This window comes from Syngnathus floridae, chromosome 12, assembly GCF_059516105.1.
Source record: "Syngnathus floridae isolate MCC-2025c chromosome 12, RoL_Sflo_1.0, whole genome shotgun sequence".
Classification (NCBI taxonomy): Eukaryota; Metazoa; Chordata; class Actinopteri; order Syngnathiformes; family Syngnathidae; genus Syngnathus; species Syngnathus floridae.
The window spans coordinates 14,776,306-14,848,394 of NC_142424.1; the positions used below are offsets into that span (position 1 = coordinate 14,776,306).

Below are 72,089 nucleotides of genomic sequence, written 5' to 3' on the forward strand. Positions count from 1 at the left end.
TGCGCATGCGCTAAGTGGCCGAAATAAGATCCCGCCTAGCGGATCGGCTGTTTATAAGCACCGCGGAGGAGATAGCGGAGCCTCATTGCACTTCCAGCGGCCAGCACACTCGCGCACGCTTCCCGGTTCCACCGGGAGAACGTGCGCACGCACCAAGTGGCCGAAATAAGCTCCCGCCTAGCGGACCGGCTGTTTATAGGCACCGCGGAGGAGACCGCAGAGCCTCATTGCACTTCCAGTGGCCAGCACACTCGCACACGCCGCCCGATTCCACCTTGAGGCCGTGCGCACGAGCCAAGTGGCCGAAATAAGCTCCCTTCTAGCGGATCGGCTGTTTATAAGCACCGCGGAGGAGATCGCAGAGCCTCATTGCACTTCCAGCGGCCAGAACATTTCACCGGGAGGCCGTGCGCACGCGCCAGGTGGCCGAAATAAGCTCCCTTCTAGCGAATCGGCTGTTTATGAGCTCCGCAGAGGAGACTGCAGAGCCTCATTGCACTTCCAGCGGCCAGCACACTCGCGCACACCACCCGGTTCCACCGGGAGGCCGTGCACACGCGCCAAGTGGCCGAAATAAGCTCCCGCCTAGCGGAGCCGCTGTTTATAAGCACCGCGGAGGAGATCGCGGAGCCTCATTGCACTTCCAGCGGCAAGCACACTCGCACGTGCCGCCCAACTCCACCGGAAGGCCGTGCGCACGCGCCAAGTGGCCGAAATAAATTCCTGCCTAGCGGATCGGCAATTATAAGCACCACGGAGGAGATCGCGGAGCCTCATTGCAACTCCAGCGGCCAGCACACTCGCGCACACCACCCGGTTCCAACGGGAGGCCGTGCACACGCGCCAAGTGGCCGAAATAAGCTCCCGCCGAGCGGATCGGCTGTTTATAAGCACCGCGGAGGAGATCGCGGAGCCTCATTGCACTTCCAGCGGCAAGCATACTCGCGCACGCCGCCCGGAACAACCGGGAGGCCGTGTGCATGCGCTAAGTGGCCGAAATAAGATCCCGCCTAGCGGATCGGCTGTTTATAAGCACCGCGGAGGAGATAGCAGAGCCTCATTGCACTTCCAGCGGCCAGCACACTCGCGCACGCTTACCGGTTCCACCGGGAGGCCGTGCGCACGCACCAAGATGCCGAAATAAGCTCCCGCCTAGCGGACCGGCTGTTTATAAGCACCGCGGAGGAGACCGCAGAGCCTCATTGCACTTCCAGCGGCCAGCACACTCGCACACGCCGCCCGATTCCACCTTGAGGCCGTGCGCACGAGCCAAGTGGCCGAAATAAGCTCCCGCCTAGCGGATCGGCTGTTTATAAGCACCGCGGAGGAGACCGCAGAGCCTCATTGCACTTCCAGCGGCAAGCATACTCGCGCACGCCGCCCGGAACAACCGGGAGGCCGTGCGCATGCGCTAAGTGGCCGAAATAAGAACCCTTCTAGCGGATTGGCTGTTTATAAGCACCGCGGAGGAGATCGCAGAGCCTCATTGCACTTCCAGCGGCCAGCACACTCACGCACACCGCCCGGCTCCACCGGGAAGCCGTGCGCACGCGCCGTGGCCGAAATAAGCTCCCGCCTAGCGGATCGGCTGTTTATAAGCACCGCGGAGGAGATCGCGGAGCCTCATTGCACTTCCAGCGGCAAGCACACTCGCGCACGCCGCCCGGAACAACCGGGAGGACGTGCGCATGCGCCAAGTGGCCGAAATAAGCTCCCGCCTACCGGAGCGGCTGTTTATAAGCACCGCAGAGGAGATCGCGGAGCCTCATTGCACTTCCAGCGGCAAGCACACTCGCACACGCGGCCCAACTCCACCGGAAGCCCGTGCGCACGCGCCAAGTGGGCGAAATAAATTCCCGCCTAGCGGATCGGCTGTTTATAAGCACCGCAGAGGAGATCGCGGAGCCTCATTGCACTTCCAGCGGCAAGCATACTCGCGCACGCCGCCCGGAACAACCGGGAGGCCGTGCGCATGCGCTAAGTGGCCGAAATAAGATCCCGCCTAGCGGATCGGCTGTTTATAAGCACCGCGGAGGAGATAGAGGAGCCTCATTGCACTTCCAGCGGCAAGCACACTCGCGCACGCCGCCCGGAACAACCGGGAGGACGTGCGCATGCGCCAAGTGGCCAAAATAAGCTCCCGCCTAGCGGAGCGGCTGTTTATAAGCACCGCGGAGGAGATCTCGGAGCCTCATTGCACTTCCAGCGGCAAGCATACTCGCGCACGCCGCCCGGAACAACCGGGAGGCCGTGCGCATGCGCTAAGTGGCCGAAATAAGATCCCGCCTAGCGGATCGGCTGTTTATAAGCACCGCGGAGGAGACTGCGGAGCCTCATTGCACTTCCAGCGGCCAGCACACTCGCGCACACCACCCGGTTCCACCGGGAGGCCGTGCACACGCGCCAAGTGGCCGAAATAAGCTCCCGCCGAGCGGATCGGCTGTTTATAAGCACCGCGGAGGAGATCGCGGAGCCTCATTGCACTTCCAGCGGCAAGCACACTCGCGCACGCCGCCCGGAACAACCGGGAGGGGCGCATGCGCCAAGTGGCCGAAATAAGCTCCCGCCTCTCGGAGCGGCTGTTTATAAGCACCGCAGAGGAGTTCGCGGAGCCTGATTGCACTTCCAGCGGCCGGCACACTCGCGCACGCTTCCTGGTTCCACCGGGAGGCCGTGCGCACGCGCCAAGTGGCCGAAATAAGCTCCCGCCTAGCGGAGCCGCTGTTTATAAGCACCGCGGAGGAGATAGCGGAGCCTCATTGCACTTCCAGCGGCCAGCACACTCGCACACGCTTCCCGGTTCCACCGGGAGGCCGTGCGCACGCACCAAGTGGCCGAAATAAGCTCCCGCCTAGCGGACCGGCTGTTTATAAGCACCACGGAGGAGACCGCAGAGCCTCATTGCACTTCCAGCGGCCAGCACACTCGCACACGCCGCCCGATTCCACCTTGACACCGTGCGCACGAGCCAAGTGGCCGAAATAAGCTCCCGCCTAGCGGATCGGCTGTTTACAAGCACCGCGGAGGAGATTGCGGAGCCTCATTGCACTTCCAGCGGCCAGCACACTCGCGCACGCTTCACGGTTCCACCGGGAGGCCGTGCACACGCGCCAGGTGGCCGAAATAAGCTCCCTTCTAGCGGATTGGCTGTTTATAAGCACCGCGGAGGAGATCGCAGAGCCTCATTGCACTTCCAGCGGCCAGCAAACTCGTGCACGCCACCCGGTTCCACCGGGAGGCCGTGCGCACGCGCCAAGTGGCCGAAATAAGCTCCCACCTAGCGGATGGGCTGTTTATGAGCTCCGCGGAGGAGACTGCAGAGCCTCATTGCACTTCCAGCGGCAAGCACACTCGCGCACGCCGCCCGGAACAACCGGGAGGGGCGCATGCGCCAAGTGGCCGAAATAAGCTCCCGCCTCTCGGAGCGGCTGTTTATAAGCACCGCGGAGGAGTTCGCGGAGCCTGATTGCACTTCCAGCGGCCGGCACACTCGCGCACGCTTCCTGGTTCCACCGGGAGGCCGTGCGCACGCGCCAAGTGGCCGAAATAAGCTCCCGCCTAGCGGAGCCGCTGTTTATAAGCACCGCGGAGGAGATCGCGGAGCCTCATTGCACTTCCAGCGGCAAGCACACTCGCACACGCCGCCCAACTCCACCGTAAGGCCGTGCGCACGCGCCAAGTGGCCGAAATAAATTCCTGCCTAGCGGATCGGCAATTATAAGCACCACGGAGGAGATCGCGGAGCCTCATTGCACTTCCAGCGGCCAGCACACTCGCGCACGCTTCCTGGTTCCATCGGGAGGCCGTGCCCACGCGCCAAGGGGCCGAAATAAGCTCCCGCCTAGCGGACCGGCTGTTTATAAGCACCGCGGAGGAGACCGCAGAGCCTCATTGCACTTCCAGCGGCAAGCATACTCGCGCACGCCGCCCGGAACAACCGGGAGGCCGTGCGCATGCGCTAAGTGGCCGAAATAAGATCCCGCCTAGCGGATCGGCTGTTTATAAGCACCGCGGAGGAGATAGCGGAGCCTCATTGCACTTCCAGCGGCCAGCACACTCGCGCACGCTTCCCGGTTCCACCGGGAGAACGTGCGCACGCACCAAGTGGCCGAAATAAGCTCCCGCCTAGCGGACCGGCTGTTTATAGGCACCGCGGAGGAGACCGCAGAGCCTCATTGCACTTCCAGTGGCCAGCACACTCGCACACGCCGCCCGATTCCACCTTGAGGCCGTGCGCACGAGCCAAGTGGCCGAAATAAGCTCCCTTCTAGCGGATCGGCTGTTTATAAGCACCGCGGAGGAGATCGCAGAGCCTCATTGCACTTCCAGCGGCCAGCACATTCGGGCACGCTTCCCGGTTCCACCGGGAGGCCGTGCGCACGCGCCAGGTGGCCGAAATAAGCTCCCTTCTAGCGAATCGGCTGTTTATGAGCTCCGCGGAGGAGACTGCAGAGCCTCATTGCACTTCCAGCGGCCAGCACACTCGCGCACACCACCCGGTTCCACCGGGAGGCCGTGCACACCCGCCAAGTGGCCGAAATAAGCTCCCGCCGAGCGGATCGGCTGTTTATAAGCACCGCGGAGGAGATCGCGGAGCCTCATTGCACTTCCAGCGGCAAGCACACTCGCGCACGCCGCCCGGAACAACCGGGAGGGGCGCATGCGCCAAGTGGCCGAAATAAGCTCCCGCCTCTCGGAGCGGCTGTTTATAAGCACCGCAGAGGAGTTCGCGGAGCCTGATTGCACTTCCAGCGGCCGGCACACTCGCGCACGCTTCCTGGTTCCACCGGGAGGCCGTGCGCACGCGCCAAGTGGCCGAAATAAGCTCCCGCCTAGCGGAGCCGATGTTTATAAGCACCGCGGAGGAGATAGCGGAGCCTCATTGCACTTCCAGCGGCCAGCACACTCGCACACGCTTCCCGGTTCCACCGGGAGGCCGTGCGCACGCACCAAGTGGCCGAAATAAGCTCCCGCCTAGCGGACCGGCTGTTTATAAGCACCACGGAGGAGACCGCAGAGCCTCATTGCACTTCCAGCGGCCAGCACACTCGCACACGCCGCCCGATTCCACCTTGAGCCCGTGCGCACGAGCCAAGTGGCCGAAATAAGCTCCCGCCTAGCGGATCGGCTGTTTACAAGCACCGCGGAGGAGATTGCGGAGCCTCATTGCACTTCCAGCGGCCAGCACACTCGCGCACGCTTCCCGGTTCCACCGGGAGGCCGTGCACACGCGCCAGGTGGCCGAAATAAGCTCCCTTCTAGCGGATTGGCTGTTTATAAGCACCGCGGAGGAGATCGCAGAGCCTCATTGCACTTCCAGTGGCCAGCACACTCACGCACACCGCCCGGCTCCACCGGGAGGCCGTGCGCAAGCGCCGTGGCCGAAATGAGCTCCCGCCTAGCGGATCGGCTGTTTATAAGCACCGCGGAGGAGATCGCGGAGCCTCATTGCACTTCCAGCGGCAAGCACACTCGCGCACGCCGCCCGGAACAACCGGGAGGACGTGCGCATGCGCCAAGTGGCCAAAATAAGCTCCCGCCTAGCGGAGCGGCTGTTTATAAGCACCGCAGAGGAGATCGCGGAGCCTCATTGCACTTCCAGCGGCAAACACACTCGCACACGCCGCCCGGAACAACCGGGAGGACGTGCGCATGCGCCAAGTGGCCGAAATAAGCTCCCGCCTCTCGGAGCGGCTGTTTATAAGCACCGCGGAGGAGATCGCAGAGCTTCATTGCACTTCCAGCGGTCAGCACACTCGCGCACGCCGCCCGGAACAACCGGGAGGTCGTGCGCATGCGCCTAGTGGCCGAAATAAGCTCCCGCCAACGGATTGGCTGTTTATAAGCACCGCGGAGGAGATCGCGGAGCCTTATTGCACTTCCAGCGGCCAGCACACTCGCGCACGCCGCCCGGAACAACCGGGAGGCGGTGCGCACGCGCAAAGTGGCCGAAATAAGCTCCCGCCTAGCGGATCGGCTGTTTATAAGTACTGCGGAGGAGATCTCGGAGCCTCATTGCACTTCCAGCGGCCAGCACACTCGCGCACGCCACCCGGTTCCACCGGGAGGCCGTGTGCACGCGCCAAGTGGCCGAAATAAGCTCCCGCCTAGCGAATCGGCTGTTTATGACTTCCGCGGAGGAGACTGCAGAGCCTCATTGCACTTCCAGCGGCCAGCACACTCGCGCAAGAGAGAGTAATAGAAGGCAGCAGGCTTTGATGTCTATTCATATGCAAATGAGTTAGGAAGTCATAAAATTTTATGATCTATTGATGTTGATTTATGACGTATTTTATTGGGGGTCATAAATTCATTAGCGGGTTGGTGGCATCAAGATGGCGCCAGTCGTGACGGCGCCATCTTTGACTGTCGCCATTTTGGTTTGCTGGCGCCATTTTTAAGATGTGGATATGTATGGGCATGTATTTTTATGAATCAAGACAGGTGGAGCACCTGTGCTAGCTTTGCTAACAGCCCTCTGAGCTACCTTTGCATCCGGCCCGTACGTGTGAGACTGAAGGGGAGCCTTTTTGTTGAGAAGGCGAAGGGGAGGGGGGTGTTTGTGATAGGGTGGGGGGTTTGTGACAGGAGGCAACATTATAGGTGTCAAAGTTGGCTGGAAGAGAGTCGCATATAATTTGAGAATCAATAGCTCAGCCAAAGTTATCTGAAAAGCGAGAGACGCATGTAATTTGGTAAACATTGGTTTAGAGGATCAAAGGGCTTTTGTTGAGAAAATCACACTGTTACAAGTCACAAGTTATCTCTAATGTAATTTGACAAACAATAGCGGAGTCGGTATTACTGGGGCCAAGGATATGCTGTAGAGACTGTTTGAACCGTTTAATTTTGGAGGGAGACAGACGAAGGCCTCTGTTTTTTATGAAGGCTGTCTAAGTTTAAAACATATCCTGATTTTTAAAAAAAAAAAAAAAAAAAAAAAAAAAAAAAAAAACACGTGATACACAGAGGTGTGGTTTGAGAGAGGGGCTGGACCTGTTGTTCGTATATTTACGCGAGAGTATCGTGCTGATAGTTCATAGAAAAAAGAGCTAAAGCTGTGGTGTTAAACTGCAAACCTGAAGCTCGAATCATGATAGCAGAAACGCCGGTCAGTATCCATCTTTGCCGCAGAGGCCCCGATGGCCTGCTAGATGCCCCTAGAAAGAAGCAAATGTATCTCAGGCGCATGCAACAAAGGCCTACAGAAAAACTTGAACGGAGCTGGCAGCTAACACCAGAGACTCTATGGGGATTTAGTTTTTTTTACGAGACTGGTGAGTTGTCTTTCTTCATGAGAAACCAAGAGAGCTCCGGTTCAAACATCAACAACAACAACAACACTTGTGAGCAGACAGGTGCGTTTGGCTCGTTGAACTCGAATGACTGGGCTGTCTTAAATCAACTCTTGCCAGAGGTTTTGACTGAATTTCTCAAGGAATACGGGTTAGAAGGTGAGCTGAATGCAACTTGGATTTCAAAAATCACAGCCAGCGGGAGATGTTTTTTCCGGCTGAAAGTTTCTCCTCAAACTGTTGATGGGGTAGAAGACGGAGAGCTAATCGATTTAATGTTTCTAAAACTTGAAGTGTTCAACAGCGAATGCGGTGTTTTCCAGACAATTTTGAATATACCGTTATCCGAATGGGATCAGAAGATGCAAGCTTATGGTGAGAGTATTACAGGGCTTTTTCTATCAAGCCGTGTTTGGACAAATGTCGTCGGAGTGAAACGTAAACTGGCTTTAGATTAACCCTTACTAAAAAATTAAGTTTAAACCCCAGGCCCTCTTCAACACACAAGACTCTGTTCCTCCTCCTAACCCCTCCTAGTCTCCATCTTTTTCTCACCTGCAGTCAATGAAAGTTGAGGGGGTGATAGTCATTAGCATAACTCTATAAAGCCAGGTCCCCAGACTTCTCTTTCACACACGCAGAGACGGTGGAAAGACAATGGCCCAAAAAATGCTTGCCAGAAGACTTTTACCACGTTTTATACCTATGGAGCATGGGCCTGACATCACATTCTGGTCCACCCCTGAAAACTCTGAGGCCGAAGCCGACGATGCTGACACAACTTTCATCGCATCGCCGGAACCAACACCAGCGCTGCCTGAGACATGGGCGGAAAGGTTTGAGATTCTTCCACTACCTACACCCGACCCGAGCGAATGCCTCTCACCCATATGCCTCGACGATCTGCAACCCGATTCTCTCTATGGAGCCTTGTCATCAACTTTTGACGTGTTTGAAACCCCTGAAACCTCGGGGGAGCAACAGCAGGAGGAGGAGCAGCAGAGACCGCAACAGCATGAACCGTGGTCCTCGTCACGAGCCATCGAATTGTTTGATGACGCCTGCGCACGCTATCCTGAAAACGGGATGGATTTGCCCAACTTGACTGCTGCTGACATTAGAGTCTTACTCGAAGAGGCAGAATCGCACCAGCCCGCTGATTTTGAGGAGGGTGATGACCCTCAGCAGGCCCTTGAGTTTGGGGTCGTTCCTTCGATGAGCTCGACGCCTGGGAAAATCAACACACAGCAAGGCTCAGAGTATAATATGTGTGTCGAACCACTTAATTGGTTGGTTATTGAAGATTACACACGTCTAAAACTGATGGTTGTTCATCTTTTGTATGATGCATTGATTAAGCATGCTAAATCTAACTGTGACGGATGTGCTCTTGATGATCTCAGCCAAATGGCGCACACGTGCTTGTATGTTGAGGATCGAGACTTTTATTTCTACGCGAATTATGAAACAGTGATGGCTGAGTTGTGTAATGCTGACTTCCTCCACACGTTGTCGACAATGTTTTTCTATTTTAAAACCTCTGCACCCCTTATAAACATTCGCAATTCTGTTTCTGCCATTCTACATGACCTAGCTCACGAGTGCAAGATCTTTACACGGCTCCGTGCGATAAAACAAGAAGCGCGTGACACTGTGTTGAGCAGCAGCGAAGTCGCTCTATTATTCAGAACGTTTGGAAAAACAGAATGGGAGGTATTGTGAAAAAAATGTGGAGCCGGTTGAAGGCTTTCCTAACAGTACTTTTAGATGTAACAGGGGGCCAGCTAAAAAAGTTTAAAGTAACACCAACTATGCTATCTTCATTCCTGCGTTATGTTAAACCTTAGGATTTATAGAAAGATGTTTTTACCATGTTTTACACGTGTTTCCGTTTACTAGTAATGTTTTTTTTAAGAACTAGTTTGATTTTTTTTTTTTTTATGTAATAAACTATTGTGATCGGAAAAGTGACTGTCTCTCTGTGTTTATTCAATGGCATGAGTTGTCTTCAGAGACTTTATAATTGTTGCTAAGAATCCTGTTAGTTTTAGGGCGAGAGACACGCCTACACAGGGGGAAAAAAAAAAAAAAAAAACCAAATCGAAAGCGAGAGACCGCTCAAAGCAGCAGCAGTGCGTTCGGACCTCTCATCTCGCACGTTTACTAACTTCTCGACTTAACTCCCCGCTAAAATTTGAAATAATGCCCACTAAAAAGGGGCTCGTGTTGGACGCGCTGGAAAACCTATCCAACGAGAACTTCAAAAGGTTTGTTAAGGCGCTGGTGAACCGTCGCGGTAACATAAAGGTGGCGAAAAACAAGGTGCAAGATAAGGACTTTGTGGACGTAACCGAGGTGCTGGTGTCCACTTTCACCGAGGACAACGCTCCAGCCGTGGTCTCCGAATTGCTCATCTCCATTAACTGCGCCGACGAGGCCTAAAAGCTCAGTGTGTGTGTGTGTGTGTGTGAGGCCAGAGGGGGGCAGCTAATTTTTAAGAACTAGTTTGATTTTTCTGTAATAAACTATTGTGATCGGAAAAGTGACCGTTTCTCTGTGTTTATTCAATTCGAAATCGTAAGATATCATACCTGTTTGTTTTATTAACAGCGTCACAATCTGTTATCCGCCAGAACTGATCTAACAATGGGTGGCGACAGGTGTCTTCACAAACTCTATTTTTCTGCTGAGAATCCAGCTAGTTTTGGGGGAGAGAGACGCCTGCATAGAGGGGCGGTGGATAGCTGTAAAAACACCAACATTAAAAAAGTAAAAGCTTTTTTATCCGATCAGGACGCATACACTTTACACAGACCAGCCAGAATAACTTTTCCTAGAAATAAAGTTTTTGTTCGAGGGCCTATGAGACAGTTCCAGGCAGATTTATGCGATTTGCAATCACTTGCGCGTTACAACGATGGCTATAAATATTTACTAACCGTAATCGATATATTTTCGAAACGCGCGTATGTACGCGTTTTGAAAGCAAAAACAGGTACCCACGTTAGCGAAGCATTTGAAGATATCCTAGCAGTTAGCGGTTCACCATTACGCCTTCAAACAGATAAAGGGACGGAGTTTTTTAACAAACATTTCCAGAAATTAATGAGAAAGCACAATATTACACATTTTTCCACCGTCTCAGACACTAAAGCCCAGACGGTCGAGAGATTCAACAAAACATTAAAATCCCGCATGTGGAGGTATTTCACAGCTAAGAACACACACAGATACGTGAATGTAATTCAGGATTTTATTGTCAGTTATAACGACAGTTTTCACAGCAGTATAAAAATGGCACCTAACGCTGTAAACGAGGAGAATAAGAATGTCGTTTTCACTAACCTCTACGCACGAAATCCTTTCCGACGGGAGAACAAGTTCCGGTTCGCACCGGGCGACACTGTGCGAATTTCCAAAATAAAAGGGAATTTTGAAAAAGGTTATTTACAAACTTACACGGATGAAATTTTCACAATAAGACAGCGTCTCCACCGCGTTCCTCCCGTCTATAAAATATCAGATTTGGATGGTATGCCTGTAGAAGGGAGTTTCTACGAGGCGGAATTACAAAAAGTGCAAATAAAAAAAAATAAAATTTTTCGCATACAGAAAATTCTTAAATCACGCACCGTGTCAGGTAAACGCGAGTCCCTCATCCACTGGGTGGGCTGGCCATCCAAATTCGACAGTTGGGTACCCACAAAGAGTATTAAAAACATCTGACGATCTCTAAAACGGCCATTCTGTGGAAATTACAAGATGGGTGACCACCAGAGAGAATTCTACGTCACATTAGCGTCAAACGCAAGTGTACATCTTTTTAGTGCAAACACGCTCACAGAATTTAAAACGGAGCTGGCTCAACATATTGATTTAAAAGGCTCGTGGGAGGTTGGCCTGTGCGAAATATCGTACGTCAACACAATACCAACCGTCCCTGAGAAAAAACGGAACTTTTATCTAAAACAACCTAAAAATCCGCTCCCTAGAGGTGATACATTCCAAGACGACTCAGAAACTCGACATATGCTCAAAACAAGGGGAGGTGTTTATCAAAATTATGACTCGTTAGCTTTGGACATTCAAACTCTATTAACTAAAGCGAGTTGCAAAAAGATTGACGTCCGATTTGATCAACATAAACAAAGATTCATGTTTTCGGGCGAAGAAGGATTGAGAATTATGTTCAAGAGCCCCCTGGCGTATATTGTCGGGATAAATCCCGAGAATTGGCTGTCACTTAAACCGGAAGGCGTCAACGCACAACATCCTGCCGATATAAGAGCCGGATCATATTTTATGTTCATCTACACAGACATCATCCACCATCAGACAGTTGGCGACGCGTACGCACCCATGCTTCGAACTCTACCGATAGAAGGGAATTACGGAGAAGTTGTGAACAGGACTTTTAATCCGGTTTACTATTTAGATGTGTGCAGGAGCCATATTGAAACCATTTCGGTTTACCTGCGATCAGACCAGAACAACCCGTTAGATTTCGAATACGGGAAGGTTATTCTCACTCTACATTTTAGATCGAAATAAAAAAAAAATTAACAGAACAACCCGTTAGATTTCGAATACGGGAAGGTTATTCTCACTCTGCATTTTAGATCGAAATAAAAAAAAAATGACGTCATCGTCAATGCACCCTGATTTGTACCGTTTTGTCGATTATTACGAAACACAAGTGGGGGGCTCTTTTCAAGCCGGTTTTGCGGGCGCACCGGTTCAGTACGGACGAGGTGTAGGATCTATTTTTGCAAAATTATTTCGTTTCGTGATGCCTTTGTTCAAAAACGGGTTTAACTTGGCGAAGCCACATCTCCAAGCCGCCGCTAAAAACATAGCAACGGATGTAGCGGGGCGCGTCATTCAAAGAATCCACCAGAAACAAGGCCCCGAGCAAGAAGGTTCCGGGCTTGCTGTATTGTCACGTGGGACGATCCACCCTGGGGGGCGGAGAAAGAGGACCGTTAAAAGGAAAAGACGCTCCACCGGTCTCAGACCAGTTGTCAGGAAAAAGCGGAGAAGACGCAAGACAGATATTTTCTCTTAAAAAATGGCCCTTCTACATTTCAAGAGCCACGAGGCGACTTTATCAAGTCTGGACCTTTTTAGCGCTCCCTTGACCCAATTCTCCATAGAAGATAGCTCATATGTCGAATTCCAGCCATTGTCAGCAATTGTGGATCAGGGGCCTATAGAGTTCTTTATCCCCGGGGACGGCTCAAAATATTTAGATTTATCTGACACTTTACTACATCTCCGTGCAAAGGTGACGCGTAGGGATGGGACAAATATTCCACCGCAGGAGCAAGTCGGCATCGTGAATTTCCCTATAAACACAATTTTTAGTCAATTAGATATTTCGTTGGGTGGGCGGTTAATCTCACAATCTAGTGCTACACACGCATACAGAGCCATCATCGAGCTGCTGTTAAATTTTTCAAAAGATTCTTTGGAGTCACAATTCACAGCAGGAATGTTCGCTATGGACACTAGGGGGCGTATGGACGCGATTTCGGTCGAAGAGGGCGTGGCTAACGCTGGTTTTGTGCGGCGCGCACAGCAGATTGCCGGCTCACGTGAATTCCATCTCACGGGGCCGCTTCATGGAGATATTTTCTTTTCCGAACGCCATCTATTGAATAATGTGGATCTACGTCTAAAGTTAACTAGAGCTTCTGATGATTTCTGTCTCATGAGCGCTCCAGACAGTGATTCGTGTCTCAAAATACTAGGAGCATCGTTATTTGTGAAAAAAGTATCAATTTCACCGGCTGTGGCGATAGGTCACGCCGCCGCTTTACAGAAAGGTAACGCCCTTTATCCGTTGACCAGAATCAATATGAAGACCTTCAGTATACCACAAAACTCACGAATTTGTCATCAGGATAATCTATTCCTCGGCCACATCCCCAAGCAAATTGTAATAGCTCTCGTAAACCACAACAGTTTCATGGGTCGGAGAGATTTAAACCCGTTTAATTTTTTGCATTATAACATAGAGTATTTAGCTCTCAGCCACGAAGGTCGACAAATACCTGCCAAAGCTTTTCAGCCCAATTTCGAAGCTGGGATATGTACACGTGAATTTCATAATTTATACACAGCAACAGGACGTTTTCTGAAAGACCTACCTCTTTGTATCGATCAACAGGATTTTAGTCAAGGCTACTCACTTTTTGTTTTCAATTTAAGTCAGGTAGATGATTCCGGGGCTTTGTCACCTGTGAATAACGGGGTCCTGAGACTCGATTTGCGCTTCAGAACCCCATTACCACATACCGCGACCCTTGTCGTATATGCTGCATACGATTCGCTTATCGAAATTAATGCTAAGAGGGAAGTATTGATGGACTATTATTAACACTATGAACGGTCGTGAACTGGACATGATTATGACCCGGATGCAGAGAGCATTATTCGGGGGTGTTTTCGCATCGGATGAGTTAGCTGACGTCAGAGACCCGCCTCCAAAATATTACATCGTCAACACGCATCCAAGACATTTACCCGGTGAGCACTGGCTCGCTTTGACTTTAGAATCGGACGGTTCGGCCACATTCTTTGATCCTTTTGGTCTGCCACCGGACAGCCCGTACTACCCGTCGAGTATATACAGATTTCTGAAGAAGCATTCTAAACGGGTCGACTATCAGAACGGGCAGTTGCAACACGAGCTCACAGACACCTGCGGTCAACATTGCGTGTATTATCTAAGTCAACGTGGGCGGGGCCTCACCTATCGCGAAGTGTTGACTCATTACAATTCGGATCCTCTCCATAACGACGCCATGGTTAGTGAGTTTGTCAAAAAATGTCGAAGGCCAGACCGGATGTGCGGCGGGCAAACATCATGTTCATTGCATAAATTTAAAAAATGTCATTGTCTGAAACCGTGTTAATGTTTTATAAAAATCTCTTTTATTCAATAAACATTGTTAAAGAGAGTTACAGAGTCATGTGTTTTTTTTTTCACTAACAACAATAGAGTATCATCTAATAACTAACCCATTTTACTATCGGCGACGTTCTTTTTCTTTTTCTCTTACTCATCACGTTTACATCTTCTGCAAAAGAAACATCCGCATCTTCACCTGTAGCGTATTTCAAACGTTTAAAATCTGCGCGAGCCAAGGGGTTGGAGATACTTGTTTCCGGCAGGTTTAATCGGGCTAGCGTCCGGAGAAATTCACTCCATCCTATCGGTTTCTCGTTGATTTTTTTCCCACTCGCACACAAATGTCTCAACAGATCGCTCATATGGGAGCCTTTGATAGTTTTCCCTCTAAAAATAAATTCACTTAACGGTGTCCAGCTTACATCTTCTGCCGACAGTCTTTTCAGCACATAGTTGGCGTTACGCCGAAAACGTGGACCTATGGCGTCCAAGATATCCTCATAGCGTCTACCTGTCACCTCGATCGTGGTCTCATCTCCGGTCTTTCTTTCTCCCTCCTCATTGGCTTCGTTGCGAATCGTAATAGGAATTTGCTCGGAGTCTTTTTGTTTGACCAGCCCCATGTAACGCTGCATTAAGGTCTGATAAATTTTGATCTTTTCATATTGATTTAAATTTTTATTATCCAAAACCTGTTTCATCTCTTCATCCAAAGAATGCTCTGCTGTATCACGGATGGTCGGAGCGGGTCGATTCAGCCTCTCGAACTGATAAGGTGAAATCAGGAACATTTTCTGAGCCGTTTTCAAACTCATTTTTTATGATTTGCTCATAAAGCCGCTAATGACACTCCCGAGAACAGGTGCGAAAGCGGCCAGCAACGGTAATATAAAACCACCTTTCTGAACTAACACAGCTCTTTTCTTCTTCAAAGTATTTTTCTTATCAGCCAAAAAGCGGATATTTTTCTTTTGCTTTTTAAGTCTCTTGTAAAGTTTTGATTTTAAGGGTACATGTCCTTTAAGAAGATTTAGAGCAATCTCACATAACGCTTTCACCAGACTACTAGGGCCTCTGAGTAGCAAATGCTTACGTTTGGCCGGTTTGGATGTAAACAGAGATTTGAGTAACGGTGCGTTTGTTTTTAAAAGCCTCGTCATCGTTTTATTGTTTGGGTATATAAACGACAGGCCACTGGTTATGTAGTACACCTGTACGTAGTCTATATTGTTCTGGGCATGAAGGTGTCAAATCTACCAGTAAATACCCATGCGGCTCTCTTGTAGCATCTTCAAAGCATTCCAGGAAAAACTTCCGGTTGCCGGGAGAAATTTGATTCGCCAGGACACTCACCTGCTGTTTATCACGGGGGTTTTTGAACAAAATCAAATAATTACTGTTTAAACTAATAGTACGGCTAAATTTGCCCTGATGGAATACATTCTGCGTTAGCATTATAACGCTTAAATTTTTATGATGTCTATATTGGGTGAATATTCGGACCACTTCGGGGTTATCCGAAGCTTGGAAGATGATGTCATCCAGAATCAGTAGATGGTGCTGGTGTGGCGGGAACAGCTTCTCGTCATCAAAAGATTCAGGCAGCCCCTTGATAAAAACAATGTCTTTATTCAGGTTTTTGAGTTCATCGTACATTGGTTGATATGCTGTATAAACCCAGACAATATTATCAGGTTTTTTTCTTAGAACATGTTCAGGATTTTGCAATACATTTTTTACAAAGAAAGTCTTCCCACACCCTGAAGGCCCTGCGACTAAAGATGAGAAAGGAAGTTCTAATCTGGGGTCGAATTCAATCTGATTAAAAGCCATTTCCACACACGTAGACACACGTATGGATAGATAGAAATATCAGTAGCCAAACGGTTCAGTGGTGCCTCGCTCTAGCAGCCTTCTTTTATCGTACACCACACGAAGCCGCTTGGAAAATGACATGTTTCTGAGATGAAACCCTCTCTTATCGCGAACGATGTTATGTTGGGGGGCGTATAGCACATCTGAGTTTCCACATGCTGTATCTATGTACCCTTGAACCAAATTGAGCATGCTATCGAGATTGATGCTGCGAGCGCTTTCGTGACTTTGTGTGATACCCTTCACCTTCATGACCGTCTGAGATGATCCTCGTGTTTTGTAAGCGTATGTTTTGGGACCGGCTGAGACGAATTCTAAAATGCTGTCGTTCGAAAGCTCATCTGTCAAATCACCCAGATAATCACCTAGAGGGAGAACACTTTCACCTGGCTTCACAGTGTACACAAGGCTGTCTGTATCGGTGTAAAGGACACGCCTCTGTAAAATTTCTAAATAGCTGTACATTTTTAAGCGTGCATAGGCTGTTGTGAAACACGCTGCAGCCACGTTTGATGTTTTTGAGGCGGGGATCTCATTGTTTGTGTTGATACAATACTGCACAATTGAGAGCTTCTCATTGATAAAATGGAAGAATTTCACATTGTACAGACCTGAAAACAGAAGCTCAAAAAAATCCTCTGATTTTGTCACAATTTTTGTGTTTACCATGTTGTCACGTTGCGCTAGTTTTCCCCACAGATTGTTAAGACAGAGTTTTGACACTTGTCTTTTGCCAGGGTTTACAGCAATTTTGGAAGGATCGAGTTGGATACCTTGATGAACGGCATACTCTTCTATGTATCTTTCTCTATCAGCCTGGTTGACCACGTGAGCTGGATAACCTGAAGATTCTTGTTTACCTTTTAGAAATGTTCGCATGTAATCACGGAAAATTGTGTCGCTCGTTCTTGTGTAATGCCACACTTCTGTAATTTCCGCAACCGTGTACCCGAGATCTAGTGCCTTAACAAATTCAGGGGTTGTCCAAACACCTGTCAACGATCTTTGCTCATCACTATGTGTACACGCCGTCTGCTGGTTGTTACACTCGGCGCATGTACGACACAGTGTGAAGACGAGTTTACCTTTAGCTGTTTTGAACGGTAGGACGGGAAAATATAAACCACGGGGTGGGTTGACTGTGGCGCTGATGAAACCAAAATACGACCTAGGGTCTTTAAAATCACCGTGGATAATCGTTGGATGATCGATTGGGTAGGTGGCTGTACTGTTGATGAAAGGATACAATGATGTCACATCAACATACAACACACGCTCGTCTGGCTCTGCCGTGTATTTTAAAACGAATGCGTTTGTTCGGCCCCCAAAAAGAGCCTGCCTCGGTTTGAGCGGTGTAGGAAATTTGGATTTTTTAAGGAATTCCTTCACCTCTATGTCCATCTTTTTCATTTGCAACCATTCATGCTCCCACATAATTACAAGGTACACATCCTGTCTAAGCTGTAGATCCTGAATTTTCTTTTGTGTTTTATCAAACCTCTCCTGAAAAGGGCGTTTGGTTGTCGGGCATATTTTAGAGAGGTCGAAGCATTCTGCGCAGCCGTGGTGATAACAACCGAAATACTCAAACACTATTTTTACGCCCCCGATTTCACAATAACCATCTACAAAGTAGTTGTCTATCCTAACTTCCCCACCGTTCAATGCATGTCTAATTTGGATATTTTGACTGTGCATGATCCATTGCATGTACTGAATAGAATCGTGTGAGAAAGCTTTGTACTGACGCATATAGTTGTCTGATGGTGTAATGGCTAGTGTTTGAGGGGTCAGAAAATTAGCTCTGAAAACATTCATGCACGCCGACGCAATTGTTACTGCATTGAATGGATCTGTTCCGGTGGCCTCAAAAAACTCACTCCTGAATTTTTCACACCCTTGCATTAACAGATCAACATCATTCTCGCAGTAGGCTATTGCCTGTTTAGCAAAATCAAACACATTGCTAGCTTCTTTGGCATACCACTCGTCAAACTTTGATCGTTGGGAGGGTGACATTCGCTCGGTGCCGTAGTACATGGGGTCAGGGTGACACCCGACGTAGTTTAGATGCTCTAAAGAGCTGAATTTGTGTGGGAAGTACCCCTTTGATTTGTCTTCAAACCCCAGGGCCTTAGGCATTGCGCTTAGAGGCATCGTCAAGAATGAGAGAGAGTCTATGAATCGTGATTTTGTGTCTAAATCGACAAATGATAGAACTTTACTCCCTTGCATCAGAATGTCGAGTTTGAGACCTAATTCGAGCATTCTCCTTATCAGTATGTATGAATCAAAACCTCTCGCATTATGTGCAACAAACGTAGTTTGTTTAAACCGTGGCATTCGGAAAAATCTGAGAAATTCATCAACACAATCTGTGCCATACCAATGCTTCGTCAGTCTATTCGATCTGCAGCAGATGAGAAAAGGTTTGTGTAAACCGTTTGTGTCTACATAAGTTTCGAAATCGTAGTAGACTACATTTTTGCACGGTGGTTGAGGTTTGATGGGCTGAATGTAGCACATGTGGGGGTTCAATAAGGCGTCATCTTGATTTATGATCTCATCACACACTGCGCATTTTTTAACGGGGCAGCGATGTTTAGCACCGGTACCATCAGCTTTCACATAATACCGGAGACCACATTCCAAGCATTTTTTGTATGAAGCGCAGTTGCTCGCACGATTCATTGATCGGGACTCTTTATGTTTGATAAGGCATTCCTCATTACGACAAGATTTGTTACAGTCGGGGCAGATGATAGGTTTAAACCGTCGCTGTTTACAGCATGGATCAAGACAAACGCCACAGTGTCCTGCACAATGGTGCTGTTCCCAATTGGCATGCCCTTTGTAACAATACCTGCAGAAGAATGCGTGGCCCACAAAGGCCTCAATAGCTTTCACGCCGTAATAGTGGCCCTCGAGGTTTAAGACAAATAGAGTGTCGTTATCTGTTTTGGGGTAACGCGTGTCGAAAAAGGTCATGGGGCGGCAGTCCTCTTTTCGATACATTACAGTTATTTTCCGTTTGAGGACTTTCTCAAATTTATGGACATCGCCCAGACTCACAGGTGTTTGACAATCCAATCCTACGCTCTCCTGTAAGAGCCGTGCGTGTCTCGTGGCTTGTTTTGTTGTCAGCGTGTCATTTAGCAGATAGGTTAGCGAGAGAGCGAAACACAAATTATTGTCTTTATTACGAGGTATGTGTAGGTGTCGTTTTTTCAACCTCAAAATCTCTCTGTTGGTAGTGTTCAGCAGCCTTCGACGCACTCCACCACCACCACGCAATGGAGTGACTATTTGTACAATGAGCTCTAAGCTCTCATCAGCCAGAAGCTCTGTATTTGATTGGGCTAAACGTTCAAGCAGGTTTGATACATTATCTCTGATAGAGTTTATATCAGTAGTTTGCGGGCAGATGTGAGCTCTATCGTTACCAGCCGCGAGCTCTATCTGAATTACATCACCTGTTTGCGCCCTGCTAGCTACCTCTTGCAAGACATCATCTATTCTGTCTTCAATCTGGAGGTAGAAGGTTGCAAAATCATTAATGTTCTGTTGCGATGGTATATTTAGCCGTCGTCTCACCTCTACATTGTTGAAATGCGGCCTGTTGATTACAACCGAACCGCCGCGTTGGTCAGCTAATACAGAACCGTTGTTAGATTGTTGGGGCGTGTGTTGAAACGGTGATGTGTTGTCATCAATAACGTCTATTTCATGATCAGTTATAACAGCACAGTTGTTAGGCTGAAATATCGGCCGAACGGCGTCAATAGCAGCCGGTGGTGATGAATCGCGAGAGTTAGTGGTCAACGGGTCAACCAGAGGCTGTGTATTTAGATTTTGGATGATGTTTAGCAACTGGATAGGAATGTCAGGACTGATACGCCCGTCGCTGTCATTAGCATGGTTGTTTAATTCTGCTATCATGTTTAGCAATTGTGACGGGATTTGTGTAGGACTCTGTCCACCTTCATTCGGGCTTCGGTTGTTCAATTCATCTATGACAGTCTGTAAATGAGTGAGAATAACAGGACTGTCTGGTCTCTCCCCCTCTGACAAAGCAACGGTCACATTGTTGAGCAAATCTGTTATTTGACTCGTACACACATTGTTAACGTTTGATAAATCTAGCTGTGGTGTGTCACTTCTTTGGCTTCCCCCGTTAAATGATGGCAAATCTATTTCAGAAATGTTTGCTAAGAAATCCGACTCCGTCGACGTAAGGTTTGAATGATCCATTATATTTTCTTTTACAAAACACAGCAGAAACAACACAAACCTATTTTGATTCGGCTAAATCTGTAAGAGCACGTATAATCTTAAAGCACTCTTGTAACCGTCTTTTGTAGATACAGTTACCCCGACACCTTAGAGGCCCCCTGCTGTTTGAGTGGTGGATGTTGTAGAAGGGGTGCCCCCTCCTCTTCCTCCTCCTCTTCCTCTCTCTCTGTGGCTCGGTGTCACGATGTTCACCTGTAAGTTAATCCTTTATAATACCGAAAATAGCAAGTATGATAACACATAAAGATAGAAAAAATATAAGGAATACCTCCAACTTTGTTTGTCGACTCTTGATGATGATGGTTTAAAGCTTCGTAAGTAGATAGAGCCTCAAGTAGTTCAGAATCCGTCGCTGCCTCCTGTCGGTTGGTGTGGGGTGCAGTCGGATTGGTTTCAACAGTAACACGTGACTCTGATACAGCTGGTCGCTCTGACTCTGTCGTTTCCACTGCTCCAATATGGCGGTCGAAAGCAGCTTGTGTCGGCCGAACGCTTTTTCTAGTGGCCGCGGCCACGAGATCTGATACAGACATAAAAAATAAAATCAGTAACTAATACCCTCTATAAGAACTATCTTAGATGCGCTATTGACTCACCGTAGTCTGATTGTGTTAGGTAAACGTCGCTAAAATCGTCGTCAAAAGATGCGTGGACATCGGCAAAAACGATGTTGTCTGCAAATATTATATAAACAATACAGCTTGTTTTATAAAAATAACTTATTATTATTATTTATTATTATTATTTGTTATTATTATTGTCATTATTGTGAGAAATGTAGTAAAATGACTTACCTTTAACCATTCTCGAAAACAACTTTTTGACACGCTTCGATTCTGTTCGTCAGAGTGATGGCTTCCCTTGTCTTGTCTTCTCCAAAATGATGCTCATCCGCACCAAACTTTTAAATTCGGCGGGGATAAGACCACGCCTATGAGCTCACGTGTCGCGGTAAATCGGATAACTTTGGTCGTATGTTGATGACGCATCAAAGAGGTCTTTCTCATATCCTTGGCCCCAGTAATACCGACTCCGCTATTGTTTGTCAAATTACATTAGAGATAACTTGTGACTTGTAACAGTGTGATTTTCTCAACAAAAGCCCTTTGATCCTCTAAACCAATGTTTACCAAATTACATGCGTCTCTCGCTTTTCAGATAACTTTGGCTGAGCTATTGATTCTCAAATTATATGCGACTCTCTTCCAGCCAACTTTGACACCTATAATGTTGCCTCCTGTCACAAACCCCCCCACCCTATCACAAACACCCCCCTCCCCTTCGCCTTCTCAACAAAAAGGCTCCCCTTCAGTCTCACACGTACGGGCCAGATGCAAAGGTAGCTCAGAGGGCTGTTAGCAAAGCTAGCACAGGTGCTCCACCTGTCTTGATTCATAAAAATACATGCCCATACATATCCACATCTTAAAAATGGCGCCAGCAAACCAAAATGGCGACAGTCAAAGATGGCGCCGTCACGACTGGCGCCATCTTGATGCCACCAACCCGCTAATGAATTTATGACCCCCAATAAAATACGTCATAAATCAACATCAATAGATCATAAAATTTTATGACTTCCTAACTCATTTGCATATGAATAGACATCAAAGCCTGCTGCCTTCTATTACTCTCTCTCGCGCACACCACCCGGTTCCACCAGGAGGCCGTGCACACGCGCCAAATGGCCGAAATAAGCTCCCGCCGAGCGGATCGGCTGTTTATAAGCACCGCGGAGGAGATCGCGGAGCCTCATTGCACTTCCAGCGGCAAGCATACTCGCGCACGCCGCCCGGAACAACCGGGAGGGCGTGCGCATGCGCTAAGTGGCCGAAATAAGATCCCGCCTAGCGGATCGGCTGTTTATAAGCACCGCGGAGGAGATCGCAGAGCCGCATTGCACTTCCAGCGGCCAGCACACTCACGCACACCGCCCGGCTCCACCAGGAGGCCGTGCGCACGCGCCGTGGCCGAAATAAGCTCCCGCCTAGCGAATCGGCTGTTTATGAGCTCCGCGGAGGAGACTGCAGAGCCTCATTGCACTTCCAGCGGCCAGCACACTCGCGCACACCACCCGGTTCCACCGGGAGGCCGTGCACACGCGCCAAGTGGCCGAAATAAGCTCCCTTCTAGCGAATCGGCTGTTTATGAGCTCCGCAGAGGAGACTGCAGAGCCTCATTGCACTTCCAGCGGCCAGCACACTCGCGCACATCACCCGGTTCCACCGGGAGGCCGTGCGCACGCACCAAGTGGCCGAAATAAGCTCCCGCCTAGCGGACCGGCTGTTTATAAGCACCGCGGAGGAGACCGCAGAGCCTCATTGCACTTCCAGCGGCCAGCACACTCGCACACGCCGCCTGATTCCACCTTGAGGCCGTGCACACGAGCCAAGTGGCCGAAATAAGCTCCCGCCTAGCGGATCGGCTGTTTATAAGCACCGCGGAGGAGATTGCGGAGCCTCATTGCACTTCCAGCGGCCAGCATACTCGCGCACGCCGCCCTGAACAACCGGGAGGCCGTGCGCATGCGCTAAGTGGCCGAAATAAGATCCCGCCTAGCGGATCGGCTGTTTATAAGCACCGCGGAGGAGATAGCGGAGCCACATTGCACTTCCAGCGGCCAGCACACTCGCGCACGCTTCCCGGTTCCACCGGGAGGCCGTGCGCACGCACCAAGTGGCCGAAATAAGCTCCCGCCTAGCGGACCGGCTGTTTATAAGCACCGCGGAGGAGACCGCAGAGCCTCATTGCACTTCCAGCGGCCGGCACACTCGCGCACGCTTCCTGGTTCCACCGGGAGGCCGTGCGCACGCGCCAAGTGGCCGAAATAAGCTCCCGCCTAGCGGACCGGCTGTTTATAAGCACCGCGGAGGAGACCGCAGAGCCTCATTGCACTTCCAGCGGCAAGCATACTCGCGCACGCCGCCCGGAACAACCGGGAGGCCGTGCGCATGCGCTAAGTGGCCGAAATAAGATCCCGCCTAGCGGATCGGCTGTTTATAAGCACCGCGGAGGAGATAGCGGAGCCTCATTGCACTTCCAGCGGCCAGCACACTCGCGCACGCTTCCCGGTTCCACCGGGAGAACGTGCGCACGCACCAAGTGGCCGAAATAAGCTCCCGCCTAGCGGACCGGCTGTTTATAGGCACCGCGGAGGAGACCGCAGAGCCTCATTGCACTTCCAGTGGCCAGCACACTCGCACACGCCGCCCGATTCCACCTTGAGGCCGTGCGCACGAGCCAAGTGGCCGAAATAAGCTCCCTTCTAGCGGATCGGCTGTTTATAAGCACCGCGGAGGAGATCGCAGAGCCTCATTGCACTTCCAGCGGCCAGCACATTTCACCGGGAGGCCGTGCGCACGCGCCAGGTGGCCGAAATAAGCTCCCTTCTAGCGAATCGGCTGTTTATGAGCTCCGCAGAGGAGACTGCAGAGCCTCATTGCACTTCCAGCGGCCAGCACACTCGCGCACACCACCCGGTTCCACCGGGAGGCCGTGCACACGCGCCAAGTGGCCGAAATAAGCTCCCGCCTAGCGGAGCCGCTGTTTATAAGCACCGCGGAGGAGATCGCGGAGCCTCATTGCACTTCCAGCGGCAAGCACACTCGCACGTGCCGCCCAACTCCACCGGAAGGCCGTGCGCACGCGCCAAGTGGCCGAAATAAATTCCTGCCTAGCGGATCGGCAATTATAAGCACCACGGAGGAGATCGCGGAGCCTCATTGCAACTCCAGCGGCCAGCACACTCGCGCACACCACCCGGTTCCAACGGGAGGCCGTGCACACGCGCCAAGTGGCCGAAATAAGCTCCCGCCGAGCGGATCGGCTGTTTATAAGCACCGCGGAGGAGATCGCGGAGCCTCATTGCACTTCCAGCGGCAAGCATACTCGCGCACGCCGCCCGGAACAACCGGGAGGCCGTGTGCATGCGCTAAGTGGCCGAAATAAGATCCCGCCTAGCGGATCGGCTGTTTATAAGCACCGCGGAGGAGATAGCAGAGCCTCATTGCACTTCCAGCGGCCAGCACACTCGCGCACGCTTACCGGTTCCACCGGGAGGCCGTGCGCACGCACCAAGATGCCGAAATAAGCTCCCGCCTAGCGGACCGGCTGTTTATAAGCACCGCGGAGGAGACCGCAGAGCCTCATTGCACTTCCAGCGGCCAGCACACTCGCACACGCCGCCCGATTCCACCTTGAGGCCGTGCGCACGAGCCAAGTGGCCGAAATAAGCTCCCGCCTAGCGGATCGGCTGTTTATAAGCACCGCGGAGGAGACCGCAGAGCCTCATTGCACTTCCAGCGGCAAGCATACTCGCGCACGCCGCCCGGAACAACCGGGAGGCCGTGCGCATGCGCTAAGTGGCTGAAATAAGAACCCTTCTAGCGGATTGGCTGTTTATAAGCACCGCGGAGGAGATCGCAGAGCCTCATTGCACTTCCAGCGGCCAGCACACTCACGCACACCGCCCGGCTCCACCGGGAAGCCGTGCGCACGCGCCGTGGCCGAAATAAGCTCCCGCCTAGCGGATCGGCTGTTTATAAGCACCGCGGAGGAGATCGCGGAGCCTCATTGCACTTCCAGCGGCAAGCACACTCGCGCACGCCGCCCGGAACAACCGGGAGGACGTGCGCATGCGCCAAGTGGCCGAAATAAGCTCCCGCCTACCGGAGCGGCTGTTTATAAGCACCGCAGAGGAGATCGCGGAGCCTCATTGCACTTCCAGCGGCAAGCACACTCGCACACGCGGCCCAACTCCACCGGAAGCCCGTGCGCACGCGCCAAGTGGGCGAAATAAATTCCCGCCTAGCGGATCGGCTGTTTATAAGCACCGCAGAGGAGATCGCGGAGCCTCATTGCACTTCCAGCGGCAAGCATACTCGCGCACGCCGCCCGGAACAACCGGGAGGCCGTGCGCATGCGCTAAGTGGCCGAAATAAGATCCCGCCTAGCGGATCGGCTGTTTATAAGCACCGCGGAGGAGATAGAGGAGCCTCATTGCACTTCCAGCGGCAAGCACACTCGCGCACGCCGCCCGGAACAACCGGGAGGACGTGCGCATGCGCCAAGTGGCCAAAATAAGCTCCCGCCTAGCGGAGCGGCTGTTTATAAGCACCGCGGAGGAGATCTCGGAGCCTCATTGCACTTCCAGCGGCAAGCATACTCGCGCACGCCGCCCGGAACAACCGGGAGGCCGTGCGCATGCGCTAAGTGGCCGAAATAAGATCCCGCCTAGCGGATCGGCTGTTTATAAGCACCGCGGAGGAGACTGCGGAGCCTCATTGCACTTCCAGCGGCCAGCACACTCGCGCACACCACCCGGTTCCACCGGGAGGCCGTGCACACGCGCCAAGTGGCCGAAATAAGCTCCCGCCGAGCGGATCGGCTGTTTATAAGCACCGCGGAGGAGATCGCGGAGCCTCATTGCACTTCCAGCGGCAAGCACACTCGCGCACGCCGCCCGGAACAACCGGGAGGGGCGCATGCGCCAAGTGGCCGAAATAAGCTCCCGCCTCTCGGAGCGGCTGTTTATAAGCACCGCAGAGGAGTTCGCGGAGCCTGATTGCACTTCCAGCGGCCGGCACACTCGCGCACGCTTCCTGGTTCCACCGGGAGGCCGTGCGCACGCGCCAAGTGGCCGAAATAAGCTCCCGCCTAGCGGAGCCGCTGTTTATAAGCACCGCGGAGGAGATAGCGGAGCCTCATTGCACTTCCAGCGGCCAGCACACTCGCACACGCTTCCCGGTTCCACCGGGAGGCCGTGCGCACGCACCAAGTGGCCGAAATAAGCTCCCGCCTAGCGGACCGGCTGTTTATAAGCACCACGGAGGAGACCGCAGAGCCTCATTGCACTTCCAGCGGCCAGCACACTCGCACACGCCGCCCGATTCCACCTTGACACCGTGCGCACGAGCCAAGTGGCCGAAATAAGCTCCCGCCTAGCGGATCGGCTGTTTACAAGCACCGCGGAGGAGATTGCGGAGCCTCATTGCACTTCCAGCGGCCAGCACACTCGCGCACGCTTCACGGTTCCACCGGGAGGCCGTGCACACGCGCCAGGTGGCCGAAATAAGCTCCCTTCTAGCGGATTGGCTGTTTATAAGCACCGCGGAGGAGATCGCAGAGCCTCATTGCACTTCCAGCGGCCAGCAAACTCGTGCACGCCACCCGGTTCCACCGGGAGGCCGTGCGCACGCGCCAAGTGGCCGAAATAAGCTCCCACCTAGCGGATGGGCTGTTTATGAGCTCCGCGGAGGAGACTGCAGAGCCTCATTGCACTTCCAGCGGCAAGCACACTCGCGCACGCCGCCCGGAACAACCGGGAGGGGCGCATGCGCCAAGTGGCCGAAATAAGCTCCCGCCTCTCGGAGCGGCTGTTTATAAGCACCGCGGAGGAGTTCGCGGAGCCTGATTGCACTTCCAGCGGCCGGCACACTCGCGCACGCTTCCTGGTTCCACCGGGAGGCCGTGCGCACGCGCCAAGTGGCCGAAATAAGCTCCCGCCTAGCGGAGCCGCTGTTTATAAGCACCGCGGAGGAGATCGCGGAGCCTCATTGCACTTCCAGCGGCAAGCACACTCGCACACGCCGCCCAACTCCACCGTAAGGCCGTGCGCACGCGCCAAGTGGCCGAAATAAATTCCTGCCTAGCGGATCGGCAATTATAAGCACCACGGAGGAGATCGCGGAGCCTCATTGCACTTCCAGCGGCCAGCACACTCGCGCACGCTTCCTGGTTCCATCGGGAGGCCGTGCCCACGCGCCAAGGGGCCGAAATAAGCTCCCGCCTAGCGGACCGGCTGTTTATAAGCACCGCGGAGGAGACCGCAGAGCCTCATTGCACTTCCAGCGGCAAGCATACTCGCGCACGCCGCCCGGAACAACCGGGAGGCCGTGCGCATGCGCTAAGTGGCCGAAATAAGATCCCGCCTAGCGGATCGGCTGTTTATAAGCACCGCGGAGGAGATAGCGGAGCCTCATTGCACTTCCAGCGGCCAGCACACTCGCGCACGCTTCCCGGTTCCACCGGGAGAACGTGCGCACGCACCAAGTGGCCGAAATAAGCTCCCGCCTAGCGGACCGGCTGTTTATAGGCACCGCGGAGGAGACCGCAGAGCCTCATTGCACTTCCAGTGGCCAGCACACTCGCACACGCCGCCCGATTCCACCTTGAGGCCGTGCGCACGAGCCAAGTGGCCGAAATAAGCTCCCTTCTAGCGGATCGGCTGTTTATAAGCACCACGGAGGAGATCGCAGAGCCTCATTGCACTTCCAGCGGCCAGCACATTCGGGCACGCTTCCCGGTTCCACCGGGAGGCCGTGCGCACGCGCCAGGTGGCCGAAATAAGCTCCCTTCTAGCGAATCGGCTGTTTATGAGCTCCGCGGAGGAGACTGCAGAGCCTCATTGCACTTCCAGCGGCCAGCACACTCGCGCACACCACCCGGTTCCACCGGGAGGCCGTGCACACCCGCCAAGTGGCCGAAATAAGCTCCCGCCGAGCGGATCGGCTGTTTATAAGCACCGCGGAGGAGATCGCGGAGCCTCATTACACTTCCAGCGGCAAGCACACTCGCGCACGCCGCCCGGAACAACCGGGAGGGGCGCATGCGCCAAGTGGCCGAAATAAGCTCCCGCCTCTCGGAGCGGCTGTTTATAAGCACCGCAGAGGAGTTCGCGGAGCCTGATTGCACTTCCAGCGGCCGGCACACTCGCGCACGCTTCCTGGTTCCACCGGGAGGCCGTGCGCACGCGCCAAGTGGCCGAAATAAGCTCCCGCCTAGCGGAGCCGATGTTTATAAGCACCGCGGAGGAGATAGCGGAGCCTCATTGCACTTCCAGCGGCCAGCACACTCGCACACGCTTCCCGGTTCCACCGGGAGGCCGTGCGCACGCACCAAGTGGCCGAAATAAGCTCCCGCCTAGCGGACCGGCTGTTTATAAGCACCACGGAGGAGACCGCAGAGCCTCATTGCACTTCCAGCGGCCAGCACACTCGCACACGCCGCCCGATTCCACCTTGAGGCCGTGCGCACGAGCCAAGTGGCCGAAATAAGCTCCCGCCTAGCGGATCGGCTGTTTACAAGCACCGCGGAGGAGATTGCGGAGCCTCATTGCACTTCCAGCGGCCAGCACACTCGCGCACGCTTCCCGGTTCCACCGGGAGGCCGTGCACACGCGCCAGGTGGCCGAAATAAGCTCCCTTCTAGCGGATTGGCTGTTTATAAGCACCGCGGAGGAGATCGCAGAGCCTCATTGCACTTCCAGTGGCCAGCACACTCACGCACACCGCCCGGCTCCACCGGGAGGCCGTGCGCAAGCGCCGTGGCCGAAATGAGCTCCCGCCTAGCGGATCGGCTGTTTATAAGCACCGCGGAGGAGATCGCGGAGCCTCATTGCACTTCCAGCGGCAAGCACACTCGCGCACACCGCCCGGAACAACCGGGAGGACGTGCGCATGCGCCAAGTGGCCAAAATAAGCTCCCGCCTAGCGGAGCGGCTGTTTATAAGCACCGCAGAGGAGATCGCGGAGCCTCATTGCACTTCCAGCGGCAAACACACTCGCACACGCCGCCCGGAACAACCGGGAGGACGTGCGCATGCGCCAAGTGGCCGAAATAAGCTCCCGCCTCTCGGAGCGGCTGTTTATAAGCACCGCGGAGGAGATCGCAGAGCTTCATTGCACTTCCAGCGGTCAGCACACTCGCGCACGCCGCCCGGAACAACCGGGAGGTCGTGCGCATGCGCCTAGTGGCCGAAATAAGCTCCCGCCAACGGATTGGCTGTTTATAAGCACCGCGGAGGAGATCGCGGAGCCTTATTGCACTTCCAGCGGCCAGCACACTCGCGCACGCCGCCCGGAACAACCGGGAGGCGGTGCGCACGCGCAAAGTGGCCGAAATAAGCTCCCGCCTAGCGGATCGGCTGTTTATAAGTACTGCGGAGGAGATCTCGGAGCCTCATTGCACTTCCAGCGGCCAGCACACTCGCGCACGCCACCCGGTTCCACCGGGAGGCCGTGTGCACGCGCCAAGTGGCCGAAATAAGCTCCCGCCTAGCGAATCGGCTGTTTATGACTTCCGCGGAGGAGACTGCAGAGCCTCATTGCACTTCCAGCGGCCAGCACACTCGCGCAAGAGAGAGTAATAGAAGGCAGCAGGCTTTGATGTCTATTCATATGCAAATGAGTTAGGAAGTCATAAAATTTTATGATCTATTGATGTTGATTTATGACGTATTTTATTGGGGGTCATAAATTCATTAGCGGGTTGGTGGCATCAAGATGGCGCCAGTCGTGACGGCGCCATCTTTGACTGTCGCCATTTTGGTTTGCTGGCGCCATTTTTAAGATGTGGATATGTATGGGCATGTATTTTTATGAATCAAGACAGGTGGAGCACCTGTGCTAGCTTTGCTAACAGCCCTCTGAGCTACCTTTGCATCCGGCCCGTACGTGTGAGACTGAAGGGGAGCCTTTTTGTTGAGAAGGCGAAGGGGAGGGGGGTGTTTGTGATAGGGTGGGGGGTTTGTGACAGGAGGCAACATTATAGGTGTCAAAGTTGGCTGGAAGAGAGTCGCATATAATTTGAGAATCAATAGCTCAGCCAAAGTTATCTGAAAAGCGAGAGACGCATGTAATTTGGTAAACATTGGTTTAGAGGATCAAAGGGCTTTTGTTGAGAAAATCACACTGTTACAAGTCACAAGTTATCTCTAATGTAATTTGACAAACAATAGCGGAGTCGGTATTACTGGGGCCAAGGATATGCTGTAGAGACTGTTTGAACCGTTTAATTTTGGAGGGAGACAGACGAAGGCCTCTGTTTTTTATGAAGGCTGTCTAAGTTTAAAACATATCCTGATTTTTAAAAAAAAAAAAAAAAAAAAAAAAAAAAAAAAAAACACGTGATACACAGAGGTGTGGTTTGAGAGAGGGGCTGGACCTGTTGTTCGTATATTTACGCGAGAGTATCGTGCTGATAGTTCATAGAAAAAAGAGCTAAAGCTGTGGTGTTAAACTGCAAACCTGAAGCTCGAATCATGATAGCAGAAACGCCGGTCAGTATCCATCTTTGCCGCAGAGGCCCCGATGGCCTGCTAGATGCCCCTAGAAAGAAGCAAATGTATCTCAGGCGCATGCAACAAAGGCCTACAGAAAAACTTGAACGGAGCTGGCAGCTAACACCAGAGACTCTATGGGGATTTAGTTTTTTTTACGAGACTGGTGAGTTGTCTTTCTTCATGAGAAACCAAGAGAGCTCCGGTTCAAACATCAACAACAACAACAACACTTGTGAGCAGACAGGTGCGTTTGGCTCGTTGAACTCGAATGACTGGGCTGTCTTAAATCAACTCTTGCCAGAGGTTTTGACTGAATTTCTCAAGGAATACGGGTTAGAAGGTGAGCTGAATGCAACTTGGATTTCAAAAATCACAGCCAGCGGGAGATGTTTTTTCCGGCTGAAAGTTTCTCCTCAAACTGTTGATGGGGTAGAAGACGGAGAGCTAATCGATTTAATGTTTCTAAAACTTGAAGTGTTCAACAGCGAATGCGGTGTTTTCCAGACAATTTTGAATATACCGTTATCCGAATGGGATCAGAAGATGCAAGCTTATGGTGAGAGTATTACAGGGCTTTTTCTATCAAGCCGTGTTTGGACAAATGTCGTCGGAGTGAAACGTAAACTGGCTTTAGATTAACCCTTACTAAAAAATTAAGTTTAAACCCCAGGCCCTCTTCAACACACAAGACTCTGTTCCTCCTCCTAACCCCTCCTAGTCTCCATCTTTTTCTCACCTGCAGTCAATGAAAGTTGAGGGGGTGATAGTCATTAGCATAACTCTATAAAGCCAGGTCCCCAGACTTCTCTTTCACACACGCAGAGACGGTGGAAAGACAATGGCCCAAAAAATGCTTGCCAGAAGACTTTTACCACGTTTTATACCTATGGAGCATGGGCCTGACATCACATTCTGGTCCACCCCTGAAAACTCTGAGGCCGAAGCCGACGATGCTGACACAACTTTCATCGCATCGCCGGAACCAACACCAGCGCTGCCTGAGACATGGGCGGAAAGGTTTGAGATTCTTCCACTACCTACACCCGACCCGAGCGAATGCCTCTCACCCATATGCCTCGACGATCTGCAACCCGATTCTCTCTATGGAGCCTTGTCATCAACTTTTGACGTGTTTGAAACCCCTGAAACCTCGGGGGAGCAACAGCAGGAGGAGGAGCAGCAGAGACCGCAACAGCATGAACCGTGGTCCTCGTCACGAGCCATCGAATTGTTTGATGACGCCTGCGCACGCTATCCTGAAAACGGGATGGATTTGCCCAACTTGACTGCTGCTGACATTAGAGTCTTACTCGAAGAGGCAGAATCGCACCAGCCCGCTGATTTTGAGGAGGGTGATGACCCTCAGCAGGCCCTTGAGTTTGGGGTCGTTCCTTCGATGAGCTCGACGCCTGGGAAAATCAACACACAGCAAGGCTCAGAGTATAATATGTGTGTCGAACCACTTAATTGGTTGGTTATTGAAGATTACACACGTCTAAAACTGATGGTTGTTCATCTTTTGTATGATGCATTGATTAAGCATGCTAAATCTAACTGTGACGGATGTGCTCTTGATGATCTCAGCCAAATGGCGCACACGTGCTTGTATGTTGAGGATCGAGACTTTTATTTCTACGCGAATTATGAAACAGTGATGGCTGAGTTGTGTAATGCTGACTTCCTCCACACGTTGTCGACAATGTTTTTCTATTTTAAAACCTCTGCACCCCTTATAAACATTCGCAATTCTGTTTCTGCCATTCTACATGACCTAGCTCACGAGTGCAAGATCTTTACACGGCTCCGTGCGATAAAACAAGAAGCGCGTGACACTGTGTTGAGCAGCAGCGAAGTCGCTCTATTATTCAGAACGTTTGGAAAAACAGAATGGGAGGTATTGTGAAAAAAATGTGGAGCCGGTTGAAGGCTTTCCTAACAGTACTTTTAGATGTAACAGGGGGCCAGCTAAAAAAGTTTAAAGTAACACCAACTATGCTATCTTCATTCCTGCGTTATGTTAAACCTTAGGATTTATAGAAAGATGTTTTTACCATGTTTTACACGTGTTTCCGTTTACTAGTAATGTTTTTTTTAAGAACTAGTTTGATTTTTTTTTTTTTTATGTAATAAACTATTGTGATCGGAAAAGTGACTGTCTCTCTGTGTTTATTCAATGGCATGAGTTGTCTTCAGAGACTTTATAATTGTTGCTAAGAATCCTGTTAGTTTTAGGGCGAGAGACACGCCTACACAGGGGGAAAAAAAAAAAAAAAAAACCAAATCGAAAGCGAGAGACCGCTCAAAGCAGCAGCAGTGCGTTCGGACCTCTCATCTCGCACGTTTACTAACTTCTCGACTTAACTCCCCGCTAAAATTTGAAATAATGCCCACTAAAAAGGGGCTCGTGTTGGACGCGCTGGAAAACCTATCCAACGAGAACTTCAAAAGGTTTGTTAAGGCGCTGGTGAACCGTCGCGGTAACATAAAGGTGGCGAAAAACAAGGTGCAAGATAAGGACTTTGTGGACGTAACCGAGGTGCTGGTGTCCACTTTCACCGAGGACAACGCTCCAGCCGTGGTCTCCGAATTGCTCATCTCCATTAACTGCGCCGACGAGGCCTAAAAGCTCAGTGTGTGTGTGTGTGTGTGTGAGGCCAGAGGGGGGCAGCTAATTTTTAAGAACTAGTTTGATTTTTCTGTAATAAACTATTGTGATCGGAAAAGTGACCGTTTCTCTGTGTTTATTCAATTCGAAATCGTAAGATATCATACCTGTTTGTTTTATTAACAGCGTCACAATCTGTTATCCGCCAGAACTGATCTAACAATGGGTGGCGACAGGTGTCTTCACAAACTCTATTTTTCTGCTGAGAATCCAGCTAGTTTTGGGGGAGAGAGACGCCTGCATAGAGGGGCGGTGGATAGCTGTAAAAACACCAACATTAAAAAAGTAAAAGCTTTTTTATCCGATCAGGACGCATACACTTTACACAGACCAGCCAGAATAACTTTTCCTAGAAATAAAGTTTTTGTTCGAGGGCCTATGAGACAGTTCCAGGCAGATTTATGCGATTTGCAATCACTTGCGCGTTACAACGATGGCTATAAATATTTACTAACCGTAATCGATATATTTTCGAAACGCGCGTATGTACGCGTTTTGAAAGCAAAAACAGGTACCCACGTTAGCGAAGCATTTGAAGATATCCTAGCAGTTAGCGGTTCACCATTACGCCTTCAAACAGATAAAGGGACGGAGTTTTTTAACAAACATTTCCAGAAATTAATGAGAAAGCACAATATTACACATTTTTCCACCGTCTCAGACACTAAAGCCCAGACGGTCGAGAGATTCAACAAAACATTAAAATCCCGCATGTGGAGGTATTTCACAGCTAAGAACACACACAGATACGTGAATGTAATTCAGGATTTTATTGTCAGTTATAACGACAGTTTTCACAGCAGTATAAAAATGGCACCTAACGCTGTAAACGAGGAGAATAAGAATGTCGTTTTCACTAACCTCTACGCACGAAATCCTTTCCGACGGGAGAACAAGTTCCGGTTCGCACCGGGCGACACTGTGCGAATTTCCAAAATAAAAGGGAATTTTGAAAAAGGTTATTTACAAACTTACACGGATGAAATTTTCACAATAAGACAGCGTCTCCACCGCGTTCCTCCCGTCTATAAAATATCAGATTTGGATGGTATGCCTGTAGAAGGGAGTTTCTACGAGGCGGAATTACAAAAAGTGCAAATAAAAAAAAATAAAATTTTTCGCATACAGAAAATTCTTAAATCACGCACCGTGTCAGGTAAACGCGAGTCCCTCGTCCACTGGGTGGGCTGGCCATCCAAATTCGACAGTTGGGTACCCACAAAGAGTATTAAAAACATCTGACGATCTCTAAAACGGCCATTCTGTGGAAATTACAAGATGGGTGACCACCAGAGAGAATTCTACGTCACATTAGCGTCAAACGCAAGTGTACATCTTTTTAGTGCAAACACGCTCACAGAATTTAAAACGGAGCTGGCTCAACATATTGATTTAAAAGGCTCGTGGGAGGTTGGCCTGTGCGAAATATCGTACGTCAACACAATACCAACCGTCCCTGAGAAAAAACGGAACTTTTATCTAAAACAACCTAAAAATCCGCTCCCTAGAGGTGATACATTCCAAGACGACTCAGAAACTCGACATATGCTCAAAACAAGGGGAGGTGTTTATCAAAATTATGACTCGTTAGCTTTGGACATTCAAACTCTATTAACTAAAGCGAGTTGCAAAAAGATTGACGTCCGATTTGATCAACATAAACAAAGATTCATGTTTTCGGGCGAAGAAGGATTGAGAATTATGTTCAAGAGCCCCCTGGCGTATATTGTCGGGATAAATCCCGAGAATTGGCTGTCACTTAAACCGGAAGGCGTCAACGCACAACATCCTGCCGATATAAGAGCCGGATCATATTTTATGTTCATCTACACAGACATCATCCACCATCAGACAGTTGGCGACGCGTACGCACCCATGCTTCGAACTCTACCGATAGAAGGGAATTACGGAGAAGTTGTGAACAGGACTTTTAATCCGGTTTACTATTTAGATGTGTGCAGGAGCCATATTGAAACCATTTCGGTTTACCTGCGATCAGACCAGAACAACCCGTTAGATTTCGAATACGGGAAGGTTATTCTCACTCTACATTTTAGATCGAAATAAAAAAAAAATTAACAGAACAACCCGTTAGATTTCGAATACGGGAAGGTTATTCTCACTCTGCATTTTAGATCGAAATAAAAAAAAAATGACGTCATCGTCAATGCACCCTGATTTGTACCGTTTTGTCGATTATTACGAAACACAAGTGGGGGGCTCTTTTCAAGCCGGTTTTGCGGGCGCACCGGTTCAGTACGGACGAGGTGTAGGATCTATTTTTGCAAAATTATTTCGTTTCGTGATGCCTTTGTTCAAAAACGGGTTTAACTTGGCGAAGCCACATCTCCAAGCCGCCGCTAAAAACATAGCAACGGATGTAGCGGGGCGCGTCATTCAAAGAATCCACCAGAAACAAGGCCCCGAGCAAGAAGGTTCCGGGCTTGCTGTATTGTCACGTGGGACGATCCACCCTGGGGGGCGGAGAAAGAGGACCGTTAAAAGGAAAAGACGCTCCACCGGTCTCAGACCAGTTGTCAGGAAAAAGCGGAGAAGACGCAAGACAGATATTTTCTCTTAAAAAATGGCCCTTCTACATTTCAAGAGCCACGAGGCGACTTTATCAAGTCTGGACCTTTTTAGCGCTCCCTTGACCCAATTCTCCATAGAAGATAGCTCATATGTCGAATTCCAGCCATTGTCAGCAATTGTGGATCAGGGGCCTATAGAGTTCTTTATCCCCGGGGACGGCTCAAAATATTTAGATTTATCTGACACTTTACTACATCTCCGTGCAAAGGTGACGCGTAGGGATGGGACAAATATTCCACCGCAGGAGCAAGTCGGCATCGTGAATTTCCCTATAAACACAATTTTTAGTCAATTAGATATTTCGTTGGGTGGGCGGTTAATCTCACAATCTAGTGCTACACACGCATACAGATCCATCATCGATCTGCTGTTAAATTTTTCAAAAGATTCTTTGGAGTCACAATTCACAGCAGGAATGTTCGCTATGGACACTAGGGGGCGTATGGACGCGATTTCGGTCGAAGAGGGCGTGGCTAACGCTGGTTTTGTGCGGCGCGCACAGCAGATTGCCGGCTCACGTGAATTCCATCTCACGGGGCCGCTTCATGGAGATATTTTCTTTTCCGAACGCCATCTATTGAATAATGTGGATCTACGTCTAAAGTTAACTAGAGCTTCTGATGATTTCTGTCTCATGAGCGCTCCAGACAGTGATTCGTGTCTCAAAATACTAGGAGCATCGTTATTTGTGAAAAAAGTATCAATTTCACCGGCTGTGGCGATAGGTCACGCCGCCGCTTTACAGAAAGGTAACGCCCTTTATCCGTTGACCAGAATCAATATGAAGACCTTCAGTATACCACAAAACTCACGAATTTGTCATCAGGATAATCTATTCCTCGGCCACATCCCCAAGCAAATTGTAATAGCTCTCGTAAACCACAACAGTTTCATGGGTCGGAGAGATTTAAACCCGTTTAATTTTTTGCATTATAACATAGAGTATTTAGCTCTCAGCCACGAAGGTCGACAAATACCTGCCAAAGCTTTTCAGCCCAATTTCGAAGCTGGGATATGTACACGTGAATTTCATAATTTATACACAGCAACAGGACGTTTTCTGAAAGACCTACCTCTTTGTATCGATCAACAGGATTTTAGTCAAGGCTACTCACTTTTTGTTTTCAATTTAAGTCAGGTAGATGATTCCGGGGCTTTGTCACCTGTGAATAACGGGGTCCTGAGACTCGATTTGCGCTTCAGAACCCCATTACCACATACCGCGACCCTTGTCGTATATGCTGCATACGATTCGCTTATCGAAATTAATGCTAAGAGGGAAGTATTGATGGACTATTATTAACACTATGAACGGTCGTGAACTGGACATGATTATGACCCGGATGCAGAGAGCATTATTCGGGGGTGTTTTCGCATCGGATGAGTTAGCTGACGTCAGAGACCCGCCTCCAAAATATTACATCGTCAACACGCATCCAAGACATTTACCCGGTGAGCACTGGCTCGCTTTGACTTTAGAATCGGACGGTTCGGCCACATTCTTTGATCCTTTTGGTCTGCCACCGGACAGCCCGTACTACCCGTCGAGTATATACAGATTTCTGAAGAAGCATTCTAAACGGGTCGACTATCAGAACGGGCAGTTGCAACACGAGCTCACAGACACCTGCGGTCAACATTGCGTGTATTATCTAAGTCAACGTGGGCGGGGCCTCACCTATCGCGAAGTGTTGACTCATTACAATTCGGATCCTCTCCATAACGACGCCATGGTTAGTGAGTTTGTCAAAAAATGTCGAAGGCCAGACCGGATGTGCGGCGGGCAAACATCATGTTCATTGCATAAATTTAAAAAATGTCATTGTCTGAAACCGTGTTAATGTTTTATAAAAATCTCTTTTATTCAATAAACATTGTTAAAGAGAGTTACAGAGTCATGTGTTTTTTTTTTCACTAACAACAATAGAGTATCATCTAATAACTAACCCATTTTACTATCGGCGACGTTCTTTTTCTTTTTCTCTTACTCATCACGTTTACATCTTCTGCAAAAGAAACATCCGCATCTTCACCTGTAGCGTATTTCAAACGTTTAAAATCTGCGCGAGCCAAGGGGTTGGAGATACTTGTTTCCGGCAGGTTTAATCGGGCTAGCGTCCGGAGAAATTCACTCCATCCTATCGGTTTCTCGTTGATTTTTTTCCCACTCGCACACAAATGTCTCAACAGATCGCTCATATGGGAGCCTTTGATAGTTTTCCCTCTAAAAATAAATTCACTTAACGGTGTCCAGCTTACATCTTCTGCCGACAGTCTTTTCAGCACATAGTTGGCGTTACGCCGAAAACGTGGACCTATGGCGTCCAAGATATCCTCATAGCGTCTACCTGTCACCTCGATCGTGGTCTCATCTCCGGTCTTTCTTTCTCCCTCCTCATTGGCTTCGTTGCGAATCGTAATAGGAATTTGCTCGGAGTCTTTTTGTTTGACCAGCCCCATGTAACGCTGCATTAAGGTCTGATAAATTTTGATCTTTTCATATTGATTTAAATTTTTATTATCCAAAACCTGTTTCATCTCTTCATCCAAAGAATGCTCTGCTGTATCACGGATGGTCGGAGCGGGTCGATTCAGCCTCTCGAACTGATAAGGTGAAATCAGGAACATTTTCTGAGCCGTTTTCAAACTCATTTTTTATGATTTGCTCATAAAGCCGCTAATGACACTCCCGAGAACAGGTGCGAAAGCGGCCAGCAACGGTAATATAAAACCACCTTTCTGAACTAACACAGCTCTTTTCTTCTTCAAAGTATTTTTCTTATCAGCCAAAAAGCGGATATTTTTCTTTTGCTTTTTAAGTCTCTTGTAAAGTTTTGATTTTAAGGGTACATGTCCTTTAAGAAGATTTAGAGCAATCTCACATAACGCTTTCACCAGACTACTAGGGCCTCTGAGTAGCAAATGCTTACGTTTGGCCGGTTTGGATGTAAACAGAGATTTGAGTAACGGTGCGTTTGTTTTTAAAAGCCTCGTCATCGTTTTATTGTTTGGGTATATAAACGACAGGCCACTGGTTATGTAGTACACCTGTACGTAGTCTATATTGTTCTGGGCATGAAGGTGTCAAATCTACCAGTAAATACCCATGCGGCTCTCTTGTAGCATCTTCAAAGCATTCCAGGAAAAACTTCCGGTTGCCGGGAGAAATTTGATTCGCCAGGACACTCACCTGCTGTTTATCACGGGGGTTTTTGAACAAAATCAAATAATTACTGTTTAAACTAATAGTACGGCTAAATTTGCCCTGATGGAATACATTCTGCGTTAGCATTATAACGCTTAAATTTTTATGATGTCTATATTGGGTGAATATTCGGACCACTTCGGGGTTATCCGAAGCTTGGAAGATGATGTCATCCAGAATCAGTAGATGGTGCTGGTGTGGCGGGAACAGCTTCTCGTCATCAAAAGATTCAGGCAGCCCCTTGATAAAAACAATGTCTTTATTCAGGTTTTTGAGTTCATCGTACATTGGTTGATATGCTGTATAAACCCAGACAATATTATCAGGTTTTTTTCTTAGAACATGTTCAGGATTTTGCAATACATTTTTTACAAAGAAAGTCTTCCCACACCCTGAAGGCCCTGCAACTAAAGATGAGAAAGGAAGTTCTAATCTGGGGTCGAATTCAATCTGATTAAAAGCCATTTCCACACACGTAGACACACGTATGGATAGATAGAAATATCAGTAGCCAAACGGTTCAGTGGTGCCTCGCTCTAGCAGCCTTCTTTTATCGTACACCACACGAAGCCGCTTGGAAAATGACATGTTTCTGAGATGAAACCCTCTCTTATCGCGAACGATGTTATGTTGGGGGGCGTATAGCACATCTGAGTTTCCACATGCTGTATCTATGTACCCTTGAACCAAATTGAGCATGCTATCGAGATTGATGCTGCGAGCGCTTTCGTGACTTTGTGTGATACCCTTCACCTTCATGACCGTCTGAGATGATCCTCGTGTTTTGTAAGCGTATGTTTTGGGACCGGCTGAGACGAATTCTAAAATGCTGTCGTTCGAAAGCTCATCTGTCAAATCACCCAGATAATCACCTAGAGGGAGAACACTTTCACCTGGCTTCACAGTGTACACAAGGCTGTCTGTATCGGTGTAAAGGACACGCCTCTGTAAAATTTCTAAATAGCTGTACATTTTTAAGCGTGCATAGGCTGTTGTGAAACACGCTGCAGCCACGTTTGATGTTTTTGAGGCGGGGATCTCATTGTTTGTGTTGATACAATACTGCACAATTGAGAGCTTCTCATTGATAAAATGGAAGAATTTCACATTGTACAGACCTGAAAACAGAAGCTCAAAAAAATCCTCTGATTTTGTCACAATTTTTGTGTTTACCATGTTGTCACGTTGCGCTAGTTTTCCCCACAGATTGTTAAGACAGAGTTTTGACACTTGTCTTTTGCCAGGGTTTACAGCAATTTTGGAAGGATCGAGTTGGATACCTTGATGAACGGCATACTCTTCTATGTATCTTTCTCTATCAGCCTGGTTGACCACGTGAGCTGGATAACCTGAAGATTCTTGTTTACCTTTTAGAAATGTTCGCATGTAATCACGGAAAATTGTGTCGCTCGTTCTTGTGTAATGCCACACTTCTGTAATTTCCGCAACCGTGTACCCGAGATCTAGTGCCTTAACAAATTCAGGGGTTGTCCAAACACCTGTCAACGATCTTTGCTCATCACTATGTGTACACGCCGTCTGCTGGTTGTTACACTCGGCGCATGTACGACACAGTGTGAAGACGAGTTTACCTTTAGCTGTTTTGAACGGTAGGACGGGAAAATATAAACCACGGGGTGGGTTGACTGTGGCGCTGATGAAACCAAAATACGACCTAGGGTCTTTAAAATCACCGTGGATAATCGTTGGATGATCGATTGGGTAGGTGGCTGTACTGTTGATGAAAGGATACAATGATGTCACATCAACATACAACACACGCTCGTCTGGCTCTGCCGTGTATTTTAAAACGAATGCGTTTGTTCGGCCCCCAAAAAGAGCCTGCCTCGGTTTGAGCGGTGTAGGAAATTTGGATTTTTTAAGGAATTCCTTCACCTCTATGTCCATCTTTTTCATTTGCAACCATTCATGCTCCCACATAATTACAAGGTACACATCCTGTCTAAGCTGTAGATCCTGAATTTTCTTTTGTGTTTTATCAAACCTCTCCTGAAAAGGGCGTTTGGTTGTCGGGCATATTTTAGAGAGGTCGAAGCATTCTGCGCAGCCGTGGTGATAACAACCGAAATACTCAAACACTATTTTTACGCCCCCGATTTCACAATAACCATCTACAAAGTAGTTGTCTATCCTAACTTCCCCACCGTTCAATGCATGTCTAATTTGGATATTTTGACTGTGCATGATCCATTGCATGTACTGAATAGAATCGTGTGAGAAAGCTTTGTACTGACGCATATAGTTGTCTGATGGTGTAATGGCTAGTGTTTGAGGGGTCAGAAAATTAGCTCTGAAAACATTCATGCACGCCGACGCAATTGTTACTGCATTGAATGGATCTGTTCCGGTGGCCTCAAAAAACTCACTCCTGAATTTTTCACACCCTTGCATTAACAGATCAACATCATTCTCGCAGTAGGCTATTGCCTGTTTAGCAAAATCAAACACATTGCTAGCTTCTTTGGCATACCACTCGTCAAACTTTGATCGTTGGGAGGGTGACATTCGCTCGGTGCCGTAGTACATGGGGTCAGGGTGACACCCGACGTAGTTTAGATGCTCTAAAGAGCTGAATTTGTGTGGGAAGTACCCCTTTGATTTGTCTTCAAACCCCAGGGCCTTAGGCATTGCGCTTAGAGGCATCGTCAAGAATGAGAGAGAGTCTATGAATCGTGATTTTGTGTCTAAATCGACAAATGATAGAACTTTACTCCCTTGCATCAGAATGTCGAGTTTGAGACCTAATTCGAGCATTCTCCTTATCAGTATGTATGAATCAAAACCTCTCGCATTATGTGCAACAAACGTAGTTTGTTTAAACCGTGGCATTCGGAAAAATCTGAGAAATTCATCAACACAATCTGTGCCATACCAATGCTTCGTCAGTCTATTCGATCTGCAGCAGATGAGAAAAGGTTTGTGTAAACCGTTTGTGTCTACATAAGTTTCGAAATCGTAGTAGACTACATTTTTGCACGGTGGTTGAGGTTTGATGGGCTGAATGTAGCACATGTGGGGGTTCAATAAGGCGTCATCTTGATTTATGATCTCATCACACACTGCGCATTTTTTAACGGGGCAGCGATGTTTAGCACCGGTACCATCAGCTTTCACATAATACCGGAGACCACATTCCAAGCATTTTTTGTATGAAGCGCAGTTGCTCGCACGATTCATTGATCGGGACTCTTTATGTTTGATAAGGCATTCCTCATTACGACAAGATTTGTTACAGTCGGGGCAGATGATAGGTTTAAACCGTCGCTGTTTACAGCATGGATCAAGACAAACGCCACAGTGTCCTGCACAATGGTGCTGTTCCCAATTGGCATGCCCTTTGTAACAATACCTGCAGAAGAATGCGTGGCCCACAAAGGCCTCAATAGCTTTCACGCCGTAATAGTGGCCCTCGAGGTTTAAGACAAATAGAGTGTCGTTATCTGTTTTGGGGTAACGCGTGTCGAAAAAGGTCATGGGGCGGCAGTCCTCTTTTCGATACATTACAGTTATTTTCCGTTTGAGGACTTTCTCAAATTTATGGACATCGCCCAGACTCACAGGTGTTTGACAATCCAATCCTACGCTCTCCTGTAAGAGCCGTGCGTGTCTCGTGGCTTGTTTTGTTGTCAGCGTGTCATTTAGCAGATAGGTTAGCGAGAGAGCGAAACACAAATTATTGTCTTTATTACGAGGTATGTGTAGGTGTCGTTTTTTCAACCTCAAAATCTCTCTGTTGGTAGTGTTCAGCAGCCTTCGACGCACTCCACCACCACCACGCAATGGAGTGACTATTTGTACAATGAGCTCTAAGCTCTCATCAGCCAGAAGCTCTGTATTTGATTGGGCTAAACGTTCAAGCAGGTTTGATACATTATCTCTGATAGAGTTTATATCAGTAGTTTGCGGGCAGATGTGAGCTCTATCGTTACCAGCCGCGAGCTCTATCTGAATTACATCACCTGTTTGCGCCCTGCTAGCTACCTCTTGCAAGACATCATCTATTCTGTCTTCAATCTGGAGGTAGAAGGTTGCAAAATCATTAATGTTCTGTTGCGATGGTATATTTAGCCGTCGTCTCACCTCTACATTGTTGAAATGCGGCCTGTTGATTACAACCGAACCGCCGCGTTGGTCAGCTAATACAGAACCGTTGTTAGATTGTTGGGGCGTGTGTTGAAACGGTGATGTGTTGTCATCAATAACGTCTATTTCATGATCAGTTATAACAGCACAGTTGTTAGGCTGAAATATCGGCCGAACGGCGTCAATAGCAGCCGGTGGTGATGAATCGCGAGAGTTAGTGGTCAACGGGTCAACCAGAGGCTGTGTATTTAGATTTTGGATGATGTTTAGCAACTGGATAGGAATGTCAGGACTGATACGCCCGTCGCTGTCATTAGCATGGTTGTTTAATTCTGCTATCATGTTTAGCAATTGTGACGGGATTTGTGTAGGACTCTGTCCACCTTCATTCGGGCTTCGGTTGTTCAATTCATCTATGACAGTCTGTAAATGAGTGAGAATAACAGGACTGTCTGGTCTCTCCCCCTCTGACAAAGCAACGGTCACATTGTTGAGCAAATCTGTTATTTGACTCGTACACACATTGTTAACGTTTGATAAATCTAGCTGTGGTGTGTCACTTCTTTGGCTTCCCCCGTTAAATGATGGCAAATCTATTTCAGAAATGTTTGCTAAGAAATCCGACTCCGTCGACGTAAGGTTTGAATGATCCATTATATTTTCTTTTACAAAACACAGCAGAAACAACACAAACCTATTTTGATTCGGCTAAATCTGTAAGAGCACGTATAATCTTAAAGCACTCTTGTAACCGTCTTTTGTAGATACAGTTACCCCGACACCTTAGAGGCCCCCTGCTGTTTGAGTGGTGGATGTTGTAGAAGGGGTGCCCCCTCCTCTTCCTCCTCCTCTTCCTCTCTCTCTGTGGCTCGGTGTCACGATGTTCACCTGTAAGTTAATCCTTTATAATACCGAAAATAGCAAGTATGATAACACATAAAGATAGAAAAAATATAAGGAATACCTCCAACTTTGTTTGTCGACTCTTGATGATGATGGTTTAAAGCTTCGTAAGTAGATAGAGCCTCAAGTAGTTCAGAATCCGTCGCTGCCTCCTGTCGGTTGGTGTGGGGTGCAGTCGGATTGGTTTCAACAGTAACACGTGACTCTGATACAGCTGGTCGCTCTGACTCTGTCGTTTCCACTGCTCCAATATGGCGGTCGAAAGCAGCTTGTGTCGGCCGAACGCTTTTTCTAGTGGCCGCGGCCACGAGATCTGATACAGACATAAAAAATAAAATCAGTAACTAATACCCTCTATAAGAACTATCTTAGATGCGCTATTGACTCACCGTAGTCTGATTGTGTTAGGTAAACGTCGCTAAAATCGTCGTCAAAAGATGCGTGGACATCGGCAAAAACGATGTTGTCTGCAAATATTATATAAACAATACAGCTTGTTTTATAAAAATAACTTATTATTATTATTTATTATTATTATTTGTTATTATTATTGTCATTATTGTGAGAAATGTAGTAAAATGACTTACCTTTAACCATTCTCGAAAACAACTTTTTGACACGCTTCGATTCTGTTCGTCAGAGTGATGGCTTCCCTTGTCTTGTCTTCTCCAAAATGATGCTCATCCGCACCAAACTTTTAAATTCGGCGGGGATAAGACCACGCCTATGAGCTCACGTGTCGCGGTAAATCGGATAACTTTGGTCGTATGTTGATGACGCATCAAAGAGGTCTTTCTCATATCCTTGGCCCCAGTAATACCGACTCCGCTATTGTTTGTCAAATTACATTAGAGATAACTTGTGACTTGTAACAGTGTGATTTTCTCAACAAAAGCCCTTTGATCCTCTAAACCAATGTTTACCAAATTACATGCGTCTCTCGCTTTTCAGATAACTTTGGCTGAGCTATTGATTCTCAAATTATATGCGACTCTCTTCCAGCCAACTTTGACACCTATAATGTTGCCTCCTGTCACAAACCCCCCCACCCTATCACAAACACCCCCCTCCCCTTCGCCTTCTCAACAAAAAGGCTCCCCTTCAGTCTCACACGTACGGGCCGGATGCAAAGGTAGCTCAGAGGGCTGTTAGCAAAGCTAGCACAGGTGCTCCACCTGTCTTGATTCATAAAAATACATGCCCATACATATCCACATCTTAAAAATGGCGCCAGCAAACCAAAATGGCGACAGTCAAAGATGGCGCCGTCACGACTGGCGCCATCTTGATGCCACCAACCCGCTAATGAATTTATGACCCCCAATAAAATACGTCATAAATCAACATCAATAGATCATAAAATTTTATGACTTCCTAACTCATTTGCATATGAATAGACATCAAAGCCTGCTGCCTTCTATTACTCTCTCTCGCGCACACCACCCGGTTCCACCAGGAGGCCGTGCACACGCGCCAAATGGCCGAAATAAGCTCCCGCCGAGCGGATCGGCTGTTTATAAGCACCGCGGAGGAGATCGCGGAGCCTCATTGCACTTCCAGCGGCAAGCATACTCGCGCACGCCGCCCGGAACAACCGGGAGGCCGTGCGCATGCGCTAAGTGGCCGAAATAAGATCCCGCCTAGCGGATCGGCTGTTTATAAGCACCGCGGAGGAGATCGCAGAGCCGCATTGCACTTCCAGCGGCCAGCACACTCACGCACACCGCCCGGCTCCACCAGGAGGCCGTGCGCACGCGCCGTGGCCGAAATAAGCTCCCGCCTAGCGAATCGGCTGTTTATGAGCTCCGCGAAGGAGACTGCAGAGCCTCATTGCACTTCCAGCGGCCAGCACACTCGCGCACACCACCCGGTTCCACCGGGAGGCCGTGCACACGCGCCAAGTGGCCGAAATAAGCTCCCTTCTAGCGAATCGGCTGTTTATGAGCTCCGCAGAGGAGACTGCAGAGCCTCATTGCACTTCCAGCGGCCAGCACACTCGCGCACACCACCCGGTTCCACCGGGAGGCCGTGCGCACGCACCAAGTGGCCGAAATAAGCTCCCGCCTAGCGGACCGGCTGTTTATAAGCACCGCGGAGGAGACCGCAGAGCCTCATTGCACTTCCAGCGGCCAGCACACTCGCACACGCCGCCTGATTCCACCTTGAGGCCGTGCACACGAGCCAAGTGGCCGAAATAAGCTCCCGCCTAGCGGATCGGCTGTTTATAAGCACCGCGGAGGAGATTGCGGAGCCTCATTGCACTTCCAGCGGCCAGCATACTCGCGCACGCCGCCCTGAACAACCGGGAGGCCGTGCGCATGCGCTAAGTGGCCGAAATAAGATCCCGCCTAGCGGATCGGCTGTTTATAAGCACCGCGGAGGAGATAGCGGAGCCACATTGCACTTCCAGCGGCCAGCACACTCGCGCACGCTTCCCGGTTCCACCGGGAGGCCGTGCGCACGCACCAAGTGGCCGAAATAAGCTCCCGCCTAGCGGACCGGCTGTTTATAAGCACCGCGGAGGAGACCGCAGAGCCTCATTGCACTTCCAGCGGCCGGCACACTCGCGCACGCTTCCTGGTTCCACCGGGAGGCCGTGCGCACGCGCCAAGTGGCCGAAATAAGCTCCCGCCTAGCGGACCGGCTGTTTATAAGCACCGCGGAGGAGACCGCAGAGCCTCATTGCACTTCCAGCGGCAAGCATACTCGCGCAAGCCGCCCGGAACAACCGGGAGGCCGTGCGCATGCGCTAAGTGGCCGAAATAAGATCCCGCCTAGCGGATCGGCTGTTTATAAGCACCGCGGAGGAGATAGCGGAGCCTCATTGCACTTCCAGCGGCCAGCACACTCGCGCACGCTTCCCGGTTCCACCGGGAGAACGTGCGCACGCACCAAGTGGCCGAAATAAGCTCCCGCCTAGCGGACCGGCTGTTTATAGGCACCGCGGAGGAGACCGCAGAGCCTCATTGCACTTCCAGTGGCCAGCACACTCGCACACGCCGCCCGATTCCACCTTGAGGCCGTGCGCACGAGCCAAGTGGCCGAAATAAGCTCCCTTCTAGCGGATCGGCTGTTTATAAGCACCGCGGAGGAGATCGCAGAGCCTCATTGCACTTCCAGCGGCCAGCACATTTCACCGGGAGGCCGTGCGCACGCGCCAGGTGGCCGAAATAAGCTCCCTTCTAGCGAATCGGCTGTTTATGAGCTCCGCAGAGGAGACTGCAGAGCCTCATTGCACTTCCAGCGGCCAGCACACTCGCGCACACCACCCGGTTCCACCGGGAGGCCGTGCACACGCGCCAAGTGGCCAAAATAAGCTCCCGCCTAGCGGAGCCGCTGTTTATAAGCACCGCGGAGGAGATCGCGGAGCCTCATTGCACTTCCAGCGGCAAGCACACTCGCACGTGCCGCCCAACTCCACCGGAAGGCCGTGCGCACGCGCCAAGTGGCCGAAATAAATTCCTGCCTAGCGGATCGGCAATTATAAGCACCACGGAGGAGATCGCGGAGCCTCATTGCAACTCCAGCGGCCAGCACACTCGCGCACACCACCCGGTTCCAACGGGAGGCCGTGCACACGCGCCAAGTGGCCGAAATAAGCTCCCGCCGAGCGGATCGGCTGTTTATAAGCACCGCGGAGGAGATCGCGGAGCCTCATTGCACTTCCAGCGGCAAGCATACTCGCGCACGCCGCCCGGAACAACCGGGAGGCCGTGTGCATGCGCTAAGTGGCCGAAATAAGATCCCGCCTAGCGGATCGGCTGTTTATAAGCACCGCGGAGGAGATAGCAGAGCCTCATTGCACTTCCAGCGGCCAGCACACTCGCGCACGCTTACCGGTTCCACCGGGAGGCCGTGCGCACGCACCAAGATGCCGAAATAAGCTCCCGCCTAGCGGACCGGCTGTTTATAAGCACCGCGGAGGAGACCGCAGAGCCTCATTGCACTTCCAGCGGCCAGCACACTCGCACACGCCGCCCGATTCCACCTTGAGGCCGTGCGCACGAGCCAAGTGGCCGAAATAAGCTCCCGCCTAGCGGATCGGCTGTTTATAAGCACCGCGGAGGAGACCGCAGAGCCTCATTGCACTTCCAGCGGCAAGCATACTCGCGCACGCCGCCCGGAACAACCGGGAGGCCGTGCGCATGCGCTAAGTGGCCGAAATAAGAACCCTTCTAGCGGATTGGCTGTTTATAAGCACCGCGGAGGAGATCGCAGAGCCTCATTGCACTTCCAGCGGCCAGCACACTCACGCACACCGCCCGGCTCCACCGGGAAGCCGTGCGCACGCGCCGTGGCCGAAATAAGCTCCCGCCTAGCGGATCGGCTGTTTATAAGCACCGCGGAGGAGATCGCGGAGCCTCATTGCACTTCCAGCGGCAAGCACACTCGCGCACGCCGCCCGGAACAACCGGGAGGACGTGCGCATGCGCCAAGTGGCCGAAATAAGCTCCCGCCTACCGGAGCGGCTGTTTATAAGCACCGCAGAGGAGATCGCGGAGCCTCATTGCACTTCCAGCGGCAAGCACACTCGCACACGCGGCCCAACTCCACCGGAAGCCCGTGCGCACGCGCCAAGTGGGCTAAATAAATTCCCGCCTAGCGGATCGGCTGTTTATAAGCACCGCAGAGGAGATCGCGGAGCCTCATTGCACTTCCAGCGGCAAGCATACTCGCGCACGCCGCCCGGAACAACCGGGAGGCCGTGCGCATGCGCTAAGTGGCCGAAATAAGATCCCGCCTAGCGGATCGGCTGTTTATAAGCACCGCGGAGGAGATAGCGGAGCCTCATTGCACTTCCAGCGGCAAGCACACTCGCGCACGCCGCCCGGAACAACCGGGAGGACGTGCGCATGCGCCAAGTGGCCAAAATAAGCTCCCGCCTAGCGGAGCGGCTGTTTATAAGCACCGCGGAGGAGATCTCGGAGCCTCATTGCACTTCCAGCGGCAAGCATACTCGCGCACGCCGCCCGGAACAACCGGGAGGCCGTGCGCATGCGCTAAGTGGCCGAAATAAGATCCCGCCTAGCGGATCGGCTGTTTATAAGCACCGCGGAGGAGATAGCGGAGCCTCATTGCACTTCCAGCGGCCAGCACACTCGCGCACGCTTCCCGGTTCCACCGGGAGAACGTGCGCACGCACCAAGTGGCCGAAATAAGCTCCCGCCTAGCGGACTGGCTGTTTATAGGCACCGCGGAGGAGACCGCAGAGCCTCATTGCACTTCCAGCGGCCAGCACACTCGCACACGCCGCCCGATTCCACCTTGAGGCCGTGCGCACGAGCCAAGTGGCCGAAATAAGCTCCCTTCTAGCGAATCGGCTGTTTATGAGCTCCGCGGAGGAGACTGCAGAGCCTCATTGCACTTCCAGCGGCCAGCACACTCGCGCACACCACCCGGTTCCACCGGGAGGCCGTGCACACGCGCCAAGTGGCCGAAATAAGCTCCCGCCGAGCGAATCGGCTGTTTATAAGCACCGCGGAGGAGATCGCGGAGCCTCATTGCACTTCCAGCGGCAAGCACACTCGCGCACGCCGCCCGGAACAACCGGGAGGGGCGCATGCGCCAAGTGGCCGAAATAAGCTCCCGCCTCTCGGAGCGGCTGTTTATAAGCACCGCGGAGGAGTTCGCGGAGCCTGATTGCACTTCCAGCGGCCGGCACACTCGCGCACGCTTCCTGGTTCCACCGGGAGGCCGTGCGCACGCGCCAAGTGGCCGAAATAAGCTCCCGCCTAGCGGAGCCGCTGTTTATAAGCACCGCGGAGGAGATCGCGGAGCCTCATTGCACTTCCAGCGGCAAGCACACTCGCACACGCCGCCCAACTCCACCGGAAGGCCGTGCGCACGCGCCAAGTGGCCGAAATAAATTCCTGCCAAGCGGATCGGCAATTATAAGCACCACGGAGGAGATCGCGGAGCCTCATTGCACTTCCAGCGGCCAGCACACTCGCGCACGCTTCCTGGTTCCATCGGGAGGCCGTGCCCACGCGCCAAGGGGCCGAAATAAGCTCCCGCCTAGCGGACCGGCTGTTTATAAGCACCGCGGAGGAGACCGCAGAGCCTCATTGCACTTCCAGCGGCAAGCATACTCGCGCACGCCGCCCGGAACAACCGGGAGGCCGTGCGCATGCGCTAAGTGGCCGAAATAAGATCCCGCCTAGCGGATCGGCTGTTTATAAGCACCGCGGAGGAGATAGCGGAGCCTCATTGCACTTCCAGCGGCCAGCACACTCGCGCACGCTTCCCGGTTCCACCGGGAGAACGTGCGCACGCACCAAGTGGCCGAAATAAGCTCCCGCCTAGCGGACCGGCTGTTTATAGGCACCGCGGAGGAGACCGCAGAGCCTCATTGCACTTCCAGTGGCCAGCACACTCGCACACGCCGCCCGATTCCACCTTGAGGCCGTGCGCACGAGCCAAGTGGCCGAAATAAGCTCCCTTCTAGCGGATCGGCTGTTTATAAGCACCGCGGAGGAGATCGCAGAGCCTCATTGCACTTCCAGCGGCCAGCACATTCGGGCACGCTTCCCGGTTCCACCGGGAGGCCGTGCGCACGCGCCAGGTGGCCGAAATAAGCTCCCTTCTAGCGAATCGGCTGTTTATGAGCTCCGCGGAGGAGACTGCAGAGCCTCATTGCACTTCCAGCGGCCAGCACACTCGCGCACACCACCCGGTTCCACCGGGAGGCCGTGCACACGCGCCAAGTGGCCGAAATAAGCTCCCGCCGAGCGGATCGGCTGTTTATAAGCACCGCGGAGGAGATCGCGGAGCCTCATTGCACTTCCAGCGGCAAGCACACTCGCGCACGCCGCCCGGAACAACCGGGAGGGGCGCATGCGCCAAGTGGCCGAAATAAGCTCCCGCCTCTCGGAGCGGCTGTTTATAAGCACCGCAGAGGAGTTCGCGGAGCCTGATTGCACTTCCAGCGGCCGGCACACTCGCGCACGCTTCCTGGTTCCACCGGGAGGCCGTGCGCACGCGCCAAGTGGCCGAAATAAGCTCCCGCCTAGCGGAGCCGCTGTTTATAAGCACCGCGGAGGAGATAGCGGAGCCTCATTGCACTTCCAGCGGCCAGCACACTCGCACACGCTTCCCGGTTCCACCGGGAGGCCGTGCGCACGCACCAAGTGGCCGAAATAAGCTCCCGCCTAGCGGACCGGCTGTTTATAAGCACCACGGAGGAGACCGCAGAGCCTCATTGCACTTCCAGCGGCCAGCACACTCGCACACGCCGCCCGATTCCACCTTGACGCCGTGCGCACGAGCCAAGTGGCCGAAATAAGCTCCCGCCTAGCGGATCGGCTGTTTACAAGCACCGCAGAGGAGATTGCGGAGCCTCATTGCACTTCCAGCGGCCAGCACACTCGCGCACGCTTCCCGGTTCCACCGGGAGGCCGTGCACACGCGCCAGGTGGCCGAAATAAGCTCCCTTCTAGCGGATTGGCTGTTTATAAGCACCGCGGAGGAGATCGCAGAGCCTCATTGCACTTCCAGCGGCCAGCAAACTCGTGCACGCCACCCGGTTCCACCGGGAGGCCGTGCGCACGCGCCAAGTGGCCGAAATAAGCTCCCACCTAGCGGATGGGCTGTTTATGAGCTCCGCGGAGGAGACTGCAGAGCCTCATTGCACTTCCAGCGGCAAGCATACTCGCGCACGCCGCCCGGAACAACCGGGAGGCCGTGTGCATGCGCTAAGTGGCCGAAATAAGATCCCACCTAGCGGATCGGCTGTTTATAAGCACCGCGGAGGAGATAGCAGAGCCTCATTGCACTTCCAGCGGCCAGCACACTCGCGCACGCTTACCGGTTCCACCGGGAGGCCGTGCGCACGCACCAAGATGCCGAAATAAGCTCCCGCCTAGCGGACCGGCTGTTTATAAGCACCGCGGAGGAGACCGCAGAGCCTCATTGCACTTCCAGCGGCCAGCACACTCGCACACGCCGCCCGATTCCACCTTGAGGCCGTGCGCACGAGCCAAGTGGCCGAAATAAGCTCCCGCCTAGCGGATCGGCTGTTTATAAGCACCGCGGAGGAGACCGCAGAGCCTCATTGCACTTCCAGCGGCAAGCATACTCGCGCACGCCGCCCGGAACAACCGGGAGGCCGTGCGCATGCGCTAAGTGGCCGAAATAAGAACCCTTCTAGCGGATTGGCTGTTTATAAGCACCGCGGAGGAGATCGCAGAGCCTCATTGCACTTCCAGCGGCCAGCACACTCACGCACACCGCCCGGCTCCACCGGGAAGCCGTGCGCACGCGCCGTGGCCGAAATAAGCTCCCGCCTAGCGGATCGGCTGTTTATAAGCACCGCGGAGGAGATCGCGGAGCCTCATTGCACTTCCAGCGGCAAGCACACTCGCGCACGCCGCCCGGAACAACCGGGAGGACGTGCGCATGCGCCAAGTGGCCGAAATAAGCTCCCGCCTACCGGAGCGGCTGTTTATAAGCACCGCAGAGGAGATCGCGGAGCCTCATTGCACTTCCAGCGGCAAGCACACTCGCACACGCGGCCCAACTCCACCGGAAGCCCGTGCGCACGCGCCAAGTGGCCGAAATGAATTCCCGCCTAGCGGATCGGCTGTTTATAAGCACCGCGGAGGAGATCGTGGAGCCTCATTGCACTTCCAGCGGCAAGCACACTCGCGCACGCCGCCCGGAACAACCGGGAGGCCGTGCGCATGCGCTAAGTGGCCGAAATAAGATCCCGCCTAGCGGATCGACTGTTTATAAGCACCGCGGAGGAGATAGCGGAGCCTCATTGCACTTCCAGCGGCCAGCACACTCGCACACGCTTCCCGGTTCCACCGGGAGGCCGTGCGCACGCACCAAGTGGCCGAAATAAGCTCCCGCCTAGCGGACCGGCTGTTTATAAGCACCGCGGAGGAGACCGCAGAGCCTCATTGCACTTCCAGCGGCCAGCACACTCGCACACGCCGCCCGATTCCACCTTGAGGCCGTGCGCACGAGCCAAGTGGCCGAAATAAGCTCCCTTCTAGCGGATCGGCTGTTTATAAGCACCGCGGAGGAGACCGCAGAGCCTCATTGCACTTCCAGCGGCAAGCATACTCGCGCACGCCGCCCGGAACAACCAGGAGGCCGTGCGCATGCGCTAAGTGGCCGAAATAAGATCCCTTCTAGCGGATTGGCTGTTTATAAGCACCGCGGAGGAGATCGCAGAGCCTCATTGCACTTCCAGCGGCCAGCACACTCACGCACACCGCCCGGCTCCACCGGGAGGCCGTGCGCACGCGCCGTGGCCGAAATAAGCTCCCGCCTAGCGGATCGGCTGTTTATAAGCACCGCGTAGGAGATCGCGGAGCCTCATTGCACTTCCAGCGGCAAGCACACTCGCGCACGCCGCCCGGAACAACCGGGAGGACGTGCGCATGCGCCAAGTGGCCGAAATAAGCTCCGGCCTAGCGGAGCGGCTGTTTATAAGCACTGCGGAGGAGATCGCGGAGCCTCATTGCACTTCCAGCGGCAAGCACACTCGCACACGCCGCCCAACTCCACCGGAAGCCCGTGCGCACGCGCCAAGTGGCCGAAATAAATTCCCGCCTAGCGGATCGGCTGTTTATAAGCACCGCGGAGGAGATCGTGGAGCCTCATTGCACTTCCAGCAGCAAGCACACTCGCGCACGCCGCCCGGAACAACCGGGAGGCCGTGTACATGCGCCAAGTGGCCGAAATAAGCTCCCGCCTAGCGGATCGGCTGTTTATGAGCACCGCGGAGGAGACTGCAGAGCCTCATTGCACTTCCAGCGGCCAGCACACTCGCGCACGCCACCCGGTTCCACCGGGAGGCCGTGCGCACGCGCGAAGTGGCCGAAATAAGCTCCCGCCTAGCGGATCGGCTGTTTATAAGCACCGCGTAGGAGATCGCGGAGCCTCATTCCACTTCCAGCGGCCAGCACACTCGCGCACGCCGCCCGGAACAACCGGGAGGCGGTGCGCACGCGCCAAGTGGCCGAAATAAGCTCCCGCCTAGCGGATCGGCTGTTTATAAGTACTGCGGTGGAGATCGCGGAGCCTCATTGCACTTCCAGCGGCCAGCACACTCGCGCACGCCACCCGGTTCCACCGGGAGGCCGTGCGCACTTCACCCGGTTCCACCGGGAGGCCGTGCGCACGCGCCAAGTGGCCGAAATAAGCTCCCGCCTAGCGGAGCGGCTGTTTATGAGCACCGCAGAGGAGACTGCAGAGCCTCATTGCACTTCCAGCGGCCAGCACACTCGCGCACACCACCCGGTTCCACCGGGAGGCCGTGCGCACGCACCAAGTGGCCGAAATAAGCTCCCGCCTAGCGGATCGGCTGTTTATACGCACCGCGGAGGAGATTGCGGAGCCTCATTGCACTTCCAGCGGCAAGCACACTCGCGCACGCCACCCGGAACAACCGGGAGGCCGTGCGCATGCGCCAAGTTGCCGGAAATAGCTCCATGCCGAGCGGATCGGCTGTTTTTAAGCACCGCAGAAGAGATCGCGCAGCCTCATTCCACTTCCAGCAGCCAGCACACTCGCGCGCGCCGCCTGTGACCGACCAGCTTCATCCGGTACCTTGCTCGGCCCGCTTCTCCCCCCGCGCGGACTTCCAACCGCTCGGGGAGACGTTCGGAAGCTGCCGGTGCCGTTGCATTGGGAAAATACCTCCCTCTGACGGACACGGCGAGAAATTAAACCACTCTCGCACTTCGCGCACACTTGCATTGCTCCGCGTTCGATGACACTTTGTGCGGGCAAACGGCAGGAGTAACTCTAACTCTCTTAAGGTAGGCTCACTTGACATTTTTTTAACGGTTAGTGGAAGCGAGCGGGACCACCGGGAGGCTGTGCGCATACGCCGGCTAGCCAGAAATAGCTCCGAGCCGCGCGGATCGGCTGTTTACAAGCACCGCGGAGGAAATCGCAGAGCCTCATTCGACTTCCAGCGGCCAGCACACTTGCGCACGCCGCCCGGAACAACCGGGATGCCGTGCGCACGCGCCAAGTGGCCTAAATAAGCTCCCGCCTAGCGGATCGGCTGTTTATAAGCACCGCGGAGGAGATCGCGGAGCCTCAATCCACTTCCAGCGGCAAGCACACTCGCGCACGCCGCCCGGAACAACCGAGAGGACGTGCGCATGCGCCAAGTGGCCGAAATAAGCTCCCGCCTAGCGAAGCGCCTGTTTCTAAGCACCGCGGAGGAGATCGCGGAGCCTCATTGCACTTCCAGCGGCAAGCACACTCGCACACGCCGCCCAACTCCACCGGAAGGCCGTGCGCACGCGCCAAGTGGCCTAAATAAGCTCCCGCCAAGCGGATCGGCTGTTTATAAGCACCGCGGAGGAGATCGCGGAGCCTCATTCGACTTCCAGCGGCCAGCACACTCGCGCACGCCGCCCGGAACAACCGGGAGGCCGTGGGCACGCGCCAAGTGGCCTAAATAAGCTCCCGCCTAGCGGATCGGCTGTTTATAAGCACCGCGGAGGAGATCGCGGAGCCTCAATCCTATTCCAGCGGCCAGCACACTCGCGCACGCCGCCCGGAACAACCCGGAGGCCGTGGGCACGCGCCAAGTGGCCGAAATAAGCTCCCGCCTAGCGGATCGGCTGTTTATAAGCACCGCGGAGGAGATTGCAGAGCCTCATTGCATTTAGCGGCCAGCACACTCGTGCACACCGCCCGGTTCCACCGGGAGGCCGTGCGCACGTGCCAAGTGGCCGAAATAAGATCGCGCCTAGCGGATCGGCTGTTTATAAGAACCGTGGAGGAGATCGCAGAGCCTCATTGCACTTCCAGCAGCAAGGACATTCGCGCACGCCGCCCGGCTCCACCGGGAGGCCGTGCGCCCGCGCCAAATGGCCGAAATAAGCTCCCGCCTAGCGGATCAGCTGTTTATAAGCACCGCGGAGGAGATTGCGGAGCCTCATTGCACTTCCAGCGCCCAGCACACTCGCGCACGCTGCCCGGAACAACCGGGAGGCCGTGCGCACGCGCCAAGTTGCCGGAAATAGCTCCTTGCCGAGCGGATCGGCTTTTTATAAGTACCGCGGAGGAGATCGAAGAGCCTCATTGAAATTCCAGCGGCCAGCACACTCGCGCACGCCGCCCGGAACAACCGGGAGGACGTGCGCATGCGCCAAGTGGCCGAAATAAGCTCCCGCCTAGCGGAGCGGCTGTTTATAAGCACCGCGAGGAGATCACGGAGCCTCATTGCACTTCCAGCGGCAAGCACACTCGCACACGCCGCCCAACTCCACCGGAAGGCCGTGCGCACGCGCCAAGTGGCCGAAATAAATTCCTGCCTAACGGATCGGCAATTATAAGCACCGCGGAGGAGATCGCGGAGCCTCATTGCACTTCCAGCGGCAAGCACACTCGCGCACGCCGCCCGGAACAACCGGGAGGCCGTGTACATGCGCCAAGTGGCCGAAATAAGCTCCCGCCTAGCGGATCGGCTGTTTATGAGCACCGCGGAGGAGACTGCAGAGCCTCATTGCACTTCCAGCGGCCAGCACACTCGCGCACACCACCCGGTTCCACCGGGAGGCCGTGCACACGCGCCAAGTGGCCGAAATAAGCTCCCGCCGAGCGGATCGGCTGTTTATAAGCACTGCGGAGGAGATCGCGGAGCCTCATTGCACTTCCAGCGGCAAGCATACTCGCGCACGCCGCCCGGAACAACCGGGAGGCCGTGCACACGCGCCAAGTGGCCGAAATAAGCTCCCTTCTAGCGGATTGGCTGTTTATAAGCACCGCGGAGGAGATCGCAGAGCCTCATTGCACTTCCAGCGGCCAGCACACTCACGCACACCGCTCGGCTCCACCGGGAGGCCGTGCGCACGCGCCAAGTGGCCGAAATAAGCTCCCGCCTAGCGGATCGGCTGTTTATGAGCTCCGCGGAGGAGACTGCAGAGCCTCATTGCACTTCCAGCGGCCAGCACACTCGCGCACACCACCCGGTTCCACCGGGAGGCCGTGCACACGCGCCAAGTGGCCGAAATAAGCTCCCGCCTAGCGGATCGGCTGTTTATAAGCACCGCGGAGGAGATTGCGGAGCCTCATTGCACTTCCAGCGGCCAGCACACTCGCGCACGCTTCCCGGTTCCACCGGGAGGCCGTGCGCACGCGCCAGGTGGCCGAAATAAGCTCCCTTCTAGCGGATTGGCTGTTTATAAGCACCGCGGAGGAGATCGCAGAGCCTCATTGCACTTCCAGCGGCCAGCACACTCACGCACACCGCCCGGCTCCACCGGGAGGCCGTGCGCACGCGCCGTGGCCGAAATAAGCTCCCGCCTAGCAGATCGGCTGTTTATAAGCACCGCGGAGGAGATCGCGGAGCCTCATTGCACTTCCAGCGGCAAGCACACTCGCGCACGCCACCCGGAACAACCGGGAGGACGTGCGCATGCGCCAATTGGCCAAAATAAGCTCCCGCCTAGCGGAGCGGCTGTTTATAAGCACCGCGGAGGAGATCGCGGAGCCTCATTGCACTTCCAGCGGCAAGCACACTCGCACACGCCGCCCGGAAAAACCGGGAGGACGAGCGCATGCGCCTAGTGGCCGAAATAAGCTCCCGCCTAGCGGATTGGCTGTTTATAAGCACCGCGGAGGAGATCGCGGAGCCTCATTGCACTTCCAGCGGCCGGCACACTCGCGCACGCTTCCTGGTTCCACCGGGAGGCCGTGCGCACGCACCAAGTGGCCGAAATAAGCTTCGCCTAGCGGACCGGCTGTTTATAAGCACCGCGGAGGAGACCGCAGAGCCTCATTGCACTTCCAGCGGCCAGCACACTCGCACACGCTGCCCGATTCCACCTTGAGGCCGTGCGCACGCGCCAGGTGGCCGAAATAAGCTCCCGCCTAGCGGAGCGGCTGTTTATAAGCACCGCGGAGGAGATCGCGGAGCCTCATTGCACTTCCAGCGGCAAGCACACTCGCACACGCCGCCCAACTCCACCGGAAGGCCGTGCGCACGCGCCAAGTGGCCGAAATAAATTCCTGCCTAGCGGATCGGCAATTATAAGCCCCGCGGAGGAGATCGCGGAGCCTCATTGCACTTCCAGCGGCAAGCACACTCGCGCACGCCGCCCGGAACAACCGGGAGGCCGTGTACATGCGCCAAGTGGCCAAAATAAGCTCCCGCCTAGCGGATCGGCTGTTTATGAGCACCGCGGAGGAGACTGCAGAGCCTCATTGCACTTCCAGCGGCCAGCACACTCGCGCACACCACCCGGTTCCAGCGGGAGGCCGTGCACACGCACCAAGTGGCCGAAATAAGGGTTAGGGTTAGGGTTAGGGTTAGGATTGGATTGTGAAGTCCAACCCCTACCAGGGACGGGGAACTGATGTCCCCCCCTAGCAGAAGAGGACAACGCACGGTCCATCCATCCGTGGCCATACCTCGCCACCCGCTCCCGCCCCCGGGTTGCAGGCTGGCGCTGTCGCCCCCTACGGACAACTGTCCATTCCCCGTTGTAATTAATTGACATATTAATTTTTGGACTTCAAATTTTTATTGTTATGTCTAAATGTATATTTTTAATTTTCAAATTTCAAAGATATAATGAGTGGGTAAAACTTGAATTTTAGACTTTTTATTCTAAAACAAATTATCAAATGTCTATTTTTCAAAAAGATTTTTAGTGTCCAAATTGTCCGAATTTAGCAACGTAATTTATTGCAATGAAATAAATGATTTGTAAATAACTGTAAATAAAATCAACAATAGTAAATTATTAAATCGACTGTAAATAGGAAATTATTAAATTGAATGTAAATAGTAGTGTGCCTTAACAACGTTTCGGCTATACTAAGCCTTCTTCAGGTCTGGCACACCCGTATTGAATGAAATATTTTTGTTTCTCATAGGATTAAGTAGGGAGTTCCTCCCCCGAAGGAGAGGAGCAAAGGCACGGTCCTCCCATCCACGCCCACGTCCCACAACCAGCCCCAGAGCACACCGCCCGTCGTGGCTGCGCCAGGATTAAGTAGGGAGTTCCTCCCCCGAAGGAGAGGAGCAAAGGCACGGTCCTCCCATCCACGCCCACGTCCCACAACCAGCCCCAGAGCACACCGCCCGTCGTGGCTGCGCCAGCCATGATGGTCAGGCCAAATTGGGCTTAATAAACATGTATTTGCTTTGTAGTTGTTGTTTGTTTTTGTGTTTGTACTTTGCCTATCCGGTCGCCTTTGTTATATATGTAATAAATGAGTCTCGACTTGGCATGATAGATTGACAGCTGCATTTGCGGTCAAATTAGTCGTACCTCGCACTTAATTCATCGACTCCCCTATCTGGGTGGAGCGAGAGCATTTTGCTCTGTGCGGCATCCATGCGCTCTCCTATCTGGGTAGAGCGTGGGTAAATTATAATTTTGCGTCTAATTGTTTTCCTATCGGCGCTAGTTTGCGCTCCCTTTTATTTCCTCCGTGTGGCCATCGACAACGTTTCGGCATCTTTTGTGCCTTCCTCAGGTCTGGCACACGGGAATTGCAGCTAAATTTAGTTTCATTGCATGTGGAGCTGTTTCCTCCTTCATGGCCGCATCGAGACTGAGTTTCCTGCTTTGAGCGGTCCTTATATAGTTTCATGTCAGCAATTTGCGTTTCGTTCCGGATAATTTCCCATCTACTTATTTTAGCTTATTAACTTGTTGTTTTCGCTCTTGTGAATTTCTGTTTCTTTTCTTGCAGGCACCGATTGGGCGTGAATATGTGATCTCGGCATAGGTAAGTATAACTGTGTTTCCTTTTTTCAGGTTTGTATCAGGTAAGTATTGTTTTTTGATAATGTAAATATTTACTTCCAACCATTTTTTAGTTTATATTCAATTTTGTGTTTATGTTTCCTTTTTTCAGGTTTGTATCAGGTAAGTATTGTTTTTTGATAGTGTAAATATTTACTTCCAACCACTTTTTAGTTTATATTCAATTTTGTGTTTACTGTTCAAATTTTTGACTTCTTATTTTCAATTTTTGACTTAAGGTTGAAATTTTTTTCATATTGGGAGTCAGGGAGGGATTTGGATTAGGGTTAGGGTTAGGGTTGGGGTTAGGGTTAGGGTTAGGGTTTGGGGTTAGGTTAGGGTTAGGGTTAGGGTAGGATCGGTTCAGGGGACAGCGCACAGACGCAGCAGGAGCTGAATGGAAACTGGAAACGTGGGGGGGCAGTGGAGGTGGCACAGGCGAGTTAGGATTAAGTAGGGAGTTCCTCCCCCGAAGGAGAGGAGCAAAGGCACGGTCCTACCATCCACGCCCACGTCCCACAACCAGCCCCAGAGCACACCGCCCGTCGTGGCTGCGCCAGCCATGCTGGTCAGGCCAAATTGGGCTTAATAAACATGTATTTGCTTTGTAGTTGTTGTTTGTTTTTGTGTTTGTACTTTGCCTATCCGGTCGCCTTTGTTATATATGTAATAAATGAGTCTCGACTTGGCATGATAGATTGACAGCTGCATTTGCGGTCAAATTAGTCGTACCTCGCACTTAATTCATCGACTCCCCTATCTGGGTGGAGCGAGAGCATCTTGCTCTGTGCGGCATCCATGCGCTCTCCTATCTGGGTAGAGCGTGGGTAAATTATAATTTTGCGTCTAATTGTTTTCCTATCGGCGCTAGTTTGCGCTCCCTTTTATTTCCTCCGTGTGGCCATCGACAACGTTTCGGCATCTTTTGTGCCTTCCTCAGGTCTGGCACACGGGAATTGCAGCTAAATTTAGTTTCATTGCATGTGGAGCTGTTTCCTCCTTCATGGCCGCATCGAGACTGAGTTTCCTGCTTTGAGCGGTCCTTATATAGTTTCATGTCAGCAATTTGCGTTTCGTTCCGGATAATTTCCCATCTACTTATTTTAGCTTATTAACTTGTTGTTTTCGCTCTTGTGAATTTCTGTTTCTTTTCTTGCAGGCACCGATTGGGCGTGAATATGTGATCTCGGCATAGGTAAGTATAACTGTGTTTCCTTTTTTCAGGTTTGTATCAGGTAAGTATTGTTTTTTGATAATGTAAATATTTACTTCCAACCATTTTTTAGTTTATATTCAATTTTGTGTTTATGTTTCCTTTTTTCAGGTTTGTATTGACTCCGCCGATGTGTCTAAGATCCTGAGGAGAGTCCCCCCATAAGGCCCCTGGCCCCGACAACATTCCTGGGCGGGTGTTCAGGGAATGTGCAAGTCATCTGGCTGGGGTCATCACAGACATTTTTAACACCTCGCTGGGCCAAGCCACAGTGCCGGCGTGCTTTAAGACTGCCTCCATCATTCCGGTGCCGAAGAAACCTCAAATCACCTCATTTAATGATTACCGGCCTGTTGCACTGACTCCGGTTATGATGAAGTGCTTCGAAAGGCTGCTTAAAGGTCACATCGTTTCCAGACTCCCCCTATTATTTGACCCGTTCCAGTTTGCCGACCGGCAAAACCGCTCCACTCAGGACGCCATCTCCTCCGTTCTTCACCTGAGCCTGGCTCACCTGGAGGAGAAGAACACCCATGTGCGGATGCTGTTCCTGGACTTCAGCTCAGCGTTTAACACCATCATCCCACAGCATCTGGTAGGAAAATTGGAACACCTGGGCTTCAACACCCCCCTTCGCAACTGGCTGCTAGACTTCCTCACCAACAGACCTCAGTCAGTCCGGGTCGGACAGAACACCTCTGATGTCATCACCCTCAGCACAGGCTCCCCTCAGGGCTGCGTCCTGAGCCCCCTGCTGTTCACCCTGATGACACACGACTGCGTCCTCAGGTTCACCACCAATCACATCGTGAAGTCAGCAGACGACACAACGGTGGTGGGGCTCATCAGAGACAACAACGACCTGGACTACAGAGAGGAGGTGGAGCAGCTGGTGGGCTGGTGCAGAGAAAACAGCCTGATCCTGAATGAGGAGAAGATGAAGGAGATCATCGTCGACTTCAGGAAAAAACAGCCTCACCACGCTCCACTGATCATCAACAGCTCAGCTGTGGAGGTGGTCAGCAGCACCAAATTCGTGGGGGTCCACATCACAGAAGACCTCACCTGGACTATGAACACTACGGCACTGGTCAAGAGGGCACAGAAGCGCTTGTACTTCCTGCGGAGGATGAGGAGAGCCCACCTGCCCCCACCCATCATGAGGACGTTCTACAGGAGCACCATAGAGAGCATTCTGACAAGCTGTCTCTCTGTGTGGTGTGGAGGCTGCACCGCCTCCGATTGGAAGAACGTGAGGAGAGTGGTGAGGACAGCAGAGAGGATCATAGGGGCTCCAAACGTGCAAGTAACATCTCAACAGACCCTTCGCACCCAGGTTGCAGCCTGTTTGAACTACTCCCCTCCGGACGCCGTTATAGAGCTCTGTACACTAAAACCAGCAGACACAGAGACAGCTTCTTCCCCCAGGCTGTCGCTCTGATGAACTCACACCACTCTTAGAGTCTCAGAGTCATTACTGTGCAATAACATCCTGCTTTCCACACCTTTTTTGTTTACACTGTTTGTACTATGTGTCCTCTCTGCATCCATTGCAGCCCGGTCATCCTAGAAGAGGGACCCTCCCATCTGTGGACTTTTCTCAAGGTTTCTCATTTCCCATAGCTGGAGTTTTGAGTTTTCCCTTGCCCTCTTGGGAGTTTAAGATCTGGGGATGCTTGAGAATATCTTTCGTTCTTCACATGTGCTGAGTGTTGTTGTTAGTCACCTAAATGTTGAACAGAGGCTGTGATTTACCGAAGTCAAATTCCTTGTTTGGCACGCTCAAACATGGCGAATAAAAAACTCTTGAATCTTGAATCTTGAATCTCTTCCCTCCATTCAGGACATTTCATCTCAGCGCTGCATATCCCGTGCCCGTAACATCATCAATGACCCATCACACCCCCACCATGGACTGTTCTCCCTGCTGCCCTCTGGGAAGAGGTTTCGCAGCATCCGCTGCAGGTCCACCAGGTTCTGCAACAGCTTTTTCCCTGCTGTCATCAGACTGTTGAACACTAGAACTGTTGAGCTCTAAACTGAACTCTGCATCACACATTCACAGAACTGTACTTTATGACACTACGGACCTCTATCTTGCACTATCTCGCACTACCAACTTTACTGAACTTGTATAAACCCTTTAAATAGAAGTTTAATATATTGTTTAGCATTCCTCTGCACACTCTTGAATACTGTTTTGCCTACTTGCACTATTGCATAATTATCACTGCTGCACTTTATACTTATTTTTAATATATATATATATATAGTATATGTATATATATATATTTTCATAGGATATGTTACTTCTATTCAACTGCAATATCACTACTTTGTTGTAAGACGTATGCAACGGAATTTCGTTTTGTATGCACCATGTGCAGAAAAGATGACAATAAAGTTTGTCTAAGTCTAAGTCTAAGTCATGTCAGGTCAGCTGTCTGGAGAGAGAGAGAAGTCAGGACCTGCGGGCGGAGCACCACCGTGCCACCGCCGCCATGACGGAACTCAAAAGCAAACTCCATGAGGAGAAGCAGAAAGAGTTAGCCATTACCAGGGAGACATTACTGCGGCAGCATGAAATGGAGCTGATGAGAGTGATCAAAATCAAAGATGGAGAGATCCAGCGACTGAATGCCTTGGTCCTCAGCCTGAGGGACGGCTCCATGGACAAGGTGATCCGCTCTATCCGTATCTGACTATCCGCACGCCACGTCGGGCTTCGGTGCGACCGCTACCGTATTGTGTAGCTTGTCCCCAGTAAGCGTCGCGGCGCTCCGTTGCGGTCTCAACGGCCCGGTGTGGCGCAATGTCCGCTCAGGTGAGGAGGGGGGGCGCTTTGCTGGCGGAGGTGGAGGAGACGCGGCGGTGTCGGGAGACCGAGCGGTGTCGCCTCCACCAGGAGCGCGGAAGAAGCCCTGGCAGCGGCCCAGCAGGCCTGGCAGTCACGAGCGGCCGAGCTCCGATCGCCTCATCACCAGCATCGGGAGGAGCTGAGCCGAACCAAGAGAGACTGCGAGAGGGAGATCCGCCGACTGGTAGGACTGATCAGATGCGCGGTGCGTGGCTATGTTCCCAATTTTGTTGTATACCTGCAGTGCAATGACACCTAAGGCATTCTATTCTATTCTATTTCACAAGAAGAAAATGTCCGGTTGCTCGCTTCGCTTTTGTCACAGCAAAGGTGTTCTAGTCGATTCAAGAAAAAAATTGGCCGGTTGCTCTCTTTGTTTTTGTCACAAATCTGGCAAATGAGTTTGCCCGCCTGCCTGAGCGGTCCCCGTTTGTACATCCACACGGATGAGATCAAGCTGAAAGACAGAGCGGTTAGTGTTTTGGATAAAGCCCTGGGGCCGGCCACGTCCACCGCCTTCAGCTGCAGACTCAGGCTGCCGAGCAGCAGATCGCTGCCCTGAGGGATTCCCAAAGGGCGGGCCTAAACTACCCTGGAAGTGGGGTCAACGCCGCTACTAGCAATCCTCTTCATAGCGTAAGCCACCTCATCACACACTTGCAGTACGCATGACTTAGTTCGTTGCTGGAGGAAGGTAGCACAAAAACAGTTTTGAACTTTGAACGAGTGCTTGTGTGTGTGTGTTGCGGGGCGTTTTCAGTCTCAGGAGGATCGGGACACGCGACGGTTTCATCTGAAAATCGCTGAGCTCAGCGCAGTCATCAGGAAACTGGAGGATCGAAACGCCCTGCTTTCTGAAGAGCGCAATGAACTGGTAATTTATTGACGGCACGCTTGAAGGTTTGCGCTACGTTTGATGCGCGCCATCCAGCGAGGCACCCATTGCGCTTGCTTATTAGTTGAGCGGCGCGGCGAGTCGGTTGCCTGGTAGATGTCTTTTATTGGGAGCCAAAGCCACGATTCCGTTCAAACCGATGCAAAAGGAATGGATACGTTCTGGCCCGCGTGTTGTGCGTCTTTCACATCCCGCACTTCATGCTTGCAGCTAAAGCGACTGAGAGAAACAGAAAGCCAGTTTCTGCCACTCCTGTACAAAAACAAACGCCTGAGCAGGAAGAATGAAGAACTCTCGCTGGTGCTGTGTCGCCTTGAAAACAAAGTGCGCTTTGTCACCCAGGAGAACGAGGAGATGGCAAGCTTGGTAAGTCGACGCGGACAACGGCGGCGTGCCAACAGAGTCCACTGCATTTGTGTTCCACAGAGAAGGCCTAGTTCGCTCAATGACCTGGACCGCGGTTGCGGCCAGCAGGACGGTGAAATGGAGTTCTTTCAAGTTGTGGAGCAGCGGCACATCATCGACGACTTGTCCAAGGTCTTCAGGCACGCGACTCGGTGCACGTACGGCAGCGCCGCGCTCGCTCGCTGTCGCCAGGAAACCTTTTCCGTCCAAAGCTTGGCCGGCGGCCGCCATCCAAAAAATTGGCCCCTTAAATTCCGACCTTTCAAGCAAGAGCATTGTGCGCACGCGTTTGAACACGCTTTAGACTTGTTTTGCCGTTTTCAGCAGCTCAAAGCTCCCGTTTTGTCAGCGCCTTTGCCACTCGCTGTGCGCTGAAAACGACGGACTTGCCCGGCTGCTCAGCCCGTCAACCATGAGCCGCGAGCGCGACGTCATTGTCCGTAGGCAGCTAGTGGCAAAATGCACCCTGTTAGAGTTGCGCTCGCTCCAACTTATTTTGCAAGAACCACACGGGAGACAAGTAAGTTCTTTTGGACACCTGCAGGTGGAGAGTCCATCCGTTGTACGAATGAAGTCTGACTCTCGGCTCCTGCACGAGCATTTTAATTAAGAGAAACAGGGTGGGTGTAAGAGTGGATTGAATAGAGCAGGGGTCACCAACACGGTGCCCGCGGGCATCAGGTAGCCCGTGAGGACCGCATGAGTCGCCCGCAGGACTGTTCTAAAATTAGCTCAAATAGCGGCGCTTGTCAGCGAGCTGCATCTATTTATTTTACAGTCAAACCTCGGTTTCCGAACGTCCCGGTTCTTGAACAAATCGGAATTCGAGATTGTTTTTTGCTTCGGTTGTTGAACAAAATTCGGAGGTCGAACCTCGCGAGATGAGCCGGGAGGACCCGAGAAAACCCGACCGCGCAGCCCGGATGCCGACTGACTCCGTAGTTATTGTATTTTCGTTACTTTGAGGATTGTATTAACCCCTAATCATGCCTCCAAAGAAACCAAGTGGGAGCAGTAAAGCCATCCTAAAACACAAACACGCTCTTAAAGCAATGCGACAGGGAGCGCCCCACGCGCTACGGTTGCACGATCAGACCAAATTAAGCTCCCTGCGCACTGAGGTCCACTTAAATTTTGGAAAGTACATCAGGACTTTAAAAATATTTTCTAAATTTCAGCGACGGCTGTGTCACAATAATGCGACCAGCGCGGTGCAGTTGCGCGGTGGGTGGTGCACTGCAGTTGCGCAATCGGACAAAAATGCGCAAATGAAAAAAAATGTTTTTTAAGTCTTGGAACGGACTAACATTTTTTCTATGATTTGTAATGGCAAAAAAAGATTCGTAATTCGAGCGATTCGCTTCTCGAACCGCCTTCTAGAACGAATTGTGGTCGAAAACCGAGGTTTGACTGTATTTTTGCTATTCTTGTTAAAATCACACTTACATGTGAACTGGAAATGACAATAATAACACATAGCGAAAGCTAAATTGAGCAAATTGGCTATTTCAGAAGTGTGTGTGTGTGTCAAACTGGTAGCCCTTTGCCTTAATCAGTGCCCAGGAAGTAGCTCTCGGTTTAAGAAAGGTTGGTGACCCCTGGAATAGAGGAAGCCCTTGACCTCTAGTCAAAACATAGCAAGGGGTGTTTTACGACTTTGTGTAGGAAGGGATAAGCGATAGGGATAAATAAGGGATAAATAATATTATTTATTACAGGTTGCAGTCAAAGTCAAAGCAACATAATGATACGATAAAGATAATCTGGAAAACCCTGACACACCCTGTAGTTGTCACTTTTGGAAACAGCTTTGGAATGTTGTGTCATTTTCATCCACAAATTCTTTGGTTGACTGGAAAATGACATTTGCTTTTATCCGCATTTTCCCAGCCACGTTCGGGGGGGGGGGTTGGTCCAGTAATGCCAGACGAATGAGTGACTGAAGAATGTAGCTATTTTGTCTGAGAAAAAGGTGTGCTCATTGATGAGCTTACCTGTCCTTGTTGCTTCAGCGCTGACTCCAGATCTGCTACTCTGCTTTGATAGTGACCCATTTCTACCATCAGCTTTTCTCTGGTCTGAAAGGAGGAGGAGGGAGGCTCCTCCTCCTCCTTTCAGACCAGAGAACACCCGAGGCTGGGTGAGAACGGGGAGGCTGCGACCCGGCCGGGGGTTGCGGGAAGGGGCGCCACCTTGATCTCCTTCTCGGCGTCGTAGTCCCCTTTCGCTGGTCTGGGCTAGCAGAGCGTAGGCTCGTTGCAGCGCTTGATATTCTTGCGTCAGCTGGCGGTAGCGAAGCTCCGCCTCTTCATGCACACACCAATGCAACACAGCACTAGTACCAGAATCAGTCAGACCGGCGACAAAGCACCCGCGACGCAAAGACGAGTCCGATTCCAGGCTGAAGAGGAATGTTTGGTGTCAATACGCTGGCAGAAATGGCGGGCTACCTCTTCGGGTTCCGTGTCGGGGGTTCTGTCGGTGTGAAAAGACAAGGACGATCCGTCCGAGTCCACCAACACGTCTTCGTCGTAGCCGTAAAATGTTTCGATGACCTGCGGGCGCGGAAGCAAACATCTCTCTGAACAAACTGAAGCGACACCTCACGATGAATCGACGAGAGGAACGATAGCGAGAAAAAGGCCATTTCATCTTGCGCAACACCAAGCAGCCGCAAACAAACAGACTCACCTTGCAGGACCTCACGCTTTGTTCCTCCTCAGAGATTCTCGACGTCGGTATCGTAGCAGCAAATCTCTCTCCTGTCGACACAAATAATCCGCCTTTGAGATTCTTTGGATGCAAAGGGAACGAACGGCTCCGGCGCAGAAACAAACGCGACTCACAATGACATTTCTGACATGAGCTCCTGTCTCCAGAGCCTGAAAAACACGTCACCGGCGATGATTGGAGGGACGCTCGTCTTTTCCAAAAGTGACAACTACAGGGTGTGTCAGGGTTTTCCAGATTATCTTTATCGTATCATTGTGTTGCTTTGACTTTGACTGCGACCTGTAATAAATAATATTATTTATCCCTTATTTATCCCTATCGCTTATCCCTTCCTACACAAAGTCGTAAAACACCCCTTGCTATGTTTTGACTAGAGGTCAAGGGCTTCCTCTATTCAATCCACTCTTACACCCACCCTGTTTCTCTTAATTAAAATGCTCGTGCAGGAGCCGAGAGTCAGACTTCATTCGTACAACGGATGGACTCTCCACCTGCAGGTGTCCAAAAGAACTTACTTGTCTCCCGTGTGGTTCTTGCAAAATAAGTTGGAGCGAGCGCAACTCTAACAGGGTGCATTTTGCCACTAGCTGCCTACGGACAATGACGTCGCGCTCGCGGCTCATGGTTGACGGGCTGAGCAGCCGGGCAAGTCCGTCGTTTTCAGCGCACAGCGAGTGGCAAAGGCGCTGACAAAACGGGAGCTTTGAGCTGCTGAAAACGGCAAAACAAGTCTAAAGCGTGTTCAAACGCGTGCACACAATGCTCCTGCTTGAAAGGTCGGAATTTAAGGGGCCAATTTTTTGGATGGCGGCCGCCGGCCAAGCTTTGGACGGAAAAGGTTTCCTGGCGACAGCGAGCGAGCGCGGCGCTGCCGTACGTGCACCGAGTCGCCTGCCTGAAGACCTTGGACAAGTCGTCGATGATGTGCCGCTGCTCCACAACTTGAAGGAACTCCATTTCACCGTCCTGCTGGCCGCAACCGCGGTCCAGGTCATTGAGCGAACTAGGCCTTCTCTGTGGAACACAAATGCAGTGGACTCTGTTGGCACGCCGCCGTTGTCCGCGTCGACTTACCAAGCTTGCCATCTCCTCGTTCTCCTGGGTGACAAAGCGCACTTTGTTTTCAAGGCGACACAGCACCAGCGAGAGTTCTTCATTCTTCCTGCTCAGGCGTTTGTTTTTGTACAGGAGTGGCAGAAACTGGCTTTCTGTTTCTCTCAGTCGCTTTAGCTGCAAGCATGAAGTGCGGGATGTGAAAGACGCACAACACGCGGGCCAGAACGTATCCATTCCTTTTGCATCGGTTTGAACGGAATCGTGGCTTTGGCTCCCAATAAAAGTCATCTACCAGGCAACCGACTCGCTGCGCCGCTCAACTAATAAGCAAGCGCAATGGGTGCCTCGCTGGATGGCGCGCATCAAACGTAGCGCAAACCTTCAAGCGTGCCGTCAATAAATTACCAGTTCATTGCACTCTTCAGAAAGCAGGGCGTTTCGATCCTCCAGTTCCCTGATGACTGCGCTGAGCTCAGCGATTTTCAGATGAAACCGTCGCGTGTCCCGATCCTCCTGAGACTGAAAACGCCCCGCAACACACACACACAAGCACTCGTTCAAAGTTCAAAACTGTTTTTGTGCTACCTTCCTCCAGCAACGAACTAAGTCATGCGTACTGCAAGTGTGTGATGAGGTGGCTTACGCAATGAAGAGGATTGCTAGTAGCGGCGTTGACCCCACTTCCAGGGTAGTTTAGGCCCGCCCTTTGGGAATCCCTCAGGGCAGCGATCTGCTGCTCGGCAGCCTGAGTCTGCAGCTGAAGGCGGTGGACGTGGCCGGCCCCAGGGCTTCATCCAAAACACTAACCGCTCTGTCTTTCAGCTTGATCTCATCCGTCTGGATGTACAAACGGGGAGCGCTCAGGCAGGCGGGCAAACTCATTTGCCAGAATTGTGACAAAAACAAAGAGAGCAACCGGCCAATTTTTTTCTTGAATCGACTAGAACACCTTTGCTGTGACAAAAGCGAAGCGAGCAACCGGACATTTTCTTCTTGTGAAATAGAATAGAATAGAATGCCTTAGGTGTCATTGCACTGCAGGTATACAACGAAATTGGGAACATAGCCACGCACCGCGCATCTGATCAGTCCTACCAGTCGGCGGATCTCCCTCTCGCAGTCTCTCTTGGTTCGGCTCAGCTCCTCCCGATGCTGGTGATGAGCCGATCGGAGCTCGGCCGCTCGGGACTGCCAGGCCTGCTGGGCCGCTGCCAGGGCTTCTTCCGCGCTCCTGGTGGAGGCGACACCGCTCGGTCTCCCGACACCGCCGCGTCTCCTCCACCTCCGCCAGCAAAGCGCCCCCCCTCCTCACCTGAGCAGACATTGCGCCACACCGGGCCGTTGAGACCGCAACGGAGCGCCGCGACGCTTACTGGGGACAAGCTACACAATACGGTAGCGGCCGCATCGAAGCCCGACGTGGCGTGCGGATAGTCAGACACGGATAGAGCGGATCACCTTGTCCATGGAGCCGTCCCTCAGGCTGAGGACCAAGGCATTCAGTCGCTGGATCTCTCCATCTTTGATTTTGATCACTCTCATCAGCTCCATTTCATGCTGCCGCAGTAATGTCTCCCTGGTAATGGCTAACTCTTTCTGCTTCTCCTCATGGAGTTTGCTTTTGAGTTCCGTCATGGCGGCGGTGGCACGGTGGTGCTCCGCCCGCAGGTCCTGACTTCTCTCTCTCTCCAGACAGCTGACCTGACATGACTTAGACTTAGACTTAGACAAACTTTATTGTCATCTTGTCTGCACATGGTGCATACAAAACGAAATTCCGTTGCATACGTCTTACAACAAAGTAGTGATATTGCAGTTGAATAGAAGTAACATATCCTATGAAAATATATATATATACATATATACTATATATATATATATATATATATATATATATATATATATTAAAAATAAGTATAAAGTGCAGCAGTGATAATTATGCAATAGTGCAAGTAGGCAAAACAGTATTCAAGAGTGTGCAGAGGAATGCTAAACCATGTATTAAACTTCTATTTAAAGGGTTTATACAAGTTCAGTAAAGTTGGTAGTGCGAGATAGTGCAAGATAGAGGTCCGTAGTGTCATAAAGTACAGTTCTGTGAATGTGTGATGCAGAGTTCAGTTTAGAGCTCAACAGTTCTAGTGTTCAACAGTCTGATGACAGCAGGGAAAAAGCTGTTGCAGAACCTGGTGGACCTGCAGCGGATGCTGCAAACCTCTTCCCAGAGGGCAGCAGGGAGAACAGTCCATGGTGGGGGTGTGATGGGTCATTGATGATGTTACGGGCACGGGACATGCAGCGCTGAGATGAAATGTCCTGAATGGAGGGAAGAGGAGCCCCTATGATCCTCTCTGCTGTCCTCACCACTCTCCTCACGTTCTTCCAATCGGAGGCGGTGCAGCCTCCACACCACACAGAGAGACAGCTTGTCAGAATGCTCTCTATGGTGCTCCTGTAGAACGTCCTCATGATGGGTGGGGGCAGGTGGGCTCTCCTCATCCTCCGCAGGAAGTACAAGCGCTTCTGTGCCCTCTTGACCAGTGCCGTAGTGTTCATAGTCCAGGTGAGGTCTTCTGTGATGTGGACCCCCAGGAATTTGGTGGTGCTGACCACCTCCACAGCTGAGCTGTTGATGATCAGTGGAGCGTGGTGAGGCTGTTTTTTCCTGAAGTCGACGATGATCTCCTTCATCTTCTCCTCATTCAGGATCAGGCTGTTTTCTCTGCACCAGCCCACCAGCTGCTCCACCTCCTCTCTGTAGTCCAGGTCGTTGTTGTCTCTGATGAGCCCCACCACCGTTGTGTCGTCTGCTGACTTCACGATGTGATTGGTGGTGAACCTGAGGACGCAGTCGTGTGTCATCAGGGTGCACAGCAGGGGGCTCAGGACGCAGCCCTGAAGGGAGCCTGTGCTGAGGGTGATGACATCAGAGGTGTTCTGTCCGACCCGGACTGACTGAGGTCTGTTGGTGAGGAAGTCTAGCAGCCAGTTGCGAAGGGGGGTGTTGAAGCCCAGGTGTTCCAATTTTCCTACCAGATGCTGTGGGATGATGGTGTTAAACGCTGAGCTGAAGTCCAGGAACAGCCTCCGCACATGGGTGTTCTTCTCCTCCAGGTGAGCCAGGCTCAGGTGAAGAACGGAGGAGATGGCGTCCTGAGTGGAGCGGTTTTGCCGGTCGGCAAACTGGAACGGGTCAAATAATAGGGGGAGTCTGGAAACGATGTGACCTTTAAGCAGCCTTTCGAAGCACTTCATCATAACCGGAGTCAGTGCAACAGGCCGGTAATCATTAAATGA

At 51.8% G+C, this 72,089-nt stretch overlaps 3 long non-coding RNA genes across 3 annotated transcripts; all 3 read right to left on the reverse strand.

Moving 5' to 3' along the window:
• Positions 1 to 15,816: 15,816 nt before the first annotated feature.
• Positions 15,817 to 21,591, reverse strand: LOC148390173 (uncharacterized). The gene is made up of 4 exons (XR_015861879.1): positions 21,171 to 21,591; positions 20,973 to 21,050; positions 20,645 to 20,896; positions 15,817 to 20,568 (listed from the first exon to the last, which is right to left on the reverse strand). It is a non-coding gene; the product is annotated as an uncharacterized LOC148390173 (long non-coding RNA).
• Positions 21,592 to 39,311: 17,720 nt separating this feature from the next.
• LOC148390174 (uncharacterized) lies at positions 39,312 to 44,913 on the reverse strand. Its single transcript, XR_015861889.1, has 4 exons — positions 44,493 to 44,913; positions 44,295 to 44,372; positions 43,967 to 44,218; positions 39,312 to 43,890 (listed from the first exon to the last, which is right to left on the reverse strand). It is a non-coding gene; the product is annotated as an uncharacterized LOC148390174 (long non-coding RNA).
• A 23,008-nt stretch (positions 44,914 to 67,921) lies between these two features.
• Positions 67,922 to 69,614, reverse strand: LOC148390175 (uncharacterized). Its single transcript, XR_015861825.1, has 3 exons — positions 69,436 to 69,614; positions 69,198 to 69,311; positions 67,922 to 68,966 (listed from the first exon to the last, which is right to left on the reverse strand). It is a non-coding gene; the product is annotated as an uncharacterized LOC148390175 (long non-coding RNA).
• Between the last annotated feature and the right edge of the window lie 2,475 nt (positions 69,615 to 72,089).